This window comes from Salvia miltiorrhiza, chromosome 1, assembly GCF_028751815.1.
Source record: "Salvia miltiorrhiza cultivar Shanhuang (shh) chromosome 1, IMPLAD_Smil_shh, whole genome shotgun sequence".
NCBI classification, from domain to species: domain Eukaryota; kingdom Viridiplantae; phylum Streptophyta; class Magnoliopsida; order Lamiales; family Lamiaceae; genus Salvia; species Salvia miltiorrhiza.
The window spans coordinates 5044327-5107808 of record NC_080387.1 but is presented as its reverse complement, the minus strand read 5'-3'; the positions used below and the strand labels follow the sequence as shown (position 1 = coordinate 5107808).

The window sequence follows — 63482 nt, the reverse complement described above, 5'->3', positions numbered from 1 at the left end:
GTCTGACGTCCAGTGGCTTGTCGTCGAGGAAGTGGCATGGCTCGACTGGACTCAGCATTGCTTGATCTCCATGGATGTTGTTCCTTCTGAAACTGAACTGAGGATGTCAGTTTCTGACTGATGTGGCCTTTCTTCCCCCTGGATTGATGAGGAAGATTCTTCTTGGCTCTTGATGTTCCTTCCCGGATCTTTGACTGAAATCTGCTTTCCAGCCTTTTCAATAAGATGATCTGGTTGGGAGCCTCCTTAGCTCGTCTGTAGCTTCGTGGAGGTGGAACATTTGATCTGGCCATCAGTCTGCGCTTGTGAACTTCATCCATATCATGGTCTCTTGATTCTTCTGAGGTTGTGATTTCAGAAGGATCATTCTTAGAGATGATCATGATATCATTTCCTTTGGCAGCTGCAACCTTTCCTCCGATGCTGTTGACCAGTCCTTTCGATGGAAAGTTGCTCATCATGGGAGACTGCATCATGCAGTTCTTGACTGTTTCTTCCAGCTTGTGATTGAGCCTCTTGATTTCATGAGATGCTCTTTCACATTCTGAGTTGGAGACTCTGAGCTCTTCTTCCAATCGGTTGTTCTCCATGATTAGCTGATCAAGACAAGTTTCATCCGGAAAGTAGATGATTGTCTGATGTTTAGCTCGTTCATCATTGATCTCCTTGTCCATTTTCTGATTCTGCTTGAGGAGATCTTCGAACATTTTCCTCAGCTGACAGTGATCAGTCAGGAGCTGATCGAACTCGTCAGTTTCAAAGGATGAGCTATCTCCAGATTCTGAGTGGTCTCCTGAAAGCATCAGGAAGTTATCAGTATATGGAGTTTTTGTGAGAGATTTTACCTCTGGGCCATTCATTCCATTGTCGTAGCTGTTGTCATCTACACTTTCTGATTCGTTGGCCATCAGGGCTCGGCTCTCATCATCTGAGCTGGAACTGTCGAAGTCGGATGATTCTGATGTGTCGTTGGAAGAGTCAGCATCATCAGCAACCATCGCTTTCTTCTTCGAAGATCTGCGATCTTTCTTCGCTTTCAGTTCCCTGCGCTCAGCTGGAGTCAAATCAGGGCATTCATGTCGAAAGTGCCCTTTCTTTCTACATCCAAAACATTCCAATTCTTTGATGTCGTGAGCGGCTGACTTCCTTTCTCCGCTTCGATCTGTGGAATGTCTGGAGTCCCCTTCTCTTTCTTTTCCCTTGTAGTGCTGCTTGTGGAACCTTCTGTACTTCCGGAACTTGGACTCCATCTTGTTGAATCTGTCAGTCAACAAGGCATATTGACTGAAGAAGTCCTTAGGGTTGAGTTCCGTTGGCTCTTTGATCTGCTTCTTGCCTTCTCTGATCGAGGCCTTCAGTGCAACTCCTCTTGAGGTTGATGGACCATCTTCGTCTGATCCTCCAGCCTTCTTGTTACCAAGATTTCTCATAAGGTCGAACTCATTTACCATGAGATCGGAGAAAAGCTTGTTTGTCGGGAGCTGACTGAATCCTGGCTTATGCTGATGAGCGACTGAGTAGATCTGCCATTCTCCACGTGGCAGTGCTCGAAGAATCTTCAGGTTGATTTCTCGTTGAGTGTATTTGTCTTTGGAAATAGATTGTACTTCATTCAATATAAGATTGAATCTTTGTTCCATTTCCTCGACAGATTCATTCTTGAGCATGTGGAAGGAGTCGAATTTCTGGCAAGCTATGGATAGCTTATTCTCCTTGATTTCCTCAGAACCTACGCACATTCTTTCCAGAATGTCCCACATCTCCTTTGCTGTTCTGCACTTGATGATCTTCATGACATGCTTGTCGGGAACGGTGCCGGAGATGATGCTTTTGGCGAGGTTGTCTAACTCATCTTGCTTCCTTTCTTCTGTGGTGAAGTCTGCCTTTGACTTGGGCTGGTCCTCATCGTAAGGTTCTTGACGGATGTCATTAGGAACCCTTTTTACAGTTTCGGTGATGATGATCGGACCGCTGGTGATGACTTCCCACATTCTGCAATGTTGGGCGGTGAGGAAGCTTTCAAGCCGAAACTTCCATATGTCGTATTTTTCAATACTAAACAGAGGTAGAGAAGATAATCTGATGTGGTTAGTCTCCATCAAAAAAGAGAGAACAGATAACAGCAGATAGAGCAAATAGCAAGCACAAAAAATAAGAAAGAGTAAAAACTTCTTCGAGACCTTTAAGAAAGGATCTAGTTCAAGTAGGAACTAGTCAGAGACAGATAGTTCTTGCGAACAACCTGCTCTGATACCAATTGTTAGGTCCGGGGGGTCTCGAATAGGTGTATGGGGGGGGAATACACCTATAGGCTATTTTTAGCTATCTACCAACCTCAATCAGAGGGATCTCAGTCAGAGATAGAAAAGAAACTTTACATGCAAACCAGACACCTGTTTAACCGAAATTAGTTTTGACCAACAGGGTTGACGACTGATACTGAAAGCTCTTCAGTAAAGAGTTATTAGTTAAGTCACAAGAACTTAACTGATCCACGTAAGGACTTCAGTCGTGTTTGCAAAGATGAAGATGATATCTCTCTTCCTTACTATCAGAGGATAGTTAGTCAGATTGATATCATACGCAGCGGAAATTAAACTTAGTTTCGAATAGCCTCGGTGGAGCAGATAGTTGGATTAGGGTTTCTCTTGCTGTTAGTCAGTGTTCAGTTTTATCAATAGAAATAGCACAGTTAAGAATGTAAAACTGAAAGCTGTAAATAACACAGAGACTTTTACGTGGTTCGGAAAAACTCTTTCCTACATCCACGGCTGGTTGATCAGACCAACAAGTGCTTGCCTGGTGCACTGCAAACCGTAAACTGAAGATAAACTCTCTTCAGCACCTACACACCTCGCGTAGGGTTTCCCCACCTACACACCTCGTATAGGATTTCAGCACCTACACAACTCGCGTAGGGTTTCCCTGCTAAGCACACCTCGTGCTCAGACTTCCCTTTCAGAGTTCAGAGTACCTTCCTGAACTCCGAGTCACTCAAACACTCTTATGGGGGAGAGGTTTAAACGAGTGCCAACTATACTTACAAAGAACAAGTTCTTTGAAGCAAGTTTGACCTTTGGCTTCTGGGTACACAGAATATATGCCTAGGGTCTAAGAGAATGTATGTAATCAGCAGTGACTGATTTTGGCTTTGGAATTCTCTTCTTCGATTCAAGCTTTGAGCGGTTAAGCTTTAGGCTGAGTAGCTATTTCGGCAGAGCTTCAGCTTATGTTGTTGAATCGGTGAAGATTGAAGTGATCCTCGAGCGCTATTTGTAGGAGAACTCTTGAATAGATCCGTCGGCGTAAATCGTCCTCAAGATTTCTTCCGTTGGAGAGCAATTCAAATTTGGGCTGAGGCTTCAATCCTCGAGGTTCCTTGTCTGGTGGAAACGGCTCTCTTTGAAGGACAGGAGATGTGACATCTCTGAAAAGTAGCCACCAGATAGGAATGACCTCTGCAGAGATAAGATATAGAGATATCTCTGCATTTAATGCGGCTGTACTTTGAGCGTACGTGGCTTCCTCTGAACGTTGGAAGATCAGTCCTAGGAGGAATGTTCAACTGATACTTGACTTTAGTATCAGTCTATGGCGCGCATTAAATAATCAGTCTTCAACTGATTCTTCAACTGACACTTCAGTTGGTAACTCCAGTATTCAGTCTTCAGTCTTCATTCTTCAGTCTTCAGTCTTCAGTCTTCGACACCGCAACTAAACTAGAAACGAACTCTAACACTTGAGTTCAAAACGATTCTAGTCTATTACATTTAAGTCCTATGAATTTTGGTATCATCAAAACAAGGGTTAGGATATTCCACAAGGTTCCCAACAACCAAGCCTCCCCAAAGTTTGAATCGAAGAAGAGAATCACAAAGCCAAAAATCAGTCACTGCTGATAGCAAACATTCTCTTAGAACTTAGGCAAATATTGTATATCCAAAGCCTAGGTAAAACTGACTGCAAAGAACTTATTCTTTGTGGTTTAGTTGGCAAGTTTTCAAACCTCTTTCCAACGGATTGAATTGAGAGTTTGTGTCGAAAATGAGTACAGACCAGTGTTCTGTCTCCGTGAGATCTTAGTGTCCAGTGTGCGCTAGGAGTGAGAAATCCAACCCAGTGTGTTGGTACTGAAGATAGGCTCTTCAGTTGTTTCGGTTTGTTGTGCACCCGCAAGCACACGTTCAGGTTTGCTGTGCACCCGTAAGCACACTGCATCGGTTTGCTGTGCACCCGTAAGCACATGCCCAGTGAAGTTGTTGGTCTGATCAACCGACCGTGGATGTAGAAAGTATTTTCCAAACCATGTAAAAATCTCTGTGTTATTTACAGCTTTCAGTATTTACCTTCTTACTTGTGCTTTTGCTTTCCTAAACTGAAAACTGATTAATTGCAAAGAGAAACTTAACTGCTGACAACGTGATTAAAATCATAGGTTATTTCGAAATAAAAGTTTTCCGCTGCGTGTGTTATTAGTCTAACTGATCTATCTTCTGATAGTCAGTAAGATTCATAACATCTCTCTATTTATCAAACTCGACTGAAGCCTTACGTGTATCAGTTAAAGTTTTTGACTTAACTGATAGCTATTTACTGAAGAGTATTCAGTATCAGTCATCAACCTTGTTTTGACAAAACTCTTTTTAGTAAAAAGGTTGAGTCAGTTTGTATTAAAAGTTTCATTTCAAAAAATAGCCTATAGGTGTTTCCCCCCCCCATACACCTATTCGAGACCCTCCGGACCTAACAATTGGTAACAGAGCTGGTTGTTCGCAAGAACAATTTTGCTTTGACCAAGTTCTTCTGAACTAGATCCTGCTTAAAAAGGGTTTTCGTCTCTTCTATTTTCTTCTCTGCTTTTATGTGCTCCTTTCCTATTTCCTTGCTATGTCTTCTGATCTCTGCAGTTCATCCTCTCCTCCTCACTACAAAAAAATTGAAGACAAACTGCTTGATAAAGGAAAGATAATTGCTGAAGAAGAACTTGAAGATTCAAGCTCATCATCAGACTCCACTACTTCAGAACGAGATCTTCATGAAATCAAAGAAGTGGAACAAGCTTTGGCAGCATACAGTGATCAAAGGATAATCTTTGAGAATGTTATGGTACAGAAACAAAGATTGGAAATGTTTATCGCCAAGACAGCCTCAAAGATGAAGGAAATTACCATGATCACAGCTGAAGAAGAAGATGAAGTAGAATTGGCTATTGAGTATGCCAAATTGGAAAGCTTGATGCAGATAAGTCAGAATGAGAGAAATCAACTCATACAACTTCTCAGAGACGTAGATGCAAATCTCATTTGGACGAGAAGAGAACTTGACATGGCGTTGATCAGAACTGCGAGAACTGCCCAAGGCGATCAGCTTGCTAACCGGATTGAGGTACTTGAAAATGAGATGCATCGGTGAAGGAGTGTCGAAGCTGCCGCGCTCGTGGGCTAACCTTAAAAACCTCGAGGTTCTCGATCTACGTGGTTACACGGCGGATTTCATCGTAGACTGGATTATCTTGAACATGGTTAGTTTGCGCCATGTTTATCTTGATAAATTCTTCTCTGAGGTGGTGTTAGGAGATCTGAGAAGCCTTCGGACATTGCGTTTGCTTCGGCTAAACGATTCCGATCTTTGGCAGATACAAGAGATGTGTGGGGTTTCGAAACTAGGGATTGATATGTCAGAACTTTCAGATGCAAGCACGCTCTTCGCGAATTTGGCTGCACTTGAAAATCTTGTCTGTTTAACTTTGAAAGAGTACGCGAAGCCGTTGAATATGGAGGGGATGGGCACTTTGCTAAGCATCACTCGACTTAAATTGCATAACTTCCGCAACATGAAGAGGCTGCCGAGAAATTTTCCTCCGAATCTTTGTTACAACACAAACTCAAACTCAAGGAGCAAATGATCGGGGAAGAAGGTAATGGAAGGAAAACAACAATAATAACAGAGACTACTATGACAGTCGAAATGACAAGAGGTATTGGTAGGAAACATAGTGTCCAAAGGCAAGGGCAAGGACATCAAACAAACGTAGGACCTGCTAAGGATAATCAGGGCCAGCTTGGGGCATCTCCGTGCCCGAAGTGCTCCAAGTCATATTATGGTGTATGTTTGGATGGTAGTAATACCTGCTTTAAATATGGTCAGAAGGTCCATGTTGCTAAAGATTGCCAAGTGAGGTCACAAGGAGGAATGTGAAGGTTGAGTCAACCAGGTCAAGCACAACCACTCAGGGTCATTCAAGGCCAACAACTATTATATCCACCACAACCCCCTTAAGCTAGAACCTATGCCCTGCACAAGAACAAACAAGGAAACTTTATAAGTATGGGCACTCTACTCAACACCTATAATACTTCGATTCGACACGGGTACATTACATTCTTTCATTGCAAGTGTATGTTAGATACCCTAAAACTCAGACTCGAAAAAGGTGATCATGAGATGAGAATTTCTTCACCCATAGGAGGAACGACGGTAGTGACACATGCTTGCTCAAGCTAGAGTTAAGCATAGGAGCAATTAAGGTCGTAGCAAATAACTTCCATGATATACCAATAGGGGAGGTTGACGTAAACTTAGGAATGGATTGCTTAATTGAGGACTACGCCATGATCTTATGCAGATAATGGAAATTTTCTTCAAACCTCAAAGAAATAACACTTCGAGTTTCCACGGGATAAGTATGGAAAGTAGAACACCAATTATTACAAACCCTATAAGTAAGGAAGATGAGGGAAAATAATGATTGTCAAACCTTTCCCGCATATCTAAACGCAGGAGTTGGAACAGAAAAGACAATTGAGGACTTACAAACGGTACAGAAGATCCATGATGTTTTCCAGAAAACTTACCAGGGCTGCCACCCACTAGACAAGTAGAACGAGGCATACCCGATAAATCGAGTCTCACTCGAGTAAGCTACAGCTGCAGTGGGGTACTCGATCTTCAGCTTACTCGAGTAAAGCTGGATCGAGTATCCCACTGTGGATGCTCTAATATATGAATGAAAATACTTTCATATTTCTATATTCATTATTCAACTACCATTTGCATCTCCTGTTATGCACGAAAAAATATTTTTATATTTATATAAAATTAATATTAACTCAATTATCATATTTATAAAAATAATATTAATAATTAATTTTAACCGAAGATATTTGAGCTAAATATTAAAAAAATTATAATAATAAAAATTGATATTATGAAAATTTAAAAAAAAAAAAGAAAAAAAGAAAAAAGAATTGAAAAATAGCTTTACTCAAAAAATGATAGATGAGAGATAAATTTTTAAAATTTTGATCTTTAAATAAATATAAATTTTACAGTTTAAATCAAATATTTACATAAAATATATCAAACTAAACCTCTCGTGATATTTAATTTGATATGCATATTAAATATTTTATAATTACTCAAATTTTATAAATAAAAAGAAATTAAACAAAAAACTATGAAAATAAAGAAAAAGGAAATAAAAATATAGTTTATAATAAACCTTCAATTTTATTATAACTATATACTCCCTCCGTCCCTAAAATAACTTCCTCTTTTTCCATTTTGGGACGTCCTCCAAATAACTTCCTCTTTCTTTTTTTCCATTTTTAGAAACCTACCCCACCACTAATAATACTTTATTTATTCTTACTTCTCACTTTTCACCACTTCCAATACTAATTATAACACTTTTCACAACTTCCAATAATAATTATATCATTTTTTCTCCACTATCAATACACTTTACAACTTTTTATTAAAACCCGTGCCGTCCCCAAAGAGGAAACCATTTCAGGGACGGAGGGAGTATAAAATTGCCACTCAATTTTAAAATCAATTTGAAATTGATTTTAAATTGAAATAATGGCTGTTGAACCAAAAAATATCACCTTGTAACAGAAAATAACAATAACACGAGAAATGCGTTGAAACGTTGAACTTTGTATTGATTTTAGCGTAAGACTTTGAAAGTAAATAGACAATGATCGTGGATGATTTTACATTAACAGATTAATAAACTTAAGCAAATGAAACAAGAGTTGGGTCTGCTTTGTTGCGTGGACATGTGTTTGATAGTCCACAGTATAGAGGACCAATAAATTCAACAGTTGTTTGATAAGCAACACACTGACTCAATGGTGCTAAAAAAAAAAAACACACACACTAACTCAATTATTTATCAATTATTTATGTGTAATGGCTATAATGTCCTTGTTAATTATATGAAATTCACAAACCCCATACGATTCTCTCTCTCTCCCTCGCTATATGATTTTCTCTCTCTCTCTCTCACTCTTCCTATCAGTGTATCGCTGTGATAGGCTCCGGCGCGGCTGTGTCCGACTGACGCCGCCTCTCGTCCGTTCCCCCCTTCTCGATGCGTCGCTCAATTTCTCAACCCTCAAACCTTGTTGTTGTTGTGTGTGTGGGAGTTTTGGGAGCAATTGTTGTTGTTCTTGGTGAGTTCAGTCGGGGCTTGGAGGAGTATGAAGTAGGGGAGAGCGGCGGCGGTGGTGGCTACTGCTATCTGACCGAAGGGGGGCGGAGATTCTCGTTGTTCGCCATTGAAATAGAGGGGGATATGGGGCTATTGACGGTGAGAATCGCGAAGGCGGCGACGATCTTGTTGACTGTTGGCGGTTCAGCGAGGGGAAAAGAGGGAGGTGTGGGCAGTGGAGATCGAAAGACCTCTGCTAATTGACGGTGGCAGACCAACGGTGACGGTGAATTCATGTCGAGCTACCCATTGTCACTATTGTCCATCCGACGGTAAGAAATGGATGGAGATCAGTGGTGGCGGCTTTCGCTGCTATTCGCCAGAGTGGAGTAGGACCTTGGGGACTAGGGATTTAGAGGGAGGCGGTGGCGACTTCACCGTCTCCAAGGGAGAAATCGACGCTGAGAGCTCAGTCGATCTATAAAAGATGATAGAGAGAGGGAAGTCGAGGGAGAAGGGGACGACTGGTGGTTGCTCTTGCCCGAAAGCGAGCGGCGCCGCCTTTCACGTGTGAGTGATTATGATTTTGTGTGTATGTGTGTGATTCTCCAGAGAGAGAGAGAGAGAGATGAATTGGGGGCAATCGCGTGAAAGAAAAATAAACTTCAACTCCAGCGACACTGACCGGAGCCCACCCCCTCACCCATTTCCTTAATTGAACAGTGAATTAGGCTCAAGCCAAGCACTAAGTTCAGGCCTCCAGCTCTCTTTAAATTACTTATCAAACACCAAAATATTGCCAGTTTGCTTTGTAAACTACCGTTAACCAAGCAGTCAAACACGCGCTAACTATTTTTATTAAAACCCATGACATCCACCTTGAGGGCTATTTTTGGTGGACAGGGGGAGTATAACAATATACTCATTAAGTTGATTGTTACTCCCTCCGTCCCAGGCCAATAGGCTCAGTTTCCTTTTTTGGTTGTCCCACTCCAATAGGCCCAGTCTAAATTTGGAAATAATTAGGGCTCCACTAAATACATAAAGATACTTAATTAAAGGGGGATATACCCCTTAAACTAAAATCTAATCGGCCTCAATAATTTCCTCTCTCCTCCGCCTTTTCATTCTCCTTCTCTCCAGAGGGTTTTCTTCTAGATCTCATTCTCCTCCTCTCTCCCTCTCTCCTCCGCCTTTGAGAGGGACGAGGACTGGTGAAGGCGCCGGCCGTCCGAGGGGAGCGAGACGGAGCATCCATGGTGGCCGCGACAGAGGCGGCGACAGAGTCGGTCCGAGGGGAGCGAGACGGAGCATCCATGGTAACCTTGAAGAAAGTGAGAGGGGGGCTTGGGTCAGGCGGCGGTTGTTGGTTTTCAGTTGCTGTCGTCGGGAATCGGAGCAAGGAGAGGTGAATTGGGTTGGGATTTGCAGAGGGCTAGGACCGGAGGATTTGGGGCGCGGCGGTGGCACGGAGCTGCTGCTGTCCGCCGGGCTGAGCAAGGGCCGAAGGCGACGCTGCCGCCGTAGATGAGGGAGTAGGTGCGACGACGATGGCTTGGCCGGGGCTGTTGTTGCAATAGATGACCAGATCTGGTGAAGGAGACGATGTGGTGGCTGCAGATCTGAAGAAGAATCTGCAGATCTTCTTTGATTTTTAAGTTCTTGATTTTAAGTTCTTTGATTTTGTTGTTGTTGAAGAATCTGCAGATGATTCATTGTGTTTGATTCTGAATTATTTTGATTTTGTCATTGCCTTCTTCGATTTGCTGAATTATTTTCCAATTAATTCTGAATTCATTGTGTTTGATTCTGTCATTTATTTCAACTTCTTTTTGAAGAAGTTTCGTTCCAGAAGTTGCGTTCCAGAATTCATTGTGTTTGAAGAAGTTAAATTAAATGAAAAATGAGATAATGAAGCAAATATGATTGAGGAAAAATAAGGAAACACTTAACATCTTAATTATTGGTGGACCACACCATTTATCTACCAAAAGTTGAGTTTCTTAATCTCCGTGCCGAAAGGAACTGGGCCTATTGGCCTGGGACGGAGGGAGTATTATACAATATTTTAAATTAAATATTAATATTTAAATTAATATAATCTTTTTATTATCGATTAATCTAACTCATAAATAATGACATTTTAATATTTTTAGATAATTTAAAATTTTAAAAATAAATAAATATATCGTGGCCCATGCATGACAAGGACAGTATGTATACTACTTGCTGTTGAAAAATCGATGGAGCTTGTTGCTCCACGTTGCCCTTCTTTCCTCTTTATAATACAATCCAAGAAAAGAACAACATTACAGAAGTCACAGAGTCTTATGCAAAGCTTACCTGCAGCTGCAGTGCAGGAACAACAACAACATTTGAGAAGTCACGGAACTCGTTTACTCAAGGTTTTACCATTTCTTCCTATGCCTTTTCAGTTTTATAAATCACATTATGATGTATCCTATTTATGCTAAAGATTTATATATTGATCAACAACAAACCAACAAATGCAAGTATTGAACTGCATAAGCTGATAAGAACTTAGAACAGAGAGGAGATGTGGAGGCTATTAGGTAGAGCCCAGCTGAGATCGGGGCGGCACTCTTGCTGCTGTCTTCCGGCGGGGAAAAGAGAGAGGGCGGCGGCTTTAGGGCTGTGCCGTCGTCGAGCTAGAGAATTGAAGGGGGCACCGACGGCGCCGTCAAGTTAGAAGAGAGGGAGGTGGGTTTGGTGTGTTCTGTGAGATACAGAGAGGAAGGGGGAGACGCCAGTGGTATCCGGGGGTGGCGCGGTATGGGCCGGTGTGTGTGTATGTGCGTGTCTGTGTTTGTGTGAGATTGAGAGAGCCGATCTTCGGCGGGGAGCTGACGAGCTGTGTGTGCGTTGAAGAAGAAGAGAGGAGAGAGGGGTTGGAACATTGTTTTTTTGAGTTATTGGGCTTACTCTTTTAACAAAAAAGAATGGGCTTTTATAATGAATGAAGTGGGCTACATTTTTCTATATAAGCTTGGGCCTTTAATTAATTGGCTTTGGGCTCAAGCTTTTGACAAAAATGGTGGTTCTCTTCATAGTCGTGGGTTTACTCTTTATAGCTTATATCTAAAATAATAATTAAAAATAATTAGAAATTTATTATTTTACCTTAAACTTCATAGTCCTAATTTAAATTAAATTTCTAATAAATTAACAATTTCATTTAAATAAATTTGAAAGACTAAACACGTAAATTTAACCTGAAAATATTTATAGCCCATTATCATAATATGATAAAGAAATACATTTACGCATCATGCTCGACTGTCCCATGACGTATTCGACATGATTCCCATAAGGTACAATCTCATATTAATAGTGAACTCATCTTTATTTCGAAATGTCGAACTTACTGATAGTTTCTCGGTTTCTTCCACAAATGGTTCGGTCCAACCTAAAATCGACTAGATATTAAAATCAAGGAATGGTAATATGCTCAATTGCGTATTTCAAGCTCAGCCTTATCAACTCTAGCAACAACCTCATCACCAAAATGAGATGATAAGTTACGGTATCTAATGACACTATCAATGTACCCTGGTTGCCGAATTCAATCACAAAATCCAGTAGCCACTGAATCCAATATTTCGCTACATCGGCTCTTGTCTTTCTTCTATTTTGAAGATATATGATCATCATCGTGCGAGAAAGTTTCATCATCGTTGAGGTCGTGTTGAGCTGCCGAGCTAGCACGCTTAAGAGCATCCACCTCATACAAGATTGTAGACCGTTGTGAATCATCTAAGGCTACATCAGTTTGATGTTCAACAATTGCGGATTGCTTACCTTTCTCAATTACATATATAACTGGATAATTCTTTTGTTTCCATAAGCAATTGTTGCAAATCTGTGTCAGCCTTCAACGATACCTTTACTTTTCTCTTTTCATTAGTGCTCAACGTGCAATGTGTAAAAAAGCATATAGTCACATCGATCATTGTCGTTTAATTGCTCATGAATCTCTTGCATGAATATAAAAATCTTGTATCTGCCCATGTGAGTCGATGTACTCTGGTCTATCCCAATAACCACCATGATGTATAATGATATATTGATGTGTCATTTGTTGCAACAACACACACATAATATAATAAGATCACAACAATGTACGAAGACCGTAAACCATGTCAACACACCCCTTAACCGTGTACAAAATTGGGCACCAGTCTATGTACTGAAGAATAGTGTCTCCAAAATCCTAATCATGAACAGAATCGCGCATATAACTATATACAGAAGAACAATGTCACGAAAATAATAGTCATGTACATATCAACCTTAGTCTTATACAGTTTCATGTTTGAGTTTGATTGCTAACTAGGGTTTAGGGTTTAGGGTTTATGGTTTATTATTCATACAATATAGATTGTCTTAAACATAAAATCAACAATAAAACCATGTTTGGGTCGAAAACCCAACTATGTACACTTTGTGCAAATTTCGTGTCAATAATTCCTTAAACTTAAGAATAGTGTGTCGTACTATAACTAAAAATAAATGCATATATATTCAATATTTAGTCCGAAATATTAAATTATGCATTCATGTAAAAAATGTCAACTAGAAACTATGTTTTGTAACATAAAAACACATTCGTGTACAATGTCGCGTCTAGTTTCTTGTACTGAAGAACATGTGTTTCTCTAATTAAAAATACGTACCTTATTCACAATGAAGCACAATAACTAAATTCGAAGGCCTTTCGAAACTCTACATCCCAAATTTTTATATAATTTTTTAAATTCTCCAGTCAAAATATCAATTTTGAAATTTCACATGAAAAATGAATATTGTAGATGTTAATCCAATGTAATACTCCATCCGTCCCTAAAATAACTTCCTCTTTCTTTCTTTCCATTTTTGGAAACCTACCCCACCACTAATAATACTTTATTTATTCTTACTTTTCACTTTTCACCACTCCCAATACTAATTATAACACTTTTCACAACTTCCAATATATATCACTTTTTCTCCACTATCAATACACTTTACAACTTTTTATTAAAATCCGTGTCGTCCCCAAAGAGGAAGCCATTTCAGGGACGGAGGGAGTAGAATTTATTTTAAAGTACTTACCAATCATGCCTTATAATAATAAATGTAAAATTTATTTAATGCAAATTAAAAATAAAATTGTCAAAAATAATATGGAAACAAGCCAAAAAGTACGACTTTAGTTAACTTATATAAGTCAAAAATGGCGTGCAAGCAACTCTGTTTGTTTTGTCCTTTCTTTTATTTGAAATTAGTTTGTGTCACTTTGATGAGGGATATTTATGTTATTTTACTTAAAATATGATACTTTTGTTATAGTTTATATTAGTGAGGCTATATGAGAATTGTCTCTTATTATTTTGCTACTTGTGTATATTAAGACATTTTTAAACAAGTTAAATAAATTAGTAAATCCAATCCAGTAAACAATCATATAAAAAAACCTATTGTAAACCATGAAAATTAAAGTTTTAAAGGAAAATTTGGAGTGAATGCTGAAAAATAGGACATATTTCCTAATGAGCCCATTTGAATTTATCGGGCCTTCGGGACATAGTTTTCTTGAAAGAAGATAATGCAAATGGCGGAGTTAGGAAAAGAGAAGCAAATGGAGAAATTATCTAGTGTGGCAAAGACTCTTGAACCATCTCCAATTCAACAATTATCTTTCCTTGCGCAACGATGCAACGCCATCAACCTCGCCGAGGGATTTCCCGATTTTGTCGCTCCCGCTCACGTCAAAAATGCCGCCGTTATAGCGATCAACTCCGACTTCAACCAGTACAGGTTCATTTATTTAATAATTTAATGATTAATTAAAGAAAATGTATAACCATTTTAATTTTTGAAACTTTTGCGTAGTTAGTAGACATCATGTTTGATTAAACGATGCAAAACTTTCAGACAATTCAGATCTAATATAATTTTAAATATTTTTTGTATTTTTGTAATGTGCTATTAACAACATAATTAATTAATTAATTATTGTTTTACTATTAAAAAAATAATAGTAAGGGGAAATAGAGTAAATGAATACACGAGTATGGTATGATGCTAATTTTTAAAATTGATTCCTAGCTTACTATGTATTACTAGAATTAAAATATAGAAATTAAATATTAATTTTTGTAGTGAAGGTGTATTCTTTTAGTATATTTTTTTAATTATATCTTGTATTTTAGTATTATCAATTATATTCATCGTGTTAGTGTATTGGTCCTATTGGATAATGATTGTTGCACACAACTATATGAGCGAGATTACACAATACATTGCAAGTTTCCCATTGTTGATTTTAGCTCGAATTATAGTAAAAAATAACATGTACTTATCTTAATTTTTTAATTATTAATTCGAGTAAAAAATTTAGGTTTGTTGAATATGTGTATTGCTCGAAGCCGATTTGGTAGTACTGCCATTGTTTTAAATAGACACACCAACTTTATTCACATTCAATCGTTAATGCCAAATTTGCTTCTAGTGATGCACGTCAGCTTAAGGTGACCCAAACTTTTGACTCGAGCACCGAAGACATATAAATACTATATTTATAATAAATTCAGACTAAAAAGTCACCATGACTTCAAAATTCAGACTATAATTTAAGAATAATCTAATAAAAATAAAATAAAGTTAGTATGGAATATCATGTTGATAACCATAAAATCTCTCAATTTTCCACTTTACTTGATAAATTTCATTCATGCTATTGACTCTAAAAAGAAAAACAATAATGAAAGAGAAGCAAATGAACTATGATGATTTTATTTATTTATTTTAGTTTATTTTTATTCCATATTATAAAGGCACGTTCAAGGGATTTGTGATTACGTGGCTCAAAAGATGAAGGAAATGCATGGCATGAGCATTGACCCGCTTACAGATATTGTGATTTGTTGTGGGCAATCTGAAGCCTTTGCTGCAGCTATTTTTGCAAGTATATTTTCTAGTTTTTTTTTTTTAAATTCTTGTCCATTTATCAAAGCATATATATTATCATTATTATTGTGTTGCCTTCTTCGTCAATTTCTAAATGATTTCATGTGTTTTTTTTGTCATGCTATGCTTTTCTTTGATATAGTTCTGTGACATTCTTTTGTTCAGTAATTGATCACGGCGATGAAGTTGTACTCTTCGATCCATCCTATGAAACTTATGACACTTGTATTAGGCTTGCTGGAGGAGTCCCTGTAAGCTGACTTAGTAATATATATATATATATATATATATATATATATATTAATATATATGTATATATATTATTTCATGGTCTTTGTGTGCGTGTGGAGAGAGAGAGAGAGAGAGAGAGAGATAATTTTCTCATGGTTAGTGAAAAATATGACAGGTTTATGTTAGCCTTGATCCACCTTATTGGACATTCGATCCAATTAAACTAGAGAAGGCTTTTACTGACAAAACGAAGGCGGTAGTTTTGAACAGGTAAGACCGTTAGTCGAAAAATATAAGATTGAGCTTTTATGTTGTGTGCTAATCTTAAACTTTCAATGCAATAAGAATAGGCCATTGGTGCCCAAAAGAGTAAATAGACTAAATTTAAGGATAATCTTTTATATAATCTTGAACTTGCAATGCAATCTTGAACTTGTATACCTAGTGTTATACTTCTTGGCAAAGTTAGTTTGTAATTGGAAGTCTTCCTCAAGGCTTCCCCCCACCCCCAGCCCTCACTGGTCTCACCATGAGATTTAGTGTTGTTGTGGCTTTGTTCTCCCCCTTGGGTATGCCCAAGGTACTTTTGTATTCAGTTTTTTTTCGTTATTTATTTTTTACGTATTTTCATCAAAAAAAAAAAAAGAATAGGCCATTGGTGTTCAAAAAAGTAAAGTTGTGTTGCAATGCAATTGCACAAACAGTGAAAATATATAGTCGTGTTTTAGACCTCTACTTTTTGGCACAGCCCTCACAATCCAACCGGAAAAGTTTTCTCCAAGGACGAGCTCGAGGTTATTTCTGAGGCATGCATGAGACGGGATGTTCTTGCTGTAACAGATGAAGTATGGTAAAGATTAGACATGTTGTGCTTTTTAATCTCCATTGTTTCTTATGTTGGGAAATTTAATCACATGGAAACTTGATAATTGAATTATTGTAGTTGATTGTATATAGATATTTTTTAGGTTGTTAATTGTGTGAGCATACAGTTTTTGTTGAGAAATTGTAGAAAATCTACCTGATTAACCTAATTATGTCTATGTTTGTAATTAATGAGTTTCTCGTTTTTAAAATTCATCGAGGTTTCTAATTCCTTGTCAATTTTCTTCATCAGGTATATGAACATATAACTTATGACAGTCGAAGTCATATGTCACTTGCTTCGCTTCCAGGAATGCAGTCACGCACAATCATTACATCTTCCTTGTCGAAGACTTACAGTGTTACAGGTACATACACAACTTCATTCTTCGTTATAACATACTTGTGGCTCTCGTCCCTATACAAACAGTAGGCTGAATCCTCTATTGTATAGTGGTGTCCATCTTCTATTGCACATGACATATGACAATCTTGGGATTTAAGTAATGATGCCAGGGAATACATAAGAAAAGTTAACTATATAGTACCAAATTTACTTAACAATGAGAATGGAAAATATATTGGATGAATATATTTCAAACTCGGTGGTCATGTTCTTCACATACGCTGTCAAACAATATTTTGTGTTGTCCATCACAAACTAATTCCAAATTACAAAATATACAAACCACTTTATTGTTCTTGTATTCTCTGTTGTTCTTTTCATGGTTTTTATGTTTCTTGTTGATTATGGTTTGGTATTTGAAAAAATCGAGAATATAGCGACACATGGGATTGGTATTGGAATTACAATTTGGTTGAGTTTCGGGCATAAAGATTCAATCTTTGAGGGGAAGTTGTATTTGATATGGACTCACAATTGGGAATGGGTGAGAAGTCATTTGATTGGAGATACTCAGAGTAGGAGGATTTCCTAATTTTTTTTTACTATAATTGATCCTTGTGTTCTTGGAAATTTTCAACAACACCCATTTAATAATTAATTAACGCCCGTGAAGAAGATGACCACCAAGTTTAGAATATTTTCTTTCAATATATTTTCGCTTATCTCCATTAACTAAATAGGGTTTAAAATTAACTTGGGTTAATATGCAAAAACACCCCTAACGTTACCACCCCAACTACACTTAAGAAGCCCCTAATATAACGTTGATAGCAACTAACACCCCAAAGTTCATTAAGTACTACAATTAAACCCATAAACAAAATTTCTTTCAAAAAATTAAGAACATCATTTTTTTTAATTTATATAATATATAAAGGGGAGTTTTCTCCCACCATTTTTTCCCACCATTTTTTTTCTCTCTTCTCCCATCAATTTTTTCATATAAATAAATATTTTCATACACAGACATAAATAAAAGAATTGTAAAATTTTAACAAAGAGAAAGAAAATAGAATATTTTAAAATTTTAATAACTTATGTTTTAAATTTATTTTTAATAATTTTTATACCATATTAAATATTTTGTTACAAACTTAAACATAAGATGCTTATTAAATATTTCTTCATAAATTAAATTTGATATTATTTAGAAAAGTAGTAAAATTGTAAAAGAAAAAAGAGATAAAAAATAATGAAAAATTGATGGGAGAAGAGAGAGAAAAAATGGTGGAAAAAAATAGAGGGAGAAAACTCCTCTTTTATATATTGTATAGGCTAAAAAAAATGAATTTCTTAATTTTGTGAAAGAATTTGTTTGTTTATGGGTTTAATTGTAGTACTTAATGAACTTTGGGGTGTTAGTTGCTATCAACGTTAGGTTAGGGGCTTAAGTGTAGTTGGGGTGGTAACATTAGGGGTGTTTTTGCATATTAACCCAATTAACTTTCCTTATGCATTCTCTAACCTTGTTAAGTTTAGATTCCAAGATTGTCACATGACGTTCATCTACTAGTGCAATAGAACATGAAACACAACTATGCAATAGATGATCCGACTTGTGCAAAGGGCCCATTCCGAGCATTCTTAAGTTCTACACGCAATTTGTTGCTAAGATTCTTAGACGAACATTTTATAGGGTGGAGAGTGGGATGGGCGATTGCTTCTCCTTGTATCTCATCCGCCATCAGAAACATTCATATTAGACTCACAGATTCTGCTCCTGCGCCTTTCCAAGAAGCTGCTTTGGCGGCTTTGAGAAGCCCTCCTTCATATTTTAAAATGTTGAGAAGTGTGAGAACTTTAAAAAAGTTTTTTAGTCCATTTGGAATTAATTTGGGATCATGTTGTTGATTAGAACAATGAGAAAATTCTCTGTATTTGCAGGATTATGAGTCAAAAAGAGATTGCATCTTCGAGTTGCTTGTTAAGGTCGGGTTCAAGATGGTCTTCAAGCCTCAAGGCTCGTTCTTCGTGTTTGCGGAGCTTCCTGAAACATGCTCTCTCTCTGATGTGAGTGTTTGGATGTTCATATGGATTCCAAGTTCAAGTAATTAAGAACAAGTTATCAAAGTATTTGAATAATTGAACTTATGTTAGATAGAGAATTTTGAATTAGAGAGAAAGTTTAGAGAAGATATATGAGCTTATTGAGAGAAGAGAGAATATATAAAAGCAACAATGATTATTTCTTATTTTATTATAACAAAATGCAGTTGATGAACTTATTCTTTTGAACTTATAAGCTATTGGAGCTGATTTCCATAACCTATAAACTATTTAAAAGTTTATTTTATCAAATGTTTTTCAAAGTTTATAAGTTCTTTAAAGAATAAGCTCACCCAAACACCCTCAAAGTCTACTTTTGACATTGTTTTCATTGTTGCAGATTGAATTTGTGGAGGAGCTTATTAAGAAGGCAGGGGTTGTGGCAGTGCCTGGCTCAGGGTTTTTCCACGGCTCTTGTAATCGGAGATTTATCAGATTCGCATTTTGCAAAAGTACCGAGACATTGTTCGCAGCTTCGACAAAGATCAACGGGCTCGTAGACGGTGACGGTCGTCTCAAGATATTTTACCATAGAAATATTCGAGTTTCCACATAAATCGGAACTACTCTTAATGAAATACATTGTGGGGCACGTTCTCGTTATGCGTTTGGCTGCTGTATGTGTCCAAATCATCAAGACATTTGTGGATGTGGAGTAATTTTTGTTTTTGTGGTAATGCAATTTTTGCTTCATAAATAGAGAGCTTGCTGCTTGATTTGTGTTTTAACTTTAATGAAAATAAGTTACTAATTTCTACTTGATACTTTGTACTACAACAAATAACACTTTTATTAATAATAAACAGTACTTTTATCAATAACAAATGAAATTTTGCACATAAAATATGATATCAAATGATATTTTTCTTAACAACAATTGATAATTTTTTTAAATGTAAAGGGTTAAGGTGTGAATGCACTCCCAATTTAGACACCCCTAGAGCGTGTACCCCCATACTCAACATTGGATCAAATAAGCCTCTGATGTCCCAAAATCGGGGCAATTAAACCCTCCCTTCAAACGTCGTTTCACGGTCGATTTAATTTATTTATTTTTAATTTTGATAGTGGGTCCCACATTTTCGAGAGAAGTCCAATAACAGGAGCCCACGTGTCTCTCCTCCCTCTCCCCCTCCAAGCATATCATCGTCACCTCCATCAAACTGTAGATGATTTGCAAGATGGTGGCGTTGAGCTAATACGTCGCCTGCTGTTTCAGCCGTCGGCGACTCTTCCGCCGCATTCTCCGACTAAGTCTCATCCCTCATCTCACACCACCCTTGTGCTGCACTATTTTTGTTGAATGCTAGCTCGTCGGTGGTGTAATTTGTCAGGATGTGCACAAAGAGTTGCCTTCCTGTATGTTTTCTTTACAGCAGCCGTAGTTACAATCTCTGTCAATGAGATTGTCTGCCAGGCGCTTTCCGGTCCAAGTATCTGCATCAATAGAGGTTCCCTCAATTGAATGGCCATAGTTATCTCATTTCACATGTTATATCTTTAAGACGACTAATATTTAAGCCGGAAAAATATGTAAATTTTTGAAGAGATAACTAAAGCAGAAAGCTCCTATATATGCCTCAGTATGGCATTTTAGCTATTTAAATTTTGGAACAAGGTTTTACTGAAAGCATTTTAAGATAATACACATGAATAGAACAACATTAGTCCTCTGTTGTTGATTTATACGATGAATTTTAGCATAACCACCAGGGTATCCTGGTTTGGGTTGTTCTGGAAGTTGATGCAAAATAATGGAGCTAAAAGGGATGCAAATTATGTGGTAGTTTACTAATTGACTAATTGTTGGGTATGGAGAGCTAGCACATACATATTGTAGAGTCGAGAGTAGTGCACGTAAATTTCCCTCTTTTGCTATGGCCCATCTCTTTATATCAACATCAAGAGATTCAGCTAATCTCTGCAATCAAACAAAGAAACATTTTAATTTTACTACGATAAATTTAAAAGTCAATAAGAAATACATTAAACTACCTCCATTGCCATAAAGTTAAATAATATAAAACATTACACTTCTCTCAGTTGCTCTTTCTGGGCAAGAAGATCACGCGTATTTTTCTCAGCAAGGCCTTTGCCTGTAAAGACCAAATGAAAGCCACTAACTTTAATTCTCTGAAGCACATGTGTTGATTCTCCTCCGCCTCCTCCTTCAGCGTAGCCACCGCCACTCCACTAGTGCTGCTGTTTCCCATTGGCGAGTAGCGGTTGTCGCCGTTGGTGCTGTTGCTCATGAAGCCAGAGTTCTGAAGACGAGGGCGCCAATCTTGAATGTGAAGGGGTTTGCTTTGAATATCTGGTGGGACCCACTATCAAAATTAAAAAAAAAATTAAATCACTAACGGCCGGGGAAACTACATTTGAAGGGAGGGTTTAGTTACCCCGATTTTGAGACATCATAGGCTTATTTGATCCAATATCGAGTATGGAGGGGTATACTTTCTAGGGGTGTCTACATTAGTGGTGCATTTGCACCTCGACCCAAATGTAAATGATACTTCACAAATGATATTTTTCTTAAAAGTAAATAATACTCTGAAAAAAAAATGTTGGAAAAATTATAAATATTTTGATTTGATACTATAACCCCTTCAAGCTGGTGCACGTTGATTGTATCTTGTAGACTGCAGCCAACTTGTTAGGAAGTGTGTCTTTTATGTTTACAAATGTGATCTATTGATAGTGCATGAAGTTCTAACTCCAGTACTATAGAAGACTTGCTGAACTGAAGAAAATCCAGTTGAGCGAAGCTCCACTGATGCAAATTGATTGAAGAACGTTGATGCTGATGAAACCCTAGTAGCTGATATTGTGCCACGTCAGCTCTACGTCAAAGTCATCTAAAGCGAAGTCAATCTACGAGCCAAATCAGACAAAGGATGGGCATTTAATGTGAAGGATATGATATTTTATGAAGATCCCGTAGAATCTGGAGAAATGACAAAAAAAAGTACGAGGAAATATCAGAATGTCAGGATCGACCTCATACGAATATGCAGAAACCTAACAACGATATCACTTGGGTGAACCGAGAAGATTTCAACGTAAACGCAATCGGTGATTTGAGGACATTCTCTCTAACGAAACAATTTATCCTCTAATGTATAAATACCCCACTTCATCCACATGAAGAACCACAAAAAATGTTGTGCATTTGAATTCACAAGTATTCAAGCTATCCATCTTATTCTCTCTCGAACTCAGCATATTTATAATGAAGGAAATTTCTGAAGTGTTTATTTTCTATTTCATTTATTTATCTCTTTATTTAGTCGTACGATACTTCTTCTATGCTATCACCCACTAAGGTTAGGCTGCGATATTTCAGGTAGACCTGACTTGACCCGATAAGTTCCCAAAGGCCAAAGCCCAGTAGACTGGCCGGCCCGCCCAGTTTGCCACCTTTATCTCCACGTAATGCGTTTCAGTTTTTGATAGGGGTGATTGATTCGAATGCATAATTTTTTTTTACATTTATTTTTCACAATTTTTTTAGAGATACTCCCTTTGTTCTCTAAAAACATGCACAATTTGTCGTTTTCATATGTTCCGTAAAAATATTCACTCCAATTTTGGACATCACTCTAATCACAATAAAATGAGAATTCTTCTCTACTCACACACACACACACCTAACATTTCTTAAAACTCCTATCACTAAAAGTGTCGCATTAGATTTTACTTCTAATTGAGTTTTATAAAATTTTATAAGTAAATAATAAAATAGTTATTTTGATATTGTAAAACTAAAAATAGGAGTTATAAATATTCACTTTTATAGTTTTATCCTTATTAGTGTAATAACTCACAAATAGGAAGCAAACATAAAGCTATTTAGTTTTGAATTAACCCTATTTTACTTCACTAGAATTAACCCTATTTAGTTTCTATAGAATAACCATGTAAACTATTACAAACACCACCAAGATGAGGAAGATAACCATGTTTACTACGCTTGGGAAGCAGTGCATGAAGTTTCAATCAAGTGAGGGTAAGTTCTTAGAACTTTTTAGAAACTTCTAAAAAATAATGCACACTGAAAACTTAAAATAATAAAAATATATGTGTCTTTAGATCTTTGATTCGTAGCTATTCTTTAGTGCATATAGATCACAAAAATAACCACACTTATTAACTTTATAATATTTGCTTCTGCATTAGACTTTAACCTCGAAACATATATAATACCTTCTACTTCATAAACATGGATGATCAAAAATATTTTTATCAATAACATTTAAATTAAATTAAATATAATTATAATTAAATATAATTGAGTATAAATATAATTGAGTATAAATATAATAAGATAATTTAATAATAAAAAGTACTCTATCTCTGTCCAATAAAAATAATGTATAATTTTATTTTTTCGTCTGTCGCATAAAGATATGCATAACGATTTATATTAATAATTCTTCCACTAAAAATCATAAGACTATTTCTCGAATCACACTATACTTTTAGGGTGTGTTTAGTTTTGGGTAAGGGATTAGTCAGTATAGTTAGTAAACTAGATTATTAGCGTGTGGACAAATATGTGTTACTAATATTGGTTGGTTGTTTGCTATTATGGTTAATTAATCATGATTTTCGTTTGGTATCCATATTTCTAGGTTAGATAAGCTTAAAAATTGGACATAATTGCAGGGCCATATTAATTATCCTGCGTAATCCGAGGGGAGGGACGGTATTAATTATCCTGCGTAATCCGAATTTTTAGCTCAGGGCCTTCACATATCGTAGGGCCATCCGCATAAGTGTTATAGAATACCAAACTCTTTACTACTCTGTATTAACTTAACTAATATGCTGTAAAACCCAAAACAAAACACGCCCTTAGGGTGTGTTTGCCTTTTATCATTCTAAATGGAGGGATAATATAATAAGGTATAAAATTATCACTTGAAATGGGGACCATATTTGTTATATCTTATTTGGTTTGAAGGATAATATATTTATCCACTCTTTATAAGGTGGTATAAAATTATACCACCCTCTGTTAGGTATAAAATTATCAATTTTCCAAGGAATAAGGGACTATCCGAAAAATTATACAACCTGCCCGATTTTTTTATACATCGAAGGAAACGAAGTATAAGGTGGTAAATGTAGTTTATCCCACCCTTATACCTCAAAGCAAACATACTCTTACAAGATTTCTTAAAATTCGTGTGGTTTATTTTATATAGTACTATATTTTTATGAGATGTAGGGAGTATAAAAAAAAAAATTCAATTATAAAGAGAAATGTATAATTAATTATTGGTGGTGTAAATTCAAAAACTCTATATTTAAATCTGTGACAAGTGAAGGGCACTATACTTGAGTTACCCTTGTAGATGCTCTTAATACAGCTGCGGAATGGCTTCCATCACTGTGGTTTCTGCTGACGCCGCCGAAGACCGTACGCCGCTTCTCCAAGATTCTTACACGGAATATTCCGGCGGAGAGGGGTATACTATACCACCGGCGCCGCCGCCGCCGCCTATTATTTCAATCGATCCTAAGCAACGCCTTGTATCGCTTGATGTTTTCCGAGGACTCACTGTTGCTGTACGCCTCCCGTAGAATTACTCATTTAATGGCGTGATTTGAGGATTTTTTTTATTATATACTCCCTCCGTCCACTAATTGTTGTCCTAGGTGAAGTGTAAATTTACACTTCACCTAGGACAACAATTAGTGGACGGAGGGAGTATATTTTATATTTTTTCTTTTAGTTTGTGATTTTTGTATATTTGGATGAAATTTTTGGATAGTTGATGATATTGGTTGATGATGCTGGAGGAGCATTTCCGTCAATAAACCATGCGCCGTGGTTCGGATTGACTCTCGCAGACTTTGTTATGCCGTTTTTTCTCTTTGGAGTTGGTGTTTCTGTCAGTCTCGTCTTCAAGGTATCGAGCAATTTAGAGCTACAATTGTCAGTTTTGGAGCTTTTACAATGACAAAAAGGGAGACGGAACTATTTGGAATTTATATGATTTGCTCAATGAATTGCTTTCAATTTAAGAAACAGACTTCAAAAAATGCAGCCAGTTCATTTTACTTTAGTTAAAAGTAGTAGTAAGCAGGTTTACCGTTTCTGATGCAGAAAGTAGAAAACAGATTAGAAGCCACGAAGAGAGTAATGTCAAGATCGATCAAGCTCTTTCTCCTGGGAATGATCCTTCAAGGTAGAATCACAACTAGGTTTTTTTATTGAAATCTGAAATTCTTTAGTTTGATGCCAAGAAAACTAGGGCTTATTGTGTTATTGTAGGAAGTATTGTTATCCTGAGATAGTTGAATTATAAATTAGTTCTTTGCATCTCTTCAGGTGGCTTTAAGCTGTGGTTGAACCCTTTACATCGATTGCCTTTTTTAGTCACAATGTTTGAATAGTCTCTTTGTATATGCTTAGGTGGTTATTTTCATGGCCGCGGAGATTTAACTTATGGAATTGATGTGGAGAAAATACGAGTAATGGGTGTGCTACAGGTATAATGACTTGCCCTCATTCTTCAGAAATATGGTGCTTATATATGACCTTGATAGCTCTGTTGCTTGTAAGCCTTGTATCATTATATACAAAAGTAATACAAATTATTTGGTTGTCATCACATTTGAACTTTCTGTGGTCTACTTCTAGCGAATTGCAATTGGGTATTTGCTGACTTCAGTGTTGGAGATCTGGCTTGTTAACAACACTGCTGTTAATTCAACAATAACATTCATGAAGAGATATTCTTTTCAGATGTGAGTATCAGCTCTCAGTGTTTGGAATATTGTTACTCAAGACTTCGAGTGAGTGAGACAAATTTAGTGATAAATCACACAGATCGTTAATATTTAATCTGATAGATTCTAGACAGTTTTTAGCCATTGAAAGTTTTTAGATGACGTCAGATATCGCTATTAGTAATATTTTTTTGGACAGCTGGGTGAACATAGGAACACGAATTTTGTGATCGGTAATTCAGTATAGCCTTGTTCTTTCAGCATACAATATGAAGTGCATGCTCAGCTTTTTTCTTATTAAATGGGATTAATGTAATATTCTTCATGTATGGGGTTATTAACCTTTTACTTACCATATGGACAGAAGGTTGCCAACATAATTATTTTGACTGTAATGGTCTAAATATATATATATATATGTGTGTGTGTGTGTGTGTGTGTGTTTGATCCTAGTTGTTAATGTTATAATCTGCTATTTTCTTTTATGTAGTGTGGCCGGGATTTTAGTTGGTGTACTGTACATGGTTCTGCTGTATGGCCTCTATGTTCCAGACTGGAACTTTAATGCATCAAGTCTCAGCATGACTCAACAAACACTACTTGGTGCTAATTCTCAAACTGTGAGTCATAGTTCAGAGATCAATTGTGGAGCATGTATTTCAATATTTATGAAAGACATTTGATCTGTGCTTTGCAAATCAATTTCATACATTCTTATTGCCAAGTTTACTCATCTGAAAACAATGTCCTGAATTCTTTTTGGGAAGATATACATTTCAATCTCTCTGTTCAGAAATCTGCCTTAAAGTATTAAACTGTTTTCCGTATGATTTGCCTATATTTGTAAGTATTGTACTCATCATTTCTTTTCATGTTTCTAGGTCTATTGTGGAATAAGGGGTAGTCTTGGACCTCCTTGCAATGCAGTTGGCTTCATTGATCGAGTTATTGTCGGTGAAAACCATCTGTATCAACGTCCTGTATATAGAAGAACCAAGGTTGCTATTTTGAAATTCTTCTTTCTATGCATTCATGTTTCTTATATAGGGTTCATGATAGCACCGGCCACTTCAGTTTTTATTAATTGGAATTAGTTATTAGTTCAATTAGGTTTTGTTTGAGTCAAGCCCGTTGGGCTTTAGTTATTAGGGTTTCATATCACTTTTCTTATTTAAAGAAGTTGAGGCAGTAGAAGTCAGTCGTCTAGGATTTTGGATTTGTTGGGACGGTTAATTCCGTAGGGCCTCTTTGAGGATTCCTGACCAGTTCATATTTATTAGTTTTCCAGCAATAAATCACCTTTACTCTATCAGTTCATTATAATTTTTTCAGCACAACTCTAACCATCTATCTATATGTTGCTGGTTCTTCTACAGGAATGCAGTGTCAATTCGCCAGATTATGGTCCTCCACCACCAAATTCCCCTGCATGGTGTCTTGCTCCATTCGATCCAGAGGGCATTTTAAGGTTTGTGATCAATCAGTTTGTTTTTTGTTCCCCATTCAACTAGGTCCTTTCAATCGAATCTACCTTCCATCCTGAATCAGTTAAAAGTGAGAGGAATTTGAATGTTAGTTTTCAAACTTTTGTTGTTACTCTTTCGGTTAAGTTACTGGTTATTGATAATTGCAAACTAAACTTTGTTAAATTACTAATTTTTCATTTCACTTAATACATTTAGCTCTTTGATGGCTGCCATTACATGTCTGGTTGGGTTGCATTACGGGCACATTCTTGTGCACTGTAAGGTAATATGTATTTTCTTCTTCCTTGCACACGTGGATGGAGTCCCGTTGTTTGTCATATTCTGGTGTCCAATTTTTTTCTTGCAGGATCAGAAGCAGAGAATAATTATCTGGTTTATATCATCTCTCCCTCTTCTTATCTTGGGCTATCTTTTAAATGTCACAGGTACTTTCATTTTCTTAGGGAATCCCTTCCTTTTCACTTCTTGTAATGTACTTCATGTTCCTCACAATCCGTGACTATTTATTCTTTGATTCTCCAGGCATTCCTCTTTCTAAACCACTATACACATTAAGCTATATGTTTGTCACAGCAGGAGCTTCTGGTGTTGTTTTAACCGTTATCTATTTTATCGTGAGTTCCTGCTGCGAATGGTTCTGTTTTGTCACCTTCCACAACTCCGTTAAACTCATTATTCACATTCAAGTAAACTCTACAATGCAGGTAGATACAAGATGCATTAGGAAGCCGACTCTATTATTTCAGTGGATGGGAATGAATGCGCTGATAGTTTATGCTCTGGCTGCTTGCGATATATTTCCAGCCGCCGTTCAAGGTTTCTACTGGCGTTCGCCCGAAAACAATCTGGTAATCCATCTCAAAATCTCTTGAACTTTTCGTCCTCTTTTTCTTGTTCTGCACTTCCATACATGCTTCTCAAATCTTTTATGCAAATAATTAGCGGCAAGCATTCGGATTTCGGATTGGAATTTTGCCTTATTCAATTCAATCCGAAAATTCAAAAATTTGCTATCGGATTTCGGATTGGAATTTTGCCTTATTCAATTCAATCCGAAAATTCAAAAATTTGCTAAAAAATTCAATCCGATCCGAATCATATTATTCCAAAAATTCAAAAAATTTCGGATAAAATCCAATCCTAACTGAATAAAATTTGAAATGTGAAAAATAATCCGAAACTAAAAAAAATACGAAAATCCGAAGTAAATATGAACCTAATGAGTTAGATAATTACGACTGAATTAGGGTCTTAATTAACAAATCATTAATTAATCAACCAAGGTGAGAGTGTAGTGTTAGAATTTAGAATTATTTAACTATTTAAGAACTAATATATATATATATATATATATATAATTATTTATGTATTATTTATATTATAAATATAATTCGGATTTCGGATTTTTTTTTAATTTTAAAACTATCAAATCCGATTCGATTTGAAAATTTGAAATTTGCTTAAAATTCAATTCAATCCGGTATGAAAATCCGAAGAATTTGAACCAAATTTCAAATTTCGGTTTGGTTCGAATTGGATATTCGGATTTTGAGTATTTTGCTCACTGCTACAAATATTTGTTGGGAGCAATCGGTTCTTGCACTCTTGTCTCGTATTTTGTTCCACTAATACATGCACGTAATGTGTGTTGATGATGGTGAAAATTAGATCTAACAGGATAAATTCTTTGCAATTGTTTTTCCTCTTTGCTAACTGTGCAAAATGGCATTGGCATAGGTAGACTTATCGGAAAGGCTACTGCAATCGGTCTTCCACTCGGATAAGTGGGGTACTTTGTTCTTTGTTTTGGTCGAGATCTTATTTTGGGGTTTCGTTGCTGGCTTCCTCCACTTTAAACGTATATATATAAAATTCTGAATTTGTTTACTTTACATTTTAACCTCACTTTTAAAGTGTATTTATTTTTGTCAGGGGCATTTACCCGTAAATTAATATATGATTTTTTAATTTCTAAATTGTTTTAATTTGTCCGTTCACGAAAATTATAGCATTTCATTTTTTGAAATAATCTCTTATATTTTAAAACTCGTTCAGTCTAAATATTTGCAAAAACCTTATCATGAATACATCAATTGTGGTAGTTTTTTTCTTCACATTATACATCTCTCTTAATTATTTATTAAATTATATGTTCCCAAATCATATTACAATGTTTTTGGACTAATAAAGTATAAAGTCATAACTTTTATGTGAGTACCATATATTCTCCCCGTCCTCTCCCTATTATGCCTAGAATATTTTGGCATGAGTTTCAATAAAAAGTGATTGAAAAAATTGAGTGTATTCATAACTCATAAAAGCATCAACTATAATGCTACCGAGTAGTGGTGACACATCAGCAACAATCTCATTTTTCAATTGTGCTAGTGCACTGACTATGGCAGAAAAATGTGGGGTAATTGGTGAGTTGGAAGGAAAAGAACTATGGTGGGAGATATTATCTCGGGTAGCAACTTCAATGGTAATAGCCTAGGAGGTGGGTTTCACTGGGTTGGGTAAGAGCACAAACGCGCTTGCGGAGAATCGTACCTAGCGCGCACAATTGGAGCGCGTGCAGTGCACACGCTTGCTGGGCGGATTCTCGTGCGAGCCCCACTATTGCTTTGAATGAATTTTAATTGTTTTTTTCAAAAATTCAATTGTTTTTTTTTCCTATTTTTTTGCCTTTTTATTTTGTAAGTTTATTTTTTTTGGCCATTTTTTCCTCTTTCTCTATTTTAATTTAATAAAGTAAATTGTAATGTTATCAATTCATTTCAAACGGTCAATTTTCAACAACCATTTTTTCCCCTATATTTACATTAAACAAATTCACATTTTTCTACCCAAATTCTTCTTCATTTCTCATATTCCTTTCTTCTAAAAGAATATTTTTGAGTGTCTTTCTTCTAAAAGAATTGAGAAACATTATGGGTGGATTCTCAAATTGATTTGATCCTTATGGATTAAATTCAAATTCTCAAATTTCAAGTTTTCTTTTTCAAAATTATGATGATCCTTCTCAAAATTATGATGTTCGTTAGAATTTTTTGAATTTCTCTTGACCAAATATGCATAATCCTCAAATATATTATCCTAACTATTCAATGAGTCAATTGGTCGCTCCATTTGGATTTTCATCTTAAAGGGCATCCTCTTCAAGGATGTCAGCAATACAAATATCCCTGGCAAGGATATCCTTTGTAAGGATATCATTCACTATGGTTTATGTTTTCAAACTCGTCGAGGAGGAACATCGGAGACGGGAGTGGTACTAACCAAAGGACACCATCTTCAGGAAATACATTTGTTCAAGGTTGGGAGAATATAAATCTCTCTATTGAGCCATGTAACGCTCTCATAACTTTAAAATGAGCAACATTACAAAATTCTAATTCTATTAAATATTTATTTATATAAAAACAAATCAAAGCTAATAAATAAATAAAATAAGACAAACTCTTTCTCTATATATATTTTCAAGCAAAATATAGCCATGTCTAAGTAGCCATTTAACACAAAATATAGCACATATATAAACATCAAGTATTGTATCGCAACCCATTAATCATCATTGGGTCACAACCCTCAACTACTCGCACATTAAAATATTAAACCATTAGGTTACAACCCACCACAAGCTCTTCCAGTATGTATATAAAGCAAAATATTATAATTTACACATGTAATGGGCAAAATTCGTATGAAGCCAATAAATGAAAATCATGCCGGCTAATGGGCTTACCCAATGAAGCTGCTCATACCCCATTAATGGAAAAAAGTCCAAAGTTAAACCCACACACGAGAGACACGTAAATCTGCTAAGTAAAATCCTAAACGCAACAATTCCTTGGCGGCTAACTCAGACGAGAGTTACGAGAGATTGTTTCCTAAGAAGTCAGAACCGCTAGGGTTGTAACGAGCATTTAAGCAAAACCCTAACCTTAGCCGCCTCCACGTATGTCCATTACGTATATATACTAGCTCACTAATAAAGTCGATCATCCACAATCACTCGTATCCACTATTGCACTTGAACACGATCTCTCACTCTCGTTCTCTCTCGCATTCCTCGTTATTTTGTTTCGCCTCCGCGCTCACAACACTCGAGGGTTCCGATCGCCCGACTGGCCCTGCTAGCCCGGACGTTCGTTGCCCCTTATTCCACAGAGCTTAGCAGCTCTAACTTTGACCGTCGGAACACTCCAATCTTTCGGATATACCACTTATTACTATCTTTTCTCTATCATTTATTTAATTCATTATGTTACTTGCGTTTGTTATTTATATCAATTCACTAACTTGAGCGTCGGAGGTCCTTCCATCGACACCCCCACCGGTGCTCATCGGAGGGCTCTAACGTTGCTTGTGGTTTCAGATTGCTAGTGCCCGTTGATCCAGACGTGACTGATGTAATTTTCATAATTGTTGGATTCACTCATAACAATTTGGCGCCCACCGTAGGGCCCTAGCAATCAAAGAATTCCAACGAATCGTCCCAAGTTGCATGATGAGTACCTCGAACGATGCTCACGACGTGAACAATGCTTCAAACCAATTAGGTTTAACCCAATCGAAGTTGCTTGCCCAAGTGGAGGTGAATGCTTGGATCTCAGCTTTGGTCGACCAAATTACTACTTACCTGGTTAAATGTTTTCGCCCAGATCCAGACGCCCCAGATCCAAACACACCGGACTACTCGATTCCGAGTTCCTATCAATCCCATGGTGGACAAAGAGGATATCCCGCTCACACCCTATGGAACTGAGATCAACCCAGATGACCTTTAATCCTTGGTAAGAAACAATAGTTTGGAAACTATCCATCATAATTTAGGTACTCTTCTTGTGAATCCAGGTGAAACGCGTACCCTAGATTAGATGTCGGAAACAATCGGGACAAACGCGTACCCTAGATCATATCTTATGAATCCTAATGACTGGGGGAATGGACCAGTCTACTCCGATAGGGTAGTCTGCTATCGCCCAGGGGCATGTAGTTCCAACAGGACCAAACGAAGGTAATCTCACGCGTGACGCCCGAACGGGCCAGCCAGATGGAGCAAGGCGAACAGTTCCAATTGGTCAGAATGGTAGCACTCAAGATCAACCTTTTCAGGTCGATCAGGGCCGACATGGCATGCCCAACACCCACCAGAATTTGAACCCTGCCTTGGCTAGAAGGTTGGTGTATATGGAGGCCACTCAAGAAAAGTGCAGATAGTTGTTACGCCGGTTCTCCTTTCGTAGATGAGATAGCTTTGGTGGAGATGCCAGAAAATTTAGATTTTCACACATGAATATGTTTGACGGCGCATCCAGTCCAGACGACCATAGAGCTTAGTACCATCAAAGAATGTTCACCGTTGCCATCCCTCGTGACATGAGGGAGGCATGCATGTGTAAGGGGTTCGATTCTAGCCTAATAGGACCGGCCCTCCAGTGGTATACGAATCTTCATAATAATTCCATTAGTTCTTTTCCTCAACTAACGAATGTTTTTGTTCAACAGTATGCAAGCAACAGGAAACTAGAAAAAATATCAAAAGACTTGTATGCCATTGTACAAAGGCATGACAAACCTCTTCGGGACTAAATCGGACGCTTCAACAGAGAGAAAGTGTTAATCACCAAATGCAGCGAAAAAACCGCTGTCACAGCCAAGATTAGACTTATACAAGAACCTTATCAAGTATCCATGCAAGACTATGGAAGACGTGTTGATCCAAGCTCAGGCTCAAATTAAATGGGAGGAGGATCAGTACAACATGCAGAGAATCTTCCCACTAGAGAGATCTGAGAGAGACTACAGGGTGGTTGACAGGAGATCCGATCATGACAATCATGATAGAGGAATTGAGCCTTACACACCTTCTAATAGAGGAAACAAAAGAAGACGAGATTACGATCAAGCACCAAATACGTGACCGCGCGAACGAGCAAAGCTCCCAGAATATCTCTTATCCATTCACCCGTAGAAGCTATATCAACTTTGAGAAACCTTGGGGATAAAGTCAGCTAGTCAGAGAAAATGAGAGCCTCTCTTGATCAAAGAGATAGATAAAAATGGTGACTTTCATATGGACCACGGTCACTGCACGAATGAATGCATCGCGCTTAGGCTCGAGGTGACGAACTTATTGAAAAAAATGCACCTCATCGATTATCTGACCGAAAAAAGCAAACAGACCCTGCAACAAGTGAGGGATATCTGGAGCATCCAAAGTCAACGGAGTCACTCACTCAGCCGCTAAGAGACACACCAGACAGGCTTGATCAAACAAATCAGGAGTTCCGCCTTCAGGCAAAGCGAGATCGACGGATCCAACTCAAACAATCAGTTTTGCAACATCCGAATTAGACACGCTTCTACGCCCTCATCATGATGCGTTAGTTATTTCCATTTATATTGCTAACTATTTAACTAAACGTGTACTAATAGGCAATGACAGCTCTGCCAATATTTTGTTTTGTAATGCATACAGGGAGATGAGTTTGGTTGAGTCCAAGGGGCAAACCCCCCAGTGGTCTGGACCCGTTTGAAAAACTGTAGTTAAGAATACAATAAAAGCTTAAATCTAGCCCAATGGCATACACACCTAAACTGGGGGAGTCTAAGAGTACATACGCCCAATGCAAATATAAATTAGTCTTAAGGCATGAATGCCCGATTACATAAAAAATGTCAAGGCCACACCAGCCCGGACAAATACTAATAGAACAAGATGATATAAATTGTCGCCAACAGCATCATCATCATTGTTCGGAAGCTGAGACGCCTGGATATCCTTCCATAACTCGAGAGTCGCAGCAATATCCCAATTTTGACAAGACCCATTCATGTATTGTTGAGTCATTCGGCTCGGGCTCGGGCATCTGTCTGGAAACAAGCTATCTTAAGCTCTTCGCGTTGAGTCACTTTCATCTCAGCCAATTTAGTCTCCAGACGGTCGATCTCCTTCTCCTTCGTGGCCAGCTGAGCCCGAAGGTGTTACCTCAGGTCCATCAGCTGTGTATGACCCGCCTCAACCTCATCTTTAGCAAGTTGGAGGTTATTCCTCAACTCAACCCTTTCGGCGCGAAGTGACTCCAACTTCTTCTCGCGTTAAACCATGACCTGTTTTAGATAAACATGTTGGTAGCCCTGCATAGACGATAACAAGAAAAAGTTAATAACTGATGGTAATATCCCAAAATAAGAAGATAGAAAAATATCAGTACAACAAAGATCGTAGAAGCAGTCATGTCAAAAGCATTGGGAATTCCATAATCGACCATGACAGCCCTATCATCGTCAAGCAACAGCTTCTCGAGCTGATACACAGTCAAAGCCAAAGCACCAGGAGGTATGACTACAATAATTGAGTCGTCGGCCAATAAAGTCTCATCAACCTCGGCAACCCTCTTACCCCTAGAACGACTCGAAGATATCTAAATGGGGTGAACATCAGTCGCGATGGAGCGACTACCCGGTTCACTCGAACCTTCACCCTGCTTCATATTTTTCTTCTTCTGTTTTATTTCCATGTGGCTTCGCGGTTCATCTCTGACGTGTCGTAGTGGAATTTAAACTTTGACATCCAAGTGTCTTCATACACTCGTGGCTCCGAGATCAGTTTATCCAAAGTGATAGTATATGATTTTTCCCTCCACAATTTCTAAAGCTCGAAGACCTAACACTATATTAGATGCAGTAAGAGTTTTAGGGATATATATACCTTGCGGGAGAACGGGTAATTGAACCTAAATAGACAGGCCACTAGCAACTTGAAACCATAAGCAATGTTAGGCCTCCGACACTCATGTCTGTGAATTGATATACATAAAGACGTAAGTACTATAATGAAATAAAAAATGATAGAGAAGAGATAGTAATAAGTGGTATACTCGAAGGATCGGGGTGTCCCGACAATCGGAGTTAGAGTTGCTGAGCTATGTGGAATAAGAGGTGACGAACGTCCGGGCTAGCAAGGCCAGTCGGGTGATCGGAACCTTCGAGTGTTGTGAGCGTGGAGGCAGAACGGAAGAGTGGGGAATGCGAGAGAGAACGAGAGTGAGAGATCGTGTGCGAGTGATTGTGGATGATCGACTTTATTAGTGAGTTAATATATATAAGTGACGGACCTACGGGGAGCCGACTACGGTTATGATTTTGCTGAAATGTCCGTTGCAACCCTAGTGGTTGCAACTTCTTAGGAAACGATCTTCGGTGACTCTCGTCTGACTTAGTCGCTAAGCAACTGCCGCATTTAGGATTTTTTTTTTTTGGCGGATACACGTGTCTCTCACTGAGTATTTTTATACTCAGCCCTGCATGTATTTCTAAATGTGCAGGTTGAGCTGCTGATGGAATGGATTGGTGTTGAGCGGGATTATCTTTTGATGGACACGTAAGAAACCTTGAGTATGCATCTCCATATGCATAACTCACACGTTTTTTCGCTACAAACAATCTGACTTATTATCGTTTCTATTTGAACTTATTACTCTTTCATTTTGTTTTACTTTCACTTGGGTCTAGTCGTTATGGCATGATCGTTTGTAAATTACCCAAGCAGTTGTTATATATATCACTAGTTTGTGGTTATGAATGTTGTTTCTTGAAATGCCTAGCAAATCCCCTTTAATTTCCGTTTCTTATTTTTCCCAAGTCATAACCCCGGTTAACCCGTCCTTAGGGATGGTGGGCTGTGACAGAGTGGTATCAGAGCAGTTCGTTTGCTCTAGCCCTAGAAACCTTATTCTAATGAGTCGAGTCTAGTTTGATTCACTAGACATACGTTGGTTCATACAGCACCGCTCAACACTCCATTGCATCGTGCTCAATCAAGAAAAAGGTAACTGCAGTTTCAACGTTTTAAAGATGTTATTGTTCCAAGCTGTTTTATGAATATGTTTATGTGAAGAGCATACTATGATGAAAATGTTGAATGTTTTGCCTTTTATGGCATATCTTTGCAGTTATGATGTTATGATCGGAGAAATGAACATGTTTTCCCCAAAAATAACATAGAGTGCTATAAGTTGCATGATCACAATTTCAAAAGAACATAGACTACTAGATTAGTAGGATATCTCTACAATCTAGATTCTTGAAGTGATGATTTAGAAGAATGAGAAAGAACTTAGAGCATTCCAGCTTCCTCAAGAAAACAATGGTTCTTTTGAACCACAAAGAGGAATGAAAAGATATGTACAGGGTGAAGGAAAAGCACGGAATGACGATACAAGACGAATTCAAAGCAAACATTGCATCAGGGGTTTAAGCATATGTCTCTACGTTCGAATGTTCACACATGACGGAACATTGAATCGACTTTTGCTACACGATAGATTTTAAGAATAGTATGTTTTGTCAGTGTATATATATATGTGTGTGTGTGTGTGTGTGTGTGTATCTTAAGTGGGGTTTGGGGTTTGAGATCAATAGGATATGGAACCTTAAGATAAGTTGTCATAATAAAACTTATGTTTTGTTTTGCATAGTCTGTTTATAACCTTTTTACCTTTAAGACTTTTTATGTCTGCTTACGTATAAGATTATTCACCTTTACCCTCATATGTTACAGATGGTTACGTCCGGATTTCCTCCAGTGGTTAGGGCTCCGCGTTTGACACCCGCAAGGACCATTTGAGCCTATCGAGATTTCAGGATAGCTGCTGACGACGACGTAGGGGTTGCCATAGCTCAGTATACCCGTCTTTGGACTGCTGCCCATGTTGTTGGGATTTCAGGTCTAGAGGGCATTCGGCGTCTAGTGGTTCGTTTACCTTCTGACTGGTCAGGGTATGCTCGAGAGGTTTCTGGAGACTTTATTTATAGGGAGTATAGGGCTTTTCAGTCGGAGGGTGACCTACTAGGGTTCGTGGGGCATTTAGGGCATGTTTATTGTGTCTTTAGGGCAGCACCTAGGGGTCCCTACCTTCCTCCTAGGGCTTTCACCCGTCGAGGCGAGGCGCTAGACTTGTTGTACTAAGAGGTTCCACGAGCCCGCACTCGTGCTGAGGTACTTATACTGTTGCATGTCGCTAGGGGTGGAGATAGAGCTGGCTTGCAGCTCACTGGTGGCGAGAGCAGGGGGACACTAGTATCGTTGATACAGTCAGGCAGCTTCAGCGTGCGATGGACGAGGCGAGGCGGTACTTTGATGGTGGCCATCAGCCTGTTCCCGAGTATGATGCTGACGATGGACATTCGAGCACCTAGGTTGCCTAGTGTGACCCTTTTTATGTAGTTGGGTAGTGTTGTAGGCGGAAACGGTTATCCCTTATGGATCGTTCCGTATTAGATATTCGTTTTGAGGTACGAGAGCAGGATTTCTTTTTGTACCGCTTCGTAACCCAGGATGGCATCGATGGTGATGCTAGATAAATAGGACATAGCGTCATGCATAGATTATGTTTGAGCATGTTGGCTTGTACATAAAAGTCCTCGATGAGGCATCTTTTCTGTCGGTATATATGATAGTGTGACCCTTATGGATTATTCTTGTTGCTGTTTTACTTTAGATAAAAAATTGTTGATGATTGTCTCTGTCCTTGAAACGCAGAATGCCTCCTAAAAGGGCTCGAAGAAACAATATGGGCGCTGGAAACGAACCCCCACGGAGGATTGAAGAACTCTTTCTTAAACAAAGCCCGCCCACCTTCAATGGGACTGGAAATCCAACTGATGCCGAAATTTGGATTAGAGCAATGGAGAGGATTTTCGATTTCTGCACTTCACCGATCACGAGTGACTTTCTTGTATTGCGTTTCAACTAACTGGATTGGCAGATTTTTGGTGGGAAACCAAGAAGAGGGCAATGACACCCTGAACAATTGGAAAACTTGACTTCGGAAGATTTCAAGACAGAAATCTACGACAAGTATATCCCCAAAAGCTACAGAAAGAAGAAGGAGACAGAGTTTTTCAATCTGAAACAAAACAAGATGTTCGTGATGGAATACGATCGTGCTTTCTGCGACATGTCCCGTTATGCCCCTCATCCGATCGACACTGACGAAAAGATAGCCGAAAAGTTTTGTTCAGGCCTTAGGCATGAGATCAAAATGGCACTTGCTAGTCATGGTAATCTCACCCACTCTGAAGCACTTAGCAGAGCTTTGGATGTTGAGACAGCTATGCCTGAAGATCGCCCAACACAGACTCAAGCTTCGGGAAACAACGATCGCGGAAAGTGAAAGTGGGAAGGCAACAACAACAACAACAACAACAACAACAACAACAACAACAATAACAAAGGCTACTACAACAACCAAGACAATAAGAGGCCATGGCAGGGGAACATGGTGCCACAAGGGCAATGGCAAGGAGGGCCAGCTAACCCAGGACCAGCTAGAAACAATCAGGGCCAGCTCAGGGCACCTTTATGCCCAAAATGCTCCAAGTCACATCACGGCGTATGCTTGGCTGGTAGCAACACCTATTTTAAGTGTGGCCAGAAGGGCCATTTTGCCAAAGACTGCCAAGGAAAACCACAAGGAGGGATGAAAAGGCCGAATCAGCCAGGCCAAGCACAACCACTCAGAGCCATTCAAGACCAATAACTACTCTACCCACCACCACATCAGCATCGACCTGCGGCACGTCCACCGCAGATTCCATAGGCGAGAGCCTATGCCCTGCACAACAATAAGCAAGGAAACAACCAATGGAATTTGGCAGGTATGGGCACACTACTCGACACACCTGTTATACTTCTGTTTGACACGGGTGCCTCACATTTTTTCATTGCAAGTGCATGTGTAAACATACTAAAGATCCAACCTGAAAAGACTAATCAGGACTTGAGAATTTCTTCACCTATAGGAGGGGCGACATTTGTAACACATGCTTGCTCGAACCTAGAGCTAACTATAGGATCGTTTAAGGTCGTAGCAAACAACTTACACGTTATATCGATGGATGATGTTGATATAATCCTGGGGATGGACTGCCTAGCGGAGAACTACGCCACAATATTGTACCAAGAGCGGAGAATCACTTTCAACTTTCCAGGAAGGGACACTTTGAGTTTCCACGGGATACGCATGAGGAACAGAGTGCTGATCATTTCAGCCTTACAAGCGAGGAAGATGATGAACAAGAAAGATTGCCAAGCTTTCCTCGTATACCTGAACGGGGGAGTTGAGATCGAAAAGACAATGGAAGATGTAGAGATCGTGCGGAATTTCCAAGATGTTTTTCCAAAAAATTTACCAGGATTACCACCTGACAGACAAGTAGAATTCACCATCGATCTGGAACCAGGATCGGCGCCAGTATCAAAAGCACCGTACAGAATGGCTTTGAAGGAATTGGAAGAGTTGAAGATCCAGTTACAAGAATTGTTGGACCTAGGTTTCATCAGGCCTAGTGTATCCCCTTGGGGAGCGCCAGTATTGTTCGTTAAGAAAAAGGATGTCACCTTGAGATTGTGCATCAATTACCGAGAGCTGAACAAGCTAACGCTTAAGAACAAGTATCCTTTGCCAAGAATCGATGATTTATTAGACCAACTCAAGGGCACGAGTGTCTTCTCCAAAATCGATTTGAAGTCTGGTATCATTAGCTAAAGGTTAGACATGAAGATATACCCTCATCTATTCCAAGAATGAAGAACACAAGGAACATCTGAGAATTGCATTGCAAACGCTAAGGGATGAACGCCTTTATGCCAAATTCAACAAATGTGAGTTTTGGCTCGAAGAAGTTATATTTATGGGACACATCGTGTCTTCAGAAGGTATTAAGGTGGATCCCGCCAAAAATCTGCCGATCCAGTTAGTTGAAACGCAACATAAGAAAGTCGCTCTTGATCGGTGTAGTGCAGAAAGTCGAAAATCCTCTCAATTGCTCTAATCCAAATTTCGTTGTCAGTTGGATTCCCAGTCCCATTGAAGGTTGGCGGGCTTTGCTTAAGAAAGAGTTCTTCAACCCTCCGTAGGGATTCGTTTTCTGCGCCCATATTGTTTCTTGGAGCCCTTCTAGGAGGCATTCTGCGTTTCAAAGACAGAGACAATCATCAACAATTTCTGATCCGAAGTAAAACAACAACGAGAATAATTCATAAGGGTCACACTATCATATATACCGGCAGAAAATATGCCTCATGGAGGACTTCTATGTACAAGCCAACAGGCTCAAAAATAATCTATGCATGACGCTATGTCCTATCTATCTAGCATCACCCTCGATGCCATGCTGGGTTACGAAGCAGTACAAAAAAGAACCCTGCTCTCGTACCTCAAAATGAATATCTAATACGGAACGATCCATAAGGAATAATCGTTTCTGCCTACAACACTAGCCAACTACATAAAAAGAGTCACACTAGGCAACCTAAGTGCTCGAATGTCAATCGTCAGCATCATACTCGGTTACAGGCTGATGGCCGCTATCTAAGTACCACCTCGCCTCGTCCATCGCACGCTGAAGTTGCCCGACAGTATCAACGGTGCTAGTGCTTCCCCTGCTCTCGTCACCAGTGAGCTGCAAGCCAGCTCTTTCTCCACCCCTAGCGGCATGCAACAGTATAAGTACCTCAGCACGGGTGCAGGCTCGTGGAACCTCCTGGTACAACAAGTCTAGCGCCTCGCCTCGACGGGTGAAAGCCCTAGGAGGAAGGTAGGGACCCCTAGGTGCTGCCCTAAAGACACAATAAAGATGCCCTAAATGCCCCGCGAACCCTAGTAGGTCACCCTCCGACTCAAAAGCCCCATACTCCCTATAAATAAAATCTCCAGAAACCTCTCGAGCATACCCTGACCAGTCAGGAGGTAAACAAACCACTAGACACCGAATGCCCTCTAGACCTGAAATCCCAACAGCATGGGCAGCAGTCCAAAGACGGGTATACTGAGCTTTGGCAACCCCTACGTCGTCGTCAGCAGCTATCCTGAAATCTCGATAGGCTCGAATGGTCCCTGCGGGTGTCAGACGCGGAGCCCTAACCACTGGAGCAAATCCGGACGTAACCATCTGTAACAGATGAGGGTAAAGGTGAACAATCTTATACGTAAGCAGACATAAAAAATCTTAAAGGTAAAAAGGTTATAAACATACTATGCATGATAAAACACATGTTTTATTATGGCAACTAGGGCTGTCTAAATGGTTATCGGGTTTTGGGTATCCAATTAATTGAACCGAAATTTCCGGGTTTGGGTATCCAATAACCGAAAATTTTGGGTAATGGATCGGTTTCGGTTATTATTTTTTTGGAAATTTCGGTTATCGGTTAACCCGAAAACCCGATCGGGTTAACCGAATAACCGAAAATAATTTTATTAATTATTTAATATATATATTATCAATATATCATATATAATATATTATATATTTGTAAATTAATATATAAATATATTTGTAAATTATTTAATATATATATATATATATTTGTAAATTATTATATATATATATATATTATATTTACAAATATATTATATTTGTAAATTTACATATAATTTACATATATATTATAATATATTTACAAATATATTATATATTTGAAAATTTACATATATATTATATATTTGTAAATTATTTAATATATATATATATATATATAATATATTTGTAAATATATATTATATATTTGTAATTTCTTTTAGAGTAGATAGAGCAAAAATTATTTGAATTTTATTTTTTAAATGGGTATTTCGGATACCCAAATAACCCAATTGGTTAACCGAAGCGGGTATTGGGTAACCGAACTTCTAAAACGGTTCGGGAACGGTTATTGAAATTTGGCAATTTCGGGTTCGGGTAACCGAAAATTCGGGTACGGGTAACCGAACCCGAACCGATCGACAGCCCTAATGGCAACTTATCTTAAGGTTCCCTATCCTATTGATCTCAAATCCCACTTAAGATATACACGCGCGCGCACACACACACACACACACATATATATATATATATATATATATATATATATACACAGACAAAACATACTATCCTTAAAATCTATCGTGTAGCAAAAGTCAATTCGATGTTCCGTCGCGTGTGAACATTCGAACGTAGAGACTTATGCTTAAACCCCTGATGTAACGTTTGCTTTGAATTCGTCTTGTATCGTCATTCCGTGCTTTTCCTTCACCTCGTACATATCTTTTCATTCATCTTTGTGGTTTAAAAGAACCATTGTTTTCTTGAGGGAGCTGGAATGCTCTAAGTTCTTTCTCATTCTTCTAAATCATCGCTTCAAGAATCTAGATTGTAGAGATATCCTACTAATCTAGTAGTCTATGTTCTTTTGAAATTGTGATCATGCAACTTATAGCAATCTATGTTCTTTGTGGGGAAAACATGTTCATTTCCTATCATTTCTCTGATCATAACATCATAACTGGAAAGATATGCCATGAAAGGCAAAACATTCAACATTTCATCATAGCATGCTCTTCACATAAACATATTCATAAAATAGCTTGGAATAATAACATCTTTAAAACGTTGAAACTGCAGTTACCTTTTTCTTGATTGAGCATGATGCAATGGAGTGTTGAGCGGTGCCGTATGAACCCACGTATGTCTAGTGAATCAAACTAGACTCGACTTTTTAGAATAAGGTTTCTAGGGCCAGAGCAAACGAACTGCTCTGATACCACTCATGTTGAAGCAGTATAAGGGTGGAGGTCGCCAACTACCCTAAACGAGATCAGAAGTTTCTTGGAATTGGCTGGCTACAATCGAAGATTCATTGAGGGATTTTCAAAGATAGCAAGGCCGATGATGCAGTTGCTCAGGAAGGGAATTAAATACACATGGACTAACGAGTGCGATGAAAGTTTTCAACTACTCAAAGAAAAGCTAACTACTGCGCCAGTGCTAGCAATTCCGGAACCAGACAAGGAGTATGTGGTCTACATGGATGCATCAAAGAATGGACTAGGATGCGTGTTGATGCATGAAGGCAAAGTGATTGATACGAATTGAATTATCCGACCCATGATCTGGAGCTAGCGGCGGTAGTGCATGCACTGAAAATCTGGAGACACCATCTATATGGTGTCAGGTGTTAGATTTACACCGATCACAAAAGTCTGAAGTACTTCTTCGAGCAAAAGGATCTCAACATGAGACAGCGAAGATGGCTCGAATTAGTAAAAGACTATGACTGTGGTATAAATTATCACCCGGGAAAGGCCAATGTAGTAGCCGACGCATTGAGCCGCAAGGCCTCATCAAAGTTGGGATACATCCTTACAAGGGAAGAGAAACTCAAAGAATTTTGATAGGATGATAATAGAGATGATAAAACCACCCGGTACAATAGCGGGGGTGGTCGCGACTATACCAAATTTGAGGAAAATGGTGGTGGAAGCTCAAAGGAAGGATGAGAAATTGGAAAAATTACAAGCGAAGATAAGAGAATGAAATCTCAAGAACTACCACGAAGAAGCCGACAATGCTATTTTCTTTGAGAAGAGAATATGCATCCCCCATGATGATGAACTCAAGAACAAGATCATGTGCGAAGCCCATGACACTCCTTATGCCGCCCACCCAGGAAGCACTAAGATGTACCAGGACCTCAAAGAGAATTTCTGGTGTGAGGAAATGAAACAAGATGTGGCTATGTTTGTTGAAAAGTGTCTTGTTTGCTAGCAAGTTAAGGCTTTACACCAACGACCTTACGGCGAGCTACAACCTTTGGAGATTCCAGAATGGAAGTGGGATGATATTGCGATGGATTTTGTCACAGGACTACCAAAGATAAGATGAGGTAACACAGCGATATGGGTCATTATTGACAGACTCACGAAGAGTGCACACTTTCTGCCTATCCCTATCACGTATGGATCAAATAAGTTAGCCCAACTCTACATCAAGGAGATCGCGCGTTTACATGGGGTGCCGAAGACAATCACGTCCGATAGAGACTCTAAGTTTACTGGCCTCCAGATTTTGGATAAAGTTGCAAAAAGAATTAGGGACGAGATTGAATTTTAGTACGGCTTTCCACCCACAGACCGACGGTCAGTCCGAAAGGATAATTCAAACTCTAGAAGATATGTTAAGGACTGTCGTGCTAGATTGGGAGTGTGTGTTGCCACTAATTGAATTTACTTACAACAATAGCTATCAAGCAACCATCACTATGGCACCTTATGAGGCGTTATACGGGAAGAATTATAGATCGCTGCTTTACTGGGATGAAGTGGGCGAGAGAAGAATCTTAGGGCCAGATACAGTAGGCGAGATGATAGAGTTCATCCGTCAGATTCGACAGCATATTAAAGAGGCCCAGGATAGACATAAATCTTATGCCGACAAACGCCAAACCGACTTGCAATTTGAGTGTGGGGATAAAGTCTTTCTAAAGGTTTCTCCCTCTAAAGGGATTATAAGATTTGGTGTGAAGGGTAAGCTTAGACCCCGTTTCATAGGACCCTATGAGATCCTAGAAAGGGTGGGCCCCGTAGCTTACAAGCTGGCGTTGTCGCCAAGCCTTGGAAATGTGCATAATGTGTTCCACGTGTCGCAGTTGAGGAAATATGTTTATGATCCAAAGCACGTGATCCAAAAGGACGACGTTATCCTCAGCCCAGATATGAGCTATGAAGAGAGGCCCGAATCCATCCTAGATCGGAAAGTTAAAGTACTAAGGAATAAGTCGATACCCTTAGTAAAAGTCCTTTGGAAGCATCATGATCAAGAATAGGCGACATGTGAACTCGAGTCTAGCATGAAGGAGAAGTACCCAGAATTATTTCCTGATGTACAAATTTCGGGACGAAATTTCTTTTAAGGGAGATAGTATGTCATACCCCGACTTTTAATCACTGATTAAAGGCTTAATTTTAATAATTAGGGTTCGGCATCCATTAATAAAACTGGGCTAGTTTATCTGATCTGATTTTATTGTTTTATATGTGTGATTGATGCGCTTGATTTATATATATATATATATATATATATATATATATATATATATATATATATATATATATATATATATAGAGAGAGAGAGAGAGAGAGAGAGAGAGAGAGAGAGAGTTAGGCTAAAATAAGAACTAGAGTTATGATATAAATTAAGAACCAATCTACACCAATGGATCTTTGCAAATCAACGGCCAGATCTTCACTCATTTGATTAATATAACTGCCGATTTCTTCATTAATAGGATACAATGGTAATTTCAAGTTTTAAGTAATTATTATGGCCTAAATTAATGGGATCGTGTATCTCTAGTTCGGTTGAAAGATTTGATAATCTTTATATCATTCACCAATGTAACGCAAACCCCATTACTTCTCTGGCATCCATAAACTCCAAGCAAAATCAGAATAGTAACCAAAGTAACGATCTCTGCACTAGCAAAATCTGAATTTACTCACTATTCATTTGGACAATGAAGGTACGCAGTCCTTTTTTTTCGTTAATATGTTAGACAGAAGGTCATTCATTATTTCATTGGAGAATTTGTGTGGTGAATTTTCACATAGATTTTATTCGTACAAATTTGAAAATTGTTCGTACAAAAATACACAGTTATTCTAATTGATTACTAATGTATTTATTCCCAGAAATATGCCATCAATGAGTTCTTGACGATATTGCTCATAATTTGAGATGAACAATTAATTTGTATATTTGAATAATTATATTCACTCTTCCTTACCCATCATGAAAATTACTTATTATCAAATTTATTTCAATATGTTGTTTACAGCACAAAATTCATGTTGTATATGAATCTGAAATAAGATATCGTTTATTCGTACAAAAGTAGAATATGATTCATGCATGGTGACATAGTTATTATAATCATATAGCCATGTAGTTATGTCCCGACGTCGGACTCCCATGAGTTATTCCAAATATTGCTCTTAATTTTAGATAAAAAATGAATTTGTATAGTTGAATAATTATTTGCACTCTGCCTATATCTACTTGAAATTGATCATTAGCAACTTTTGAGAATAGATTGGAGTGTTTATACTATTTTCAACGCTACGTCAATTATGTTGTTCATATTATTGCGTTGTAATTCACATAATTTTTGTTTAATGAAGATAACATTTTATAATGTTCCTGAATGTATTAATCAGGTGTATTTTTTAAATTGTTTGGTCTTGTTTGATCCATCAGTTGATACTTGATACGTTCGATTTTTAATGTTTACACAAATTTAATTAGTAGATGACATAATGAAATTTTACAGGTGCTGAAAACAACCATGTCCAAGCCAACAATTTCACTTCATACCTTCCAATCTGTGATGATTCTCTGAAGCCATATGTAGGCCAAACTTTCAATTCAGTAGATGATGCGTTTGACTTCTATGCACTATATGGATATTCATCTAGATTTGATGTTCGGAGAGGCACGACCAAAAAAGGTAAATATGATCAGATACCATATCAGATATTTTTTTGCATCAGGGAAGGGATTAACCCCGGCAAGAATGAGAAGCATCCAGAAAATCAGCCGAAAACTACTAAGAGGCGACGTAAGCCATCTACCAGGAATGCCTGTCGTGCACGGGTCATAACTAGAATATTGGATGGGGGTGAATTCATTATTAGCAGATTTGATGAAGTTCACAATCACAAATTAATATCTCCAGATTGTCGTCACTTAATGAAATACAATCGGAAGGTTGATCCTAGCGTGATACTGATGATCAGTTCAAGTGTGAGTACCTTCTCGACGAATGTCATAAGGTGAAGAGCATATTCTGGAGCGACGCCGTTGGGGTTCATAACTACAAGGTATTTGGAGATTCTGTTTCATTTGATGCCACATATACTACAAACCGGTACGTGCTATTACTTATTATCTAATTCACATTCCTCAACATGCCACACTAGCACAAATTTTGGTATTGGTAGTGACTAATTTATACATCGTAGGTACGACATGATATTTGCACCATTCACGGGGAAGGATAACCATGGCGGTTGCGTTACATTTGCAGCTGGGTTACTAACGAGGGAAGATGTGAGTTCATACTCTTGGATCCTCAAACAATTTGTAGACTGCATGGGTCACACTCCAACTATGTTGATAACAGACCAAGATCCGGCACTAAAGATTGCCGTTGAGAATGTTATGCCGGCCACAAGACACAGATTCTGCATGTGGCACATAATGATGAAGGTGGCTAAGAAGCTTCCAATTTCTCTTCAGGATAATGCTGAGTTGACGAGCAATTTATATGAAGTTGCGTGGTCGGAGATCGACGAGCCTAGTGCATTTGAAGAGAAGTGGACAGAGGTTATAAATGAATATGGTTTGGCAGACCATTCTTGGTTTTCAGATATGTTTTCTCTGCGCAAGTACTGGATTCCAGCATATTTCCGTGATTTAAGAATGAGCGGCCTATTTAGAACGACGTCGATGTCGAAAAGCGAGAATAGTTTCTTTCGTAAGTACTTGAATTGGCATTCTAACTTGGCCGCATTCTACATCCACTACGAAAGTGCAATGCAGGCTCAGAGGCACTCCTACAAACAGCTGTGCATGATCGACCAAACAACCACTCCTAAATTGAAGACAAACAAGCCCATAGAGCAGCACGCAAGTCGCATCTATACCTCGAAGATTTTTTTGGAAGTACAGGTTGAAATCGTTGAGGCATTCAACCGTTGCCGCACAAGATCCATGGATACAGGACATGAAGAACATAGATATGCAGTTGATGATCGATCCAGTGGTGTTTTCAATGTTGCTCATAATACGTTATCGGACACCATAGATTGCTCATGCAAACATTTCTTGAAGAAGGGATTGGTATGCAGGCATATGTTTGTGGTTATGCATAACATTGGTCTCAATGCTATTCCTCAAAAGTACATTCTTGGAAGATGGATGCAGAATGCAGGAGTAGGTGTGATGTCTAATACTCAGACACAAGCATCCAATAAGCCTTTAATGTCTGAGGCGTTTAGGTGCATTGCAATTGCTGATGGGAATGAGGCTTTATCTGTGTCCCTAATAGCTGAACTCAAGAGATGGGCAGACGCGAATCAACCTCAATCTTCAACGTCTGTAAATGCCAAGGAAAGAATGTTCCAAACATTTTATGGTGCCAAACTGCCCACGAAAATAACTATTCATCCTCCTGATCATGTTAAGACCAAAGGTAGTGGCAAGCGGCTTAAGTCAACCTATGAGAAAGAGCTTGAGAAGGCCAAGAAACCGAGGAGACGGTGCCAGAAGTGTGGCTTTATGGTGCGTCACGACTCGCGTAATTGTGGCAAAGTAGTCGAGGAGGACAGTGAAGAGGAGTAAGAAGGATTTTTTAATTTCAATGTTGCTCAGTTACATTGAGTTTTGTTAGCACGATAAATTGATTATTATCTTCTTTATTGACAAGGCTTTTCAATAGTACAAGTATGCTAGAAATATTATTGCGTGAGTTTACATAGCATTATATTACATTTTATTAAAGCATCCTAGAAATTTATCATTATTTGACTTGTGCTATGACTATTGCATTATAGTGGAACTTCCCATATTTGATAAAAATATATATTATCACAAATCAATGATAATTAAAATATATAACACAAATCATCCAATTATTATATTGTTTGAATTAATATTTTATATTACAAGATTCATACGTCTAAATCCCAAAATCACACGAATTTATCCTTGTTTCACTTTTGCACATTTTTTTGTTTGTCTAAATGATTAACACAATACAATGTCATTAAAGCTATCCAACAATATGATAACGATATGTTATCTTGGTTGTAAACGATGAATAAAAAGTTTAAGTTCAAATCTTACACAAGACGTGATGAAAAAATCAACACATGAAACTGTTACAATTATTATGTATGAATATTCACGTTGCTATGCAGGTTATTCATGCGCACGCATTAAAATGTTCGTGCCCATCTTTTTATTCGCATTATGCCACATGACACATCTGTATAATGGGCTAAGGCAAAAATATTCATGCACAACAAACAATATATTTACACACATTCTCACAGTGTTATCTGCGTCTCTAATAGCTGAACTCAAGAGATGGGCAAACGCGAATCAACCTCAATCTTCAACGTCTGTAAATGCCAAGGAAAGAATGTTCCAAAGATTTTATGGTGCCAAACTGCCCATGGAAATAACTATTTATCCTCCTTATCATATTAAGACCAAAGGTAGTGGCAAGCGACTTAAATCAACCTATGAGAAAGAGCTTGAGAAGCCCAAGAAACCGAGGAGACGGTGCCGGAAGTGTGGCTTTATGGTGCGTCACGACTCGCGTAATTGTGGCAAAGTAGTCGAGTAGGACAGTGAAGAGGAGTAAGAATGATTTTTTAATTTCAATGTTGCTCAGTTACATTGAGTTTTGTTAGCACGATAAATTGATTAGTATCTTCTTTATTGACAAGGCTTTTCAATAGTACAAGTATCCTAAAAATATTATTGCGTGAGTTTACATAGCATTATATTACATTTTATTAAAGCATCCTAGCAATTTATCATTATTTGACTTGTGCTATGACTATTGCATTGGCATCATAATGGAACTTCCCATATTTGATAAAAATATATATTATCACAAATCAATGATAATTAAAATATATAACACAAATCATCTAATTATTATATTGTTTGAATTAATATTTTATATTACAAGATTCATATCTTGGTTGTACACGAATAAAAACTTTAACTTCAAATCTTACACAAGACGTGATGAAAAAATCATCACATGAAACTGTTATAATTATTATGTATGAATATTCACGTTGTCATGCAGGTTATTCATGCGCACGCATTAAAATATTCGCGCCCATAGTTACATTCGCATTACAACACATGACACATGTATATAATGTGCTACGGCAAAATATTCATGCACAACTAACAATATATTCACACACATTCTCAAAGAGTTATTGACGGTTACATTCAATCACATTTATGCAATTAATGTCACAGCAATTTCATGACACATCTGTATGATGTCTTCAATCACATTTTATATGATACATTTATGCAATTAATGTCACAACAATTTCATGGAGAAAAATTTCCAGAATACGTATATCTCACAAAAAAAAAATTCAACCAACATCCAGTTATTGATCACAAAAACCATTACATATAATGTTTACGCCAAACTCGTCACACAAATAAATTTTGTTCAAACCCCAAAAAATAACTAAAAGTTTATTGATCATTGTCGAAAATCAAGAATTATTATATCACTTTCCAAGCAAAGTGATGTCGAGGTTGGAATTTTCAACCTTCACTAGAGATTCAAAATCTAACTTCGCACTTGACTCCATTGCTTCGTGAATACTGTTCTTATCCCACATAACAAGAGTTGCACAATACCTCACTCGCAAAAGGTTGAGCTGTTTTCTCAGTTTAGGCGCCAAACCACATGCCCACAAAGACGTAGCTTCTCCCATAAATGTCTCCATGTGTCTCATCATGTAAACACCTGTGTCGTTTATATTCTTAGCATCACCCCACTTTATGTTCACAACTGTTAACTTAGTTCTCTTCACAACATTGCTTCTATGTATATGGTGTTTGTGGGCCATATAATCTGCGAGCATATTCTTCTGCATAGACACACACGAACAATGCAGCTGTCTTAATGAATAACAATGATTCAAAAAAAAATATGTATATATAAACATCACAAAACAATCATAATATATGACCGTACCAGTAGTTCAGCCGCCGACAAATATTTTGCAGCCTGACAGTGTTCTATTGATTCATTCTGGTTGTCCAAGACGTAAACCTTTTCTTTTCTCATGTCCACGCAAATTGTATAATACTTCATCATTCGACAAACAGGAAAAAAGAACTGCACATAATTTAATCATTAAATGTATACATATAATGTTCAAACATATTAGTTTACTTACAAGGTCTACACTTGCTAGTCGAAATATGCTCGATGCTTGATATCTCATCATCCATAAGCCTAAAAAATGTGTCTCGGCGGTTATTATATGCCCAGGTACTCGGCTGTTGTATTATGGACTCCATCTAAATTTAGTTCAAGTAAAAAAACATCACATAGAGGAATATATTTCATAAAGATTGTTATAAAATTTTACGGAATCAAACTTATATAAATTAAGGTAAAGAGGACTAAAAAGATGCTTACGCATACTCCAACAGAAGCAAAAAAATAAGACGGGGAATTAGGAGACCTTAACAACTCATTATAATTCAACATCAAACACCAAGCGTTTATCACATCTAAACCCACGATGTTTTCCATTCGTAGAGTACGAAAATGCACTCTACGGAGCATCATATCTCCGAGCAAGAACAAAACTTCATCACTGCCAAATCAAGAATTTTTTTATTAAATACTCTAGAAAAACGTAATTTGGAAATAAGAGGATGAATATGTATATACTCTTCTTCATCTTGACTGTATATGGCAAACATTCCCAGCATTTTTTCTTTCATAGTCAGTCTCTTGCTTGCATTGACACTCCTTTCAATGTACGACGATAAATTAAAATTAGTTTTCTTATGCACATCCTTCCCCCTGCATCTATTTGCCAATATAGGCGTTTCGAATGAAACCACCTAAATGTGCATCAATATACCCAACAATTCTTATTTTATCATTCAAAATTCACATGTAATTATAGAAACAAAATATTATCTTAAACATTCCATCAACAGTACCACACAAAATATTTTGAATAGCCATACATACATTTTCTACCAGGGGCTTCAATACTGTACGCCTTCCTATTTTTGCCCCAATGCACACACCCAAGTCCTGATTAAGATATCATGTATTACAACCATATCGAATAATCTCAAATTCTACCACGACGGAGTCGTTTTACCACGTTATTGATATTTTCAAATATCGGATTCTCTTTCCCAAAATTTGTTATGTTTGTCTTCACACCAGTCCTCGTATGTACTTCTTCAGCCATGTTCACATCGTTGACACACCCAATCTGCAAATGATCACAAAAAATTCGTATAATAACCAATATAATTCGTTCACAAAATTCATACTACTTAACTAAATTCACATGCCAACAAAATTCGTTTTAATAAAACACCAAGCTTCACATACTACTTAACTATTTTCACATTGTACACAATTTACACTATCTTCACATTGTACACAATTCACACTTAACTACTCGTTTTACAAACCTGAACATTGGATGGGCCACCACCATCTACACTTTTTGTTGCAGTTATCCCCTGAGCATGCTGTTGAAGGCACATATAATTTAGGTTGGTGCTTTGTCATGCTTCAGACACAAATCTTCACATATAACTTAACTTTATTCACATGCCAGCAAAATTCATTTGGAAGAACACATAGCTTATGAATACCACTAAACTATCTTTATATTGGACTCAATTTATTATTACTATCTTTAGTTTGATTGGCGCCGCCGCCTATGCCCTTCGCAGAATTGGCACGGCGGGCGCCGCCTCCTGGCGGGCGCAGGCCACTGCAATGCGCAATGTTTTTGTTTTGGTCCGTTCTCCCTCGTTTCAAGTCGGAATTTAGATCAGTTTTCGCCTACGAACTCGTATCGAGACGAACTTCGATTCTTTTGCAGACCATTCAACTAAATTCTGACTTTATTTTTATCCACATATCAATCAATTTGAGCATAAAATCCTGAGACAACAAAATTAGCACAAAAGCTCAAATCAATCAACTCTTGAGTGAAAGAGACCAAAATAAAAGTCAATATAAGACGTAAACATCCACAAATTCATCACAAAATAGGGCTAAAAAACCCCCCCACACTTGATCCTTTGCTTGTCCTCAAGCAAAGTCACGACACCAAATGATAGTTCACAAGAAAACTTCCTCACCATTCACATCTCCAACCAATCTAAGTCTCTTAGCCATTACATTCCTCACGAGATGTTCATTGTTAAGATTTTAAGAAGCAACAACCACATGATACAATTCAATCCGATCAGACCCGATTCTCCGCTAGAGGTGAATTCCCTAATGTAATTGCCTTTATAATCAAATTCCATTTTCCTTGAACATGATAAACAATCAAACCAAATCTAGTTTTATACATCTTTCTTTTCAAGGTGATGTTATTTCATTCTCAATAGATGGGCCAACTTTCGTGAGATCAACACTTTTGGGGGTAATCCAAAATGTTCTCACGTGGTTTTCCATGCTCATAACACTACCGTCAGAGGAGCAGAGACCCAGAGCTATAGAAAACTTCACAACAAACCAACATTCAAACTCAAGGGATAAGATCGTAGGCTATCACAATGAAAACACTCCCTCTAGCATCTACTGGACAAATCACGTCAAGAATAGCTCATAAGGGTGTTGCATCCAAAATATTAAACAACTTACATCAAGTGAGGAATATGCATAGCCTGAGAGACAAAGATACCAACCAAGCCAACACAATTCATGAAATTTACTTGTGAACAAATCATCAAAGTGTGTAGTATTACTTTAACCCAAGCAACAACCAAGATAAATGGGACCATTTGCCCCACACAAGAAAACCCAAAAACACAACAAAAAGACACCCACAGGAAACACCCCCCTCACACTTAAAATCTAGCACTGTCCTCAGTGCTCACAAAAAGAGAGGTGAAAGAGAAAAACTTCCATGAATATTGATCCAAGTGGTGAGCCCGTAACATCCTACGATGCCCGCCTATTTCTCATCCACAGGACAGACAATCCCCAACGCACCAACCTGCACCAAACAACAGAAACACAAACTCAAACAAAACGAAAGAAAAACGAAAACAAGGGAAAGCAAGAAAAAAAACATGGGTTGCCTCCCATGCAGCGCTAGTTTTTAAGTCGCCAGCCCGACTAAGAGGATCCCTTAACCAAAATCAGATTGAAGCGTCAGCTGCTTAAGTGCCTGTGTAAATGCATCTTCTTGAATTGCAGCTGCGGGTCCTCCTAATGAGCGCTCCATGCTCATATCATGAGGTGGTCTTCTATCCGCACATCCAACGAGATTGAGTGACACAACCTTATCAAGCTTCTCTTCCAGTAGCAAGGCACACAGAAAGCCTTGCCCTATATCATCTTTCTCTTGCAAGGCTTATCCAGAAATTCCTGCTCAATGTCAGCCTCATCCTGCAAGTTAGCAAGGAATTCCTCCATAATCTCGTCCTCCACCTGTAACTTATAAAGAAAATCCTGCACAATACAGTCATCATCCAAAACATCAAAAGTCTCAACATAAGAGTAGTTTTGCAATAAGGGGGTACGAGTAGGAGATTTCTTATAAAAAACAGAGAAAGTTACAGACCTCCCTGCCCCCGCCATACTCAAATTTCCAGTACTCACGTCAATACGAGTATGGGTGGTGGCCATAAAAGGTCGGCCAAGCAAAACAAGATGCTCATTCTCTCCTCTAATGCCTTTTCCCACATCAAGGACAACAAAATCAACCAAAACTCTAATCCCCCTCACAACAACCTCAACATCCTCAACAAGGCCCCGTGGGCTGCTAATAGAGCCGTCAGCTAGCTCTATCTTCATATTCGTGCATTTCATCTCTTTATTACCCAATTTCTCAAAAATATCAAGCGGCATCAAATTGACTGCTGCGCCCAAATCAAGCATTCCCAAAACCTTTTCAACCCCACCTAAGCTAATATAAAAAATAAAGCTACCTGGATTTCCTTGCTTGGGTGGTGGTTGGTCTGGTGCAACAGTGACAGGTGGCAGTGGCTCACTGGGGCATTGGGTAGCCTTGATTGCTTCCACGATTTTGCTTCTCCATTTCGCCATGGTTATTGGGGCATTTTCCTTGACTACGCCACGGCATGAGCTTGATGCGGCTGTTTGTCCTGGTTTGGGATCTTCCCCGTTGGCTGTTGTTGCTGCAGCTGATTCAAGGCTCCTGTTAGTTGCCCAACTGTAGTCTCGAGGCGCTTGATGGTAGCACTCTGAGCTTCGATCGCCTGTTTGCTAGCTTGCATGAAAGCTTGCATCTGATATTCAAATAAAGGGCCTGGAGGTTGGTGCTGCTGAGGTGGGTAGAGCTGCTGCGGCTGCTGGAAATTCCCTTGTTGCATGGGGAACTGCTGCGGGATAGGTAGAATTGTTGCTGGTTTTGATAACCCATAGGCTGCTGGACATGACAAAATTGAGAACTCTGCCTATGTTCTTGCATGTGACCTTGGTTTTGCCTACTCGAATACCCTTGTGCAGCAAAGACTTCAACTCCTCCTTCATTGGTACGCTCGCCCATCTTATGACACTCATTGGTTCCATGGCCATACTCGCCGCATATGCCACAACTCTCGACATTAGGCTCACGGGTGCGAGGTGATTCCACCCTAGTCATCTTCAACTGCTGCATCTCTCTCATAATTTCTGCCACCTGCTTCTGCAGCTCATACTGGGGTGCCACTGCACTGGCCTCAGCATTCCTTCCACGGACTGATTTTTGTTCTGAGCTCTCAGCTAGGGTCTTGAAAATTTCCTTAAGCTAGTCGGCGGTCTTCCTAGCGATGTTACCTCCTGCCGTGCTGTCCACCATGAATTGAGCAATCTGTATCAGCCCGTCATAGAAAAATTGCATCAACATCACAGTGGTCAGTTGGTGCTGCGGGCACTGGCGGAGGAGTTCTTGAAATCTTTCCCAAGTCGTCCGCTCCTCATGATTTGAGCTCTGATCTCCTGTGTCTTATGATTCGGGTAGTACTTCAGCATGAACTTCTCACTTGCCTCCCCCCACGTGGTTATGGAGTTGGGCGGCAGAGATAGCAGCCACGTCATCGCCCGATCCTTAAGTGCATATGGGAGGAACTTAAGCTTTAGCTGCTCCTTTGTGAGGTCCAACAGCGGAAAAGTTTGCACTTGGGTGCAAAAGTCTCTGATAAACTACAGGGCATCTTCATTCGACAGTCCATAGAAGAGGGGGAGCAGACTTGAATCATTGGGCTTCAGGTTGTAATTCCTGACTGCAGTGGGAGCACAATAGTTGAGTTTGTGGTCTCGATGACAGGCCGGATAAAATCCCTCATGTACTGCAAATTTCTTCCTGCCATCTTCTCAACTCCAACGCTAGACAAAAGAGACTCGGTAACCTCTCCTAGGCTTCAAGCACCTCGCGTGCACGGTGAGTGTTGTCAAGTAGAATGCTAAATTCCTGTTAAGACTTTAACTCCCTAGCAACACAACACTCAACAAAACAGATCAAACGCACCGGTGGGATAAAGAAAATAACCGAGCAAAAATAAAAATAAAATAAACACGGAAAACAAAGTAGCACAACCAAACGCTTAAAGCCTTCCCCGGCAACGGCGCCAAAATTTGACTCAACCCAAAACACCTAAGGGATTGACTCGCAATCGTACGAGGTCGTCCTAGTGTAATAAGCTAACCCAAGTTGTCTCTCAAGGAAGGCTAAACAAGGCTCTGATCATGCTACGCACAGAAGATAGGAAATAACCTAAACACTCTAATCAGAAAGTTGGGTCTGACACTCTCTCTCCGGTTAACTAATTCGTAATTAAAATAAAGCATATAAATTTATCTAGGCGAAAGATAGGAAGCTGGTAAAGAAAGCAATAAGACAACATAAAGAACTAGGGTTCTAATCTAACAATCTAAAAATCAATAATTAAATCCAAAATCATAAAGGAACAATTATCTAGGTAAGGAAAATAAACAAGCATTCAAATCTATCGCAAACACTAATCATGATTTTTCCTAAGGAACATGTAAATGAAAAGCGACACAAATTCGATTGAGTATTACTCTAACAAATCAACCAACGATCTAACTACACTAACTAGGCAAGAAGATTAACAAAGTATAAATCAATGTTAAATATCATTATCAAAATGTGTTCAATTATCTAGGAAAAGAGCAACCAAGAAAGCTTGTAGAATTCGATAAATCAATGGATAGAACTTACAATTGATTAAAGGAAATGACGATCTAGCGTAATCCGAGAGTTTCTAATGTGTTTCTCCCTACCAAAACTCTAAGAAAATATAGTAAAAATGGAGCTGGAGGCTGGATGGGTCGAGAATGGGCGCCAAAACCCTAAAAAATGGGTTTTAAACCCTAAAAAACGTAACTGCCAGATTGCGCAGACGGCCATGGCCGCCCGGCGGCGGCGCCGCCTATGCCCTTCACAGAATGGGCACGGCGGGCATTTTTGTTTTGGTCCGTTCTCCCTCATTTCAAGTCGGATTTTAGATCCGTTTTCGCCTACGAACTCGTATCGAGACGAACTTCGATTCTTTTGCAGACCATTCAACTAAATTCTGACTTTATTTTTGTCCACATATCAATCAATTTGAGCATAAAATCCTGAGACAACAAAATTAGCACAAAAGCTCAAAGCAATCAACTCTTGAGTGAAAAAGACCAAAATAAAAGTCAATATAAGACGTAAACACCTACAAATTCATCACAAAATAGGGCTAAACACCTGGTTAACCCGTACTTAGGGATAGTGGGCTGTGGCATAGTGGAACCCTCCAAAAGTGACTAGCCTAATCACAAAACCATGTATTTAAAAGAAAAAAAGGCACTAAGTGAAATGAAAGACCTAGTCACACGGTGGGCACTGTTGCTCTCCTTCGATCTCCTCGCTGTGTGAGACTAACGAGCCCATTTTTTGTGCTCTTTTTGTGTGTCGTTTAGGTTAAGATCTAGTGTTCTTTTTGAGTCTTTTGTGTTTGGGAGAAAATATTTTGGACAATAGGGCAGGTGGACGAGTACTTGGGCAAAGCAAATTGCATTTCCCAAAAGGGGCAAGAATTTGAGATCATTCATGGGCTTAGCAGTCGTACTCCTTTTGCGGGATCCAATTGCGTTCCAGGGCAAAACGGCAAGCTAAAATTTGAGCAGGAACTGAGTAGAGACTTGATGCAGACTTTGTGTCAAAAGCTGGTGTTCAAGGGCAAAGCGGCAAAATCTGGCGTTTAAGGGCAAAGCGGCAAGTCAAAGTTTGAGCAAAAACTGAGCAGAAATATGATGTTGACTTTGGGGCAAAACCTAAGAAAAAAAGAAGACGAATATTGACTTAACTTTTATAGGGAGATCTATGTGATTTACTTGTCAAAGTATGAGATGCATATCAGATTGGGCTAAGCACATAAGGAAAGAAATCTCAGTAATTTGGCAGCACTCAGAAACCCTAGCAGACGTGCCACAAACCCTAGCTGCTGCACCCGAAAACCCTAATCTGCATGGACCTGGCCTAAGGCCCACTACCATTCTCTATTTAAGGATGCACACCTCTACACCCTGTGACGCCCGGAGACGAAGTGCGGTGTGATCGCCGGTGCAAATGAGGCATGGACAAGGAGCGGCTCCGGTTAATACTTCTAAGCGGAGGGGCGCAAGGATGAATCGGAACACACCCGAATGAGAGGGATTTCGAGAATATGCTGGAATGGGACAACATATTCAAGGAGAGCTTAAAAGATTTGATTGAGCTACTCATTTCTACAAGATGCATCTTCTTTTATGGTGCCCACGTGGAAAAAATTTCAAAGTTAAGCGTGTTTGGCTTGAAGCAATTCCAGGATGGGTGATCCCCTAGGAAGTTTCTCAGGGAGCATGCGAGTGAGGATAAAACACGCTAGAAAAGGCTTTGTTGGTCTGTGGGGACAGCCGTCAAGTCTGGACCAGACTGTTACAACACCCAGAGTAGTCTGGAGATGTTCTGACACTTTTAACATGTTGTACACTTTACAATAATCACAATGTAGTCATTAGAGTAGTTTGGGTAGCCATGGCTTCGGCTATGGCTTAGTTTAGTTGTATTTAGCTTGTTTTTATTTATTTTTCCCAAAGTTGGTTTTGGGCAGATATGCTTTTCAGTTTGGCCTTCAACGTTAAATCAAAGTATTTTATTTTATGTTAGTTCATTTGCCTTTGTTTATTTATTTTTATCTAGTTAAGTTTTCTTTCCTGGTTTGGGCAAAATCGAGTTTAAGTATTAGCATGTGAAATTGTGAGATCGTATCTGGGCAAAGTAGTTGTGCATGTGTGTTCCCGAAGCATTAGGTCTGAATCTAAACAACTTGGAAAAAACCCAGAGCTTTATTTGGCCGATGACGTTTTGGGCAAAGTCAAGTTACAAGCAGTACATGGACAAAAGTTTGGAGAAGTCATGCTCCATATAGTGCGGCTGATGCGGGCGATGGTAGCATGACTGTGACCAATTGGGTCTGCTATTCATAAATGCGTTTTAGGGCATACCCGTACAACTATAGTTTGATGCGGGGAATCTACCAAGGCAGAGGAAGGAAGGGTGTATACTTCCACCCAATATGAACGGCGCAGATGAGGGCTGGGTGAGTTGTGCACGTGACACCATGACAATGGGGGTACATCTCACAGATCAAATGGTCCATAACTAATGATACATGGGCACAACGAATATCCATGAACCTATGAGCGATGACTTTGTCCAAACCTAACGAGATTGTGCCCAAACCAGGTTATCTTTAGTTTAGATGTTTTTCTTTGTTTTATTTCAGTTTCTCCTTCCTGGCAAAGCCTTTTGTCCCCAACGTTCTGATCAAAGTGATTCCACAAAATGTGTGATTGTGACAACAGAGAAGAATATACCAACTCCTCGTGGGATCGACCTTGTACTTACCGCTAGCGGAACCTAGCTGTGGGCATATAAAAACTATAAATTTATTTGCGCGGAGAGTCTACAACGACAGCCTGCTCCATCAAATTGGTGTTGTTTTAGGGGAGTTGTGATTCTAGTATTTCTTCTCTCATTTTATTTTTATTTTTTTTGTTCGGGTCTAACTTGTGCAGGTTAAGACGTGAGGAAGTTACCACCATTGGACGTGTAAGTCCCGACAAGGCTCCATCAAATTGGTGACGTTGTCGGGGTGTTGAGTTTCTAGTAATTATTTTCTCGTTTTGACCATAGTCTTTCTCTTTCTTTTCGTTGAAGCCTAACCTGACAGGTAATGATGAGAGAAGGGTGAGACTTGTGACCTGAGGGTAAAGCCTGTAACCATAGGGCAATATGAGGATGGTAGAGTCAGCCCAGAAGCCTCTGGTCAGAGCAACGCCACACGCCATCTGCCATTTGACCATAATGATGACATCTCGAAGATCTTGGGCAAAAGCCAAGTGAAAGTGATAGAGGTTCAAGCTGCCCAGAAGGCCTACTTTGCCCGCGTAAGATTCATGTCGCCTTCTTAGTATCCCTTATTATTTCTTCCCATTTTTTTATATGTGTCTTGTGTCTTTTTTGTTTTTATTTTTGCTTTGTGTCTTTGGCCCTCTTTGTCCTAACACTTTGCCTAAGGCAAATTGTGTGAATGGGGAAGATCGGTTGTTGTTTGTATGTACGTATGTGTTTTTTTTTATCTGTGATTGCCTCTTTTTTGAATCACTTTGCCCAAAGCAAAGTGTGTGAGTGAGGAGGCATTCCGTGTTGTTTTTGTGTGTCATGTCTGACTAAGCATGATGAATGTTGAGGTGTTCAGGCTTAATGATTGTGTATTGTGAATGATGTATATATATTATGAGCATTCCTTAGGATAGCAAGTATAAGGGAACATGAATGTTGAGCACATCCTGTGAGGTTTGAGCTTTTTCATGCTATATCTTTTAATGCCAAATTATGATTCTTTTCTGTATGTATTTGATTTTTTGACTTGTGTTTAACTACAACTTGCCTTCACTCTGATCAAAGCCCTATTGAATTGGTCCCAAGGAACTTAGATGATTTAGGCATCTTCTTTCACTTAGCCCACTAACCAAAAATTTCCAAACCCTAATCGCCCCTTTGAGCCTGAACATTTCATTTGAAAATTTCACTTAAATTTTGCCCAAAATAATGAGTCATCCTGGTTAAAATGAATTAGGGCAGAATGAGAAGTCAAATGGAAAAGAGAAAGTTGTAGAAACAAAAGGGAAGAGGTTTGTGTATATGGTAACAAATTTGATTGTACCCCTAAGTGAAAAAGAAAGAAAATAAAGGTTGAAAAAAAAAAAAAATAGAAATTCAAGTGTTGGTGTGTGCTCAGACCCGTAAGTATTGGGCAAAGGCGTGTACAAAAGAGAAGGGTGATTGTGCCCTGAACTAAATTCATTTTGACCTTAGCCCAAAGCCAAAAAATACTTTCTACCATTTGCCTCAGCCACATTACAACCAAGAAAAGACCTAAGGATAAGAGCCAAGGGCTAATCATTTTGAGGGTCGGGGATAATAGAGGGTAGGAAAGCCTATGGTGACACTTTGATCAAAGAATATGAGTGTAAACATTTTGCCCAAGACATAGAGTGAATAATGTTTGGTGAGGAACCCCCATTTTGCTCAATATTCTATCTTGATTTGTTTGAAGGCATAACCATTAATTATACTTGTTCGCATGCGTGCATGATTCCTTTGCCCAGAGTGCTTATCGTTTTGACTTACTTGGTCTGGTGAGTTTGTTTCGTCTTTGTCTTTTATTTTTTCTTTGGGCAGATTGCATTTACACGCTTCAGGACAGTGTGTGCTTAAAGTGTGTGAATGTGACGAGCCCAATTTTTGTGCTCTTTTTGCGTGTCGTTTAAGTCTACATCGAGTCTTCTTTTTTATCTTTTGTGTTTAGGAGGACACATTTTGGGCAATAGGGCAGGTGGACGAAATCTTGGGCAAAGCAAGCTGCAATCCGCAAAAGAGGCAAGATTTTGAGATCATTCATGGGTACAGCAGTCGTACTCCTTTTTCCCAGACCAAGTACCATGCGGGATCTAATTGCATTCCAGGACGAAGCGGCGAGCTAAACTTTGAGCAGGAACTGAGCAGAGACTTGATGCAGACTTTGTGCTAAAAGTTGGTGTTATTATAAGTATTGAGATATTAGTTAGATTAATTTCTAACTAGAGTTTATTTTATCACATGACAATCTAAACTACATGTGCCACTAAAGGTTTGAGTGACAGCCGACATTAGCACGACTCTGAGCTCTGCGTCATCGTCCCTTGAGACAGGGCTGTATTCGAACTATATTATGGCAAGCTACCATGATAATGAGTTCAAATGCAAACTTTATTTTAAAAATGAAGCATGTTTGAAGTATTATTGATGAAGTATGAAAATTGTCAACTTGCCAAATATATTATTGATGATAATGAGATGTGGTATGTTGCCTCTAGAAAAACATGATTATTATCATGATGCAAGATATCGGTCCCTGATTGATTTACATGACAGTAAAGATTTTGTGCGCAGAGGTGATCGTGAGCCGTCTCTAGTCGGCCGATTACGGTGATTTGAAGGAGGCCTCATTCTCTTCACCTAATGAATATTATATATATAGCTCATAGTTGGCACATACATAATATATATATATATATATATATATAGAGAGAGAGAGAGAGTGAGAGTCTGCAGACTAATGAAATTCTTATGATGCAAATGATTATATACCAGGAAAACATGAGCAGGTATTTTAATCTCTCTTATTTATGCTGATGTATTAAAAAGGGCAAGGTTGACATATAGCTCTAATAGCAAAATTTCAATTATTTCCGGCATGAGTTCACAGAGTACTTTTTGGTACTCAGCCCTGCATACATTTCTAAATTTGCAGGTCTTGCTTGGCGCGAGGATGGGTGAAGGCTGTTATAATTGTCAGTTGGTCGTGTCTCTCTTATTTCTCTTGTTTCCCTTTATGAATTCTGACTCTATAAGTAACTTAGCTCCCTGCTATATGTCTTCACACATATAGTAACGTATCCTGCTGCATAACTCTGATAAAACCATTATATTCTATTTGATTATGTTGTAATATCCCTTAAGGGAAAACACCTCTAAACCTTTGATGAAGTCTTACTTTATTATATCCCGTTCAAGTATCTAAAATATTTTGATCTCAAAATCTTTCTTTAAATGAGTAAAGTTAGTAAAAGCTTTCGCTAAAATAAGATGTATTTCTATTTCTTTCACCATTTTTTTATTAGTTATACGATACTTGGTATACGCTACCTCTAGCTTTATCGGGCTGCGACAGGAGGACACCATGGATGAGGCAACAATGGGAATAGGAACTATGATCCTAATGCCCAGACCTACAACCCATGATGAAGAAATTATGAAAATTTCAGGTGGAACAATAACAACCATTAGGGGCCAGGACAACCACAACACCAACAACAGAACAGAGGACCCTCATTGACCGATCTGGTGTAATCCATATTGCATGAAAATACTCAAAACACCCAGAATCTTGCCAAGTACCAACAAGAGCAGAACAAGATTTTGCAAGATTTCGAAAGGTTTAGAGTGGAGACAAAAGGGGCAATTTAAAATAGCAATGCACAGCTTGCCCATTTGAACACTGCAGTGGCCCAGATGCAATATTGACAAGACGAACTACCACCGACGGTGGAAG

General features: G+C 38.4%; 4 protein-coding genes across 10 annotated transcripts; 3 read left to right on the top strand and 1 right to left on the bottom strand.

The window, feature by feature from the left end:
- The first annotated feature begins 10751 nt into the window (after positions 1-10751).
- Positions 10752-19650, top strand: LOC131015764 (uncharacterized). The gene is made up of 10 exons (XM_057944192.1): positions 10752-10842; positions 14040-14254; positions 15274-15404; positions 15572-15657; positions 15813-15907; positions 16386-16482; positions 16755-16869; positions 18544-18698; positions 18792-18917; positions 19294-19650. Exons 1-10 carry the CDS (start codon positions 10768-10770, stop codon positions 19507-19509), a joined length of 1311 nt encoding a protein of 436 aa, XP_057800175.1. The 5' UTR covers positions 10752-10767; the 3' UTR covers positions 19510-19650.
- A 4588-nt stretch (positions 19651-24238) lies between these two features.
- LOC131015730 (uncharacterized) lies at positions 24239-48511 on the top strand. 7 transcript variants are annotated; one of them, XR_009098679.1, is made up of 13 exons: positions 24278-24527; positions 24734-24871; positions 25069-25150; positions 25378-25454; positions 25606-25712; positions 26185-26314; positions 26576-26692; positions 27071-27162; positions 27377-27606; positions 27704-27795; positions 27886-28029; positions 46336-46932; positions 47027-48511. XR_009098679.1 is itself a non-coding variant. In XM_057944184.1 (13 exons), the coding sequence occupies exons 1-13, from the start codon at positions 24336-24338 to the stop codon at positions 29049-29051; spliced, it is 1446 nt and encodes a 481-aa protein (XP_057800167.1). In that variant the 5' UTR covers positions 24278-24335; the 3' UTR covers positions 29052-29157. The 7 variants fall into 7 exon arrangements, 6 of the variants coding, with proteins under 6 accessions (XP_057800136.1, XP_057800167.1, XP_057800160.1 ...); XM_057944184.1 differs by lacking the exons at positions 46336-46932; positions 47027-48511 and adding an exon at positions 28923-29157 and having other exon boundaries at positions 27377-27443; positions 27528-27606; XM_057944177.1 differs by lacking the exons at positions 46336-46932; positions 47027-48511 and adding an exon at positions 28919-29157 and having other exon boundaries at positions 27377-27443; positions 27528-27606.
- Positions 47034-48407, top strand: LOC131007040 (protein FAR1-RELATED SEQUENCE 5-like). The gene has a single exon (XM_057934212.1). It carries the CDS (start codon positions 47034-47036, stop codon positions 48405-48407), a length of 1374 nt encoding a protein of 457 aa, XP_057790195.1.
- A 1685-nt stretch (positions 48512-50196) lies between the features above and the next one.
- On the bottom strand, positions 50197-50949 carry LOC131015725 (uncharacterized). Its single transcript, XM_057944147.1, has 2 exons — positions 50812-50949; positions 50197-50704 (listed from the first exon to the last, which is right to left on the bottom strand). Exons 1-2 carry the CDS (start codon positions 50932-50934, stop codon positions 50339-50341), a joined length of 489 nt encoding a protein of 162 aa, XP_057800130.1. The 5' UTR covers positions 50935-50949; the 3' UTR covers positions 50197-50338.
- Between the last annotated feature and the right edge of the window lie 12533 nt (positions 50950-63482).

Excerpts from the sequence above, each read along its gene's own strand:
- LOC131015764 (XM_057944192.1), top strand. The coding sequence starts at position 10,768 with ATGCAAAGCTTACCTGCAGCTGCAGTGCAGGAACAACAACAACATTTG. Across the intron at positions 10,843-14,039 it reads ACGGAACTCGTTTACTCAAG|ATAATGCAAATGGCGGAGTT; the intron begins GTTTTACCATTT and ends TCTTGAAAGAAG. Across the intron at positions 18,699-18,791 it reads ATTTTAAAATGTTGAGAAGT|GATTATGAGTCAAAAAGAGA; the intron begins GTGAGAACTTTA and ends CTGTATTTGCAG.
- LOC131015730 (XM_057944153.1), top strand. The coding sequence starts at position 24,336 with ATGGCTTCCATCACTGTGGTTTCTGCTGACGCCGCCGAAGACCGTACG. Across the intron at positions 25,151-25,377 it reads CCTGGGAATGATCCTTCAAG|GTGGTTATTTTCATGGCCGC; the intron begins GTAGAATCACAA and ends GTATATGCTTAG. Across the intron at positions 25,455-25,605 it reads GAGTAATGGGTGTGCTACAG|CGAATTGCAATTGGGTATTT; the intron begins GTATAATGACTT and ends GTCTACTTCTAG.
- LOC131007040 (XM_057934212.1), top strand. The coding sequence starts at position 47,034 with ATGATATTTGCACCATTCACGGGGAAGGATAACCATGGCGGTTGCGTT.
- LOC131015725 (XM_057944147.1), bottom strand. The coding sequence starts at position 50,934 with ATGATGAAGTATTATACAATTTGCGTGGACATGAGAAAAGAAAAGGTT. Across the intron at positions 50,705-50,811 it reads TGTCGGCGGCTGAACTACTG|AAGAATATGCTCGCAGATTA; the intron begins GTACGGTCATAT and ends GTGTCTATGCAG.